Below are 72,089 nucleotides of genomic sequence, written 5' to 3'. Positions count from 1 at the left end.
ATTAACATATCGATGTTGAAAATTGCTAAATAAAAGAGAGAAATACCCTTTGATAAGTTTTATACTGATCTGAAGGGAGGTAAGTGGAAATTTCATGATAGAGTAGGAATTTACAACATTTTAATTGTGATATTTAAGCTGATACAACTAGTCCTATTGTTAAGCTGCATATCCACCATCTTGAAAAAAAATTAAGACCCTATGATTTTCTTTTCCATGGGTCAGACTGTTAACAACATGTACTACACATGATAATAGCCTGAGTGCATAGTATGCTTGAAATTGGAAGATAAATTACATGTAAACATAAAACTTGAGCATAAACACATGTGGATTTGTCAAATATCATTTACTAGATATCAGTTTAGCAATTAGCGCCAGTGATCAGACAGTCATGCATCAGGATGTTTACTTTTATATGATATAGCCTGGAGAAGAAGGAACCTGAACTAAATACTAAGGATCACTTCTATTTTCTTTTTGTTGTTATCTTTTATTTATTAGCATATAAAAATGGACCTCAGAAACTTTATCATTTCTTTTTCTTTTCATTCTATTTTATTTTATTACTAGCAGAGTTACCCAGCATTGCCCAGGTGTTTGTAGGTGTAAAAGAAAAACAAAATTCGAACCCATGACAAACCCTTAGGCGGAAAAGAAAGTGAAAGAAAATGTGAGATCTTAACACTGCAAGACCATAGGAAGTGAAAAACATTGAAATTTAGCGATGTCAATGAAAAAGTTGACTTGCAGAAACGAACATTGGCTGGAGGCTAGTTAAGCTTTCTGCCGTTTCATTTCCCCACGATGTTGGGAAACCAGCTCCCCACAAAAGAGGAGTGTCCAAATGAAAAGCAATTGTCTGATATGATGGGTTTCCTCAATACTGATCAACGCTAATTGCTTTCTGGGCATCCCGGCACGAAAAGTCAGGAAACTGCCTTCGCTTTTGATTAGTTTCACTTTTATACGAAAAGCACAAACAAACACGCGAGAGGATGGAATAATGTGAATTTTATAAAAGTCGATCAAAATAAATCTAGATACGACGTCCCTTCACAAATTGTAGATTTATAATCTAGGGAGTATATAAAAAGTTTTAAAGAATAGTAACATTTTGTCTTTTATATATATAGACTAGCGGGGCGGGTCCCAGCATTGCCCGAGTGTTTGTTGGTGGTTGTGGGGGGGGAGTTTTGGTAGACATGTAGGCTCGAACCTGAAGCCTTAAGGCAATGGTGGAACCGAAAGTGGTAGCCTGATAACTTACCACGATGCTACGAGGGTAGCCGAAGTGAGAATGGTTGAAATTTAATGAGTAAAAGGTTAAGTGGCAGGTGCGTAAATTTAATAAGGTAAAACATCACGCCATAGAGAAATGTAATGCCGCACTTAACTGTGGCTGCAAGCCAGTTTCTGCATGTTTGTTTGTTTGCCCAACATCTTGGGGTAAAGCTAGCTCCCTATAAAATGGGGAGTCTCCAAATGAATATCGATTGTCTGATATGACAGGTTTTGCCCGCATTAATCAAAGCTCATTGCTTTATGGACGTCCCTGGCACTCGTGCCAGGAGACTTCCTTTGCTAATGATTCAGTTTCGCTTATATCTACGGAAAACCAAACCAATACATGGAGAGTCAAAAATAGCACAAAAATAGCATGTCAAAGTCGCTCAAATAAAAGATAGACATGACCTCTTTTCGTAAATCATAGATATTATAATCTAGGGAGTATATAAAAAGTTCTAAGAAACAGTAACCCTCCCGAGCACTGCTCTCTCGAAAAAAGCCTTTGCCGGACATACAATAAAAGCCTGCACACACAGAAACACACACACATTTTCACTTTTATATAATAGACTAGCGGGGCTACCCGGCATTGCTCGAGACCGTATACACAATTAAAAAATTGAATTTGGTTTTGTAATATATTTATTATTCTTATGAGAGAGGAATTTTGTATGTTAATGTATCATTTGCTATTTCAAGCAAAAGAATATTTTACCTACATAAGAAATAATTGTATCTTACCTAGAGTAGGTAATTTACAGCATGTATATGCAAGGACAGGTAATATGCAACACATTTATCTCATCAAATCCCAAGCGATGCCAGGTATTTTGCTAATATATATTCTCACCTAATTCATTCAATCCCGGGCAACCCTGGGTGTTTTGCTTGTATATATCTCAGTCAATCTCATGAAATCCTGGGCGACGCAAGGTATTCCGTTAGTATATATTTCAATCAATCTAATTCAGTCCAAGGCAACGCCAAGAATTCTGTTAGTACATATTTGCATCTATCTCATCACATCCCAGGTGACAATGTATTCTGTTTGCACACATTGTCATGTATCTCATTGAATCCAGGGTGACTCCTGGTAATCTGTAAGTATAAATGTTGATGTATCTCGTTGAATCCCATAATTCTTGGATTGTTACACATTTTGACAATTTGACCCACATTATCGCTCACCTGTCTAAAATAATAACTTTAAGACATTGTCTTGGCTGGTTTTTCATTACAAACACATCATCCAAATAACTCACATTTAATCATTTTTCATATTTTTTTGATATGTTACTAATTTACACAACCATGTCACATGATTTAAATTACATTATTGCCTCCACTCTTACTAAAATATAAACATTGATACATAGGCTATGGTATGTTACTAATTTCTGCTATCATTTTTCATGAGGAAATCCACATTATCGCCCCCTTCTATCACTAAAATAATAACTTTTAGACATTGTATGGCTGGTTATTTCATTACAAACCCACCAACAAAGTAACTCACATTATATCATTTTTCATAATTCTTGGATATGTTACTAATTTCCACGATTATTTTTAATGAAGTAACCCAAATAATCGCCACCTCTTGCTAAAATAATAACTTTCATAAATTGTCTGGTATATCTACTTCATTATGAATATACCAATCAAATAACTCACATTCCATAATTTTTCATAATTTTTGCATATGTTGCTAATTTCAACCGTCATTTTTTCTGAGTTCAATCACATAATCTCTCTCCTCTTATTAAAATAATACCTTTAAGATATTTCTAAGCTGTTTATTTCATTACAAACACATCAATAAAATACCTCACATTTCATCATTTTTCATAATTCTTGGATATGTTATGAATTTCGACAATCAAATGTAATGAGTGCGCACATCTAATCGGCCAATTCTTATTAAAATCATAAATTTGCTACATTGACTGGGTTGTTTATTTCATTATAAACACACCAATCAAATAACTAGAACTTCATTTTTCATAATTCTTGGATATGTTACTAATTTCGACAATAATTTTTTAAGAGTTAATCCACATTATCGCCACCTCCTATTACTAAAATAATAACTTTCAGACATTATATGGCTGTTTTTTTTTTCATTACCAACACACCTATCAAGTTACTCACATTTTACCATTTTTCATAATTCTTGTATATGTTACTAATTTCGAGAATTATTTTTAATAAAGTAATCCAAGTAATCGCCCCCTCATTAACCGACATGATCCCGTTCCTCTTACAAAAATAACAACTTTGATACATTTTCTAGCCTGTCTATTTCATTATGAACACACCAATTAAATAACTCACATTTAATCATTGTTCATAATTCTATATGTTACTAATTTCGAAAATCATTGTTTAAGATTTAACCCGCATAATCGACCCCCTCTTACTAAAATAAAAAACTTTCAGACAATATCTGGGCTGTTTATTTCATTATAAACACACCAATCAAATAACTTACATTTAATAACTTTTCATAATTCTTGGATACGATACTAATTTCGAGAAGCGTTTTTCATTATTTAACCCACATAATCCCCTTTCCTCTAGCTAAAATGATAACTTTGAGACATTGTCTCTGGTTATTTCATGATAAACACACCAATCAAATAACTCATATTTTATCATTTTTCATAATTCTTAGATATGTTACAAATTTTGACAATCGTTTTATTTTATTTAACCCACATAATCAACCCACTCTTACTAAAATATTAACTTTAAGACTATATCTGGCCTATTCATTTTATTATAAACACATCAATCCAATAACTTACATTTAATCACTTTTCATAATTCTTGGATATGTTTCTAATTTCGACAATCGTTTTTTATAATGTAACCCACATAATATTTCCTTTTGCTAAAATAATTACTTCCTTTTGCTTCCTAAATTCATAATTCAATTTTATCAGTATTAGATTATATATTGCTTTATTTTACATAGATAATATTTATATTTTATATTGAATAAAGTTCATTTTCGTTATGAATCGAATTGGGTCCCTTTCTTTCCTTTTTTAACATGTTTTAATGCTCTTTTTAATAATGCCGTCATATGGTATCGACAGTAACAGTTCGAGAAATCTTACCTACATTGCCTGCAGGCATTTTTCAGTTGACAGACCTTCTATATCTCGGTGGTCGTGATAAAACTCAATGTCTGTGCATGTGTGTGTGATGTTTGGGCATTTTCTCTAGACAGAAGGATTAAAGAATCTATATAAAATCTGAAAGAGTATTTTTATGTAAAATTTACCGCGACAGTGTTCTGCAAATTTCTATGTGTATGTGTACTTACAAATTACAATAAATCCTATTTTTATGAAATTTAAATCCTATGTATAAAATTTTCTGGAAAAACAATGAAAGTGGCTTCAAATCTCTAAGTGCCCTAGATGGTTGAACCCCCTTTAAAACTTCAAATGTATTCTATTTTTATCAAACTTATAGCATGCATAAAAATCTTCAGGGAAAACAATGAAAGTGGTCCTCAATCTCTATATTAACTTTTACATTCTGGATATCTATGTGCTCGTATCTCTAAGTGACCCATGGTAACAGAACCTCCTTAAACCCTGAAATACATCAACCCTATTTTTCTTATGAGTGTTGCTTTAAAAGTAAAATTTAAAGTGTATTCTCATGTAAAATTTACTGTGGAAAATAATGGAAATATTCCCAAAGCTTTAAGTGCACCCATAAGGGGAATACGAGGGTATAACCCTCTTAAATTTAAATCCTATGTAAAAAATTTTCTGGCGAAGATGATGGGAGTAGATCTAAATCTTTAAGTATTCTTCTAACTTAAGGAATAATAGGGCCGAACCTCCGTTAAAACTTTTAATATATCGTATTTTGATCAAATTTATTTCATATGTATAAAAAATCTCTGGAGAATACAATGTAAGTGATCTTGAATCTCTATGTTGCCATCGATGTTCTGAATATCTAAATGCCCCCACCTCTAAGTTACTCGTGGAGACAGCCCCCCCCCCTAAAAAAAACTTCAAATCGCTACATCAAATATTTCTTATGAGTGTTATTTAAAAAAGTCAACTTCTCAAATTGTTTAGTTGGAAAATATTAGACTGAAAATATCCAATGCCCATTCCCTGATATTTTTTTTATAAAATTGTATGAAATAAATTTTTTCCCTTTTATTAATGTAATAAAATTTAAGTGAAAAGTTTTATATATATAGCATGGGACAACTATCTCGTTTGTTTCCTCTCTCTATCTTTCTCTTTATCACTCTCTATATATATCTAAATCAATTTATCTATCTACACACATTATATATATATATATATATATATATATATATATCACGCGTTGTTATGGCTCAGTTTGTTTAAATGGAACACAAAAACGAAAAAGACAAAATATATGTCTTATACTTATGTTCTCAATATTTTTGGATACACAATGCTTTGAGGTGTACCTTTTTCTGTGCAGATGTAGAGATTGCCTGATTTTCTGACTGTAGTATACGTAACATATACTTGTCCGTGTGAGAAGACATCATGGTGTGGATGTAAGTCACACAAATGTAAAAATTGTCCCTGAACCGTGTCAATGGTTATTGCAAACGCCAAGCAAATTGTGAAGCGCAATATTTTAAATTAAAATGGTATATCTGTTTAAATCATACAATGTACGTTTACTGCCTGTTCTTCCTGACGGTTTACAGAAGGGAAAACATGAGGGTTTAATTTTATTATAGACATGTATGTGAACACACATTGGAAAATCTCGAAAAGCAAAAAAAAAAAAAAAATTAGCCGATTTTCTTTTTATATGTAAGCATAGTGTTTTATAAACTGATGGAAAAATTGAAAGGAAAACTGTTTAAAAAAATAGACCAACAAAGTGGGAGACCATTGATGATTCAAAATAAAGAAAGATAGATGAAAAGAATATAAAAATGTTGGAGGATAAGTTTTCAAAGAAAAGAAATAGTTTGGTAAACTGTTTTAGCTTTATTCCCAGAAAATATAATATATTGTTTTCAAATATAATTAAAGAGAATATGCGTAAACATTTTGGTGCTTTTTCTTTATTGTTGCTAATTTACAAATCGAAATATTGATTTTCAAGTGAAACCAATAGTATCTATGGAATTGCCATGTCACAGTAATGAAAATAGCCAAAACTTACGAAAAACGATGATGGAGAAATTTTAGCTATTTCCCTTGTGTTTACGTCACATGTCATGTGACCAAACAAACATAGCCGCAATCATTTTTTCGTGTAATCATTGAAAATCGAAATAATTGTGACATGTCAATTAACATATTACATTATTTATTGTTGTGGTTGACAAAAATGTAAGGAGATCATGTTGTTTTTTTTAATTAAATATCAACTTTTCAGCTGGCCGATTTCACTACAATAATGAAGAAGCGCTCTTTTTATCGGCAGACCTGTACAATGAAAAACCTCATATTTTTTGGTACTGGTGCATAACTTGATCCAAATCCTCAGGATTTTTCGTCAATTATGATTCAGGCTTGACCACAGTCACCAGGGAAGCCGAACAAAGTAACAGATGCAGACGAATTTCAAAACAAACAAACTGGAAAAAAATAGAAATACAATTAATATAAAATAACAAAAACATACTGCAAATTTGCTGAATATATATTTTTTACAGAAAAGCCGCATTTTGTATTGTTTAGTTACTTTTATTTATTTATTTATTTTGCAATTGTTTTATAAAAAAAAATTGATTTTTTTTACCGTAAATTGTTAGGTGAAAGTTTTTTCCAAGAAAACTTACATTTTTATTATAGAAAATTGTTGTAAACGTTTCTCTTTGCAAATAGAATTTTTTTATTATAAGAAAAAATGAATGCTTTTTATGAAAACTGTAAATTGTTAGGTGAAAGTACAGAATTTTTTTATTTTCAAGAAAATGCACAAATTATTTTTTGTCACACCCCTCATTAATTATGCAAAAAAAATGTTGATTTAGTGTTTCAAATTTGAAGAACGCTTGGCTTAATCCGGTAATTGCTGGTCTAGCCCTAACCATAATTGGACCCGAGGATTTGGGTCAAAATCTGGAAGAGTAGGGGAACCTGGGGCAAAACGAGATACTTAAGGGAAAAAGAACTGTCGAGTCAAAGGTATCATTGGCATATGAACCACATTCTGTGTACTGAACATTCAAAGTATTGGAAAACAATGCCACAGCAAAAAAAAAGATGAGAAATTATTTTCAAAAGAAATACAGATGATTTATTCAGCTAACTGTATTGTCCCGTTTTGCCCCATGCTTGGGAAAAACGAGACGGATCTTGGTCTGTATAAGTCAGTCTTCACAGAGCTCACAAATGCCAGGCTTAAGTAGATCAAACTGATTAATCTATTACCATAGCACATAGAAATATCTGTCAGAATATTAATTCTTGTTTGACAAATCTGTATCTTTTTCAGAAAGAACACGATTTCAGCAGAACCGTAAAAATAGATAAAAATAGATTAATTTTGAATACTTACCTCTTTTTGATGTACGACGCTGAATAAAACAATGGTAGACGTTGGCAGCAAGGCGTTACCACGTGATCTTTTGATCAGACTCCTCGTGAAAGAGCTCTCTCTCTCTCTCTCTCTCTCAGTTCTCTCTCTCTCTCTCTCTCTCTCTTTCAGTTATCTGTGGTGTCTCGTTTTACCACGCTATCTCGTTTTACCCCAGATTCTCCTACCATTCTTTCTAATTTCGTCTTTTTTTCAATTTTTTGAGTAGATTATCAGCGATTGCATCTAACAAATTTTTCCAAAATGCAAAAAATTCAATAATTAAATACTTTTAAGGGGTGCTCAGTTTCTACTACAAAGTCCTAGTAAATCTATTGCCCGTATGGTATGGTTGAGAGAGGTTCTTTTCGATTTTTTGTTTGTTTTTTTTGGGGGGGGCATTGGCGAGATTCCCTCCTAAATTCCACAATTTTCACTTTTTTTTACTTTTATTCCTGTTATTACAGACTTAAGTTACAGATTATAAAAAAATTTGAAAGAACATTTTTTATAACTTCACGTGAGGGTTCAGTTTTCAATAAATTTCTTATTCAATTTAGTACAACATTATAATTAAAAAATGAACCTCCACGTGAAAAGTTATAAAAAAATGTTTTTTCAATTTGTTTTTCTCGTAGTCAAAAACTTAAGTATGTAATCGATGATATTAACAAGAAAAAGGTTTTTAAAAAAGTGAAACTTGTGAAATTTAGCAGGTGAGCAATCTCGCTAACGTCCGCCTTTTTTTTTTTTTTGCAATATTTTAAGCAGATTATTATTGATTTGACACTCAGCTACCAGATTTTTAGGGCTCAGTTTTAAATATAACGTAAGTAGATCTAGATGTTTATACTTTAGGGTAAAACTTGCGGAGTATGAGCTGTTTTAGGGTTGTTGTAAAAATGGAACGGAAACTTAAATTTTGTTCCGTTTTGATCATTTTTTTTTATTGTACCCCTAAAAAACGAATTTGATCGAAAGAATAACATTCAACAATCGTACTTTATTTTTATTTATAAAAATAAAATTGTATTAACAAAAATGAAATAATTTAATTTTAAACGAAAAAATCAATTTGGTATATTTTTTTTTTTTTTTTTTTTTTTTTTTTACATAAGTCCAACTCACCATTCACATTGGATATGTCGACATTTTCGGTGAATATTTGACAGGAAAGCGACCACTTGTGGTTAATTTAAATGAAATTTTAATTGCATGATTACATTTTCAATAATCGTGTGATTAAATGTTATCCATTTAAAATTTATCCATATTGTAAACACATTATGAAACAAGACAAAAAATTTCTTTTAGTGATGTCACGTGACAGTGGGCGGTGATGCTGATTTTTCCACAAATAAAAAATGGCCAGATCGTTACAAATAAAACCACCTAATTTATTAAATAAAAATTAAGTATAATGTTATAATTAAAAAGAAATATATAAAAACACGCATGTGTAAACTGAAAATACTATACCAAAATGTTGAAGCAATCGATTCGGTGTTTTTTTAGTTGTTTAAAAACTAACAAAAACCCCTTTATCTATGTCAGTGTCCGTCACTATAAGCGAAGACATGCTTAGCATTCAACCTTCAATACAGGTACATTCACATATACACTTTATATGTAAACATAACGGAAATAGTTCTGCTGTCAGAGACCCGAACCTTGGATTAACCACTAAGGAGGCTGCCCTATCAGCAGGTGCTGCTGTATTGCCATTTGGGGAATGGATTCTGGACCATGCAGTAGCTTCTGGTGGGGCCTCTCGATGCCATATTAGTGGGTAATTGTTACGGCTTTACCTTATCATGTTCTGCAAAAAAAAAAAAAAAATTCTTCGTTTCTTTTTCTCTCTTAGTTTCCCTTCTCTGTCCTGCTCTAAGTAAATCTAACGACCTAGTCCACAAATTCCAAAATTCCATCATGACAAGTTTCAAGAAAAAATACACGATTAAACCCGGTTCTCCAACTTCCAATGTAGACCCCTACTACCATGTCTCCTTCTCCAACATCAGGGGTTTACGTTCTAACCTTCCAGAGGTTGAAACCCAATTACAGGAGACTAAACCAGACCTTTTATTTTTAAGTGAAACTGGCATTGGACAGGCTATTTCCCTAGAAGAGTTTGCAATTAAAGGATACTCTAACTTAACTTCTAAATCTGACCCCAAGATCGCCATGGGCATGGAATATGTGCCTATATTAAAGATGGCTTTCCATGTGGTAGGGATAGCTCCAGAGAAGATCCTAACTTACCCTATATGTGCTTCTGGGTTGCATTAGCTCACACTACTGCATTTATATTTACTCTCTATCGCCCTCACAACAGCGGAGTTACTATCTTTAAAAGCATATCTGAGAAAATTGACCAAGTCCTATCTGCTTATCCCTCAGCTAACATTTACGTATGTGGAGACTTCAATGTTTACAACGTCGAATGGTTGACCCACTCAAACAAGACCGATGACGAGGGGAGGTTTTGTCATGATTTCTCCATTGCTTATGACCTCACTCAGATTGTTCACGAACCCACCCGTGTGCCCGACAATGACAGCCAGTATATGAGTCTACTAGACCTTTTTCTCACAACTTGCCCTGAACTATGTTCAGTTTCTGTTCTGTCTCCTCTTGGATCTTCCGACCACTTTGTTGTATCAATTAAGATAAAAATGAAATGTAATAAGTCCCCAGACGTACCTCTCCATCGTACAGTATATCGATACACTAAGGCTGACTGGGATAGCTTCCGTACATTTATATCTGATCTACCTCTGCATTCCATGTTTAAAAAAGATGTGTCCTCTATAGTATTAGACCTGACGGAATGGTTAATTGTAGGTATTGACCGTTTCATACCCTCGTTGTCTTAAGGAGAATAGCTTCCCATCACCCTGGAAAATCTCATCAGTATGCCCTGTATTTAAGAATTCAGGTGATCGCTCATCCCCCTCTCAGTACAGGCCAATAAGTCTCCTGTGCATTATGAGTAAGTTGCTGGAATCTGTGTTAAATACAGAAGTAATCAACCATCTCAACAAAAATAACCTTCTTAGTGACACTCAATATGGTTTCCGTTCTGCTAGATCTACAGCAGATGTGCTTACAGTTATATCTCATAGAATTAGCAAATCTCTTGACGGAGGCAACCTTTCTAGGGCAATTGCTCTTGACATATCAAAGGCCTTTGATAGGGTATGGCATAAAGGTTTACTTCACAAGATCTCTAGCTATGGTATAGCTGGAAATGTCTTCTCAATTATTAAATCATTTCTTTCTGATAGGTTCATAAGAGTAGTAGTTGAGGGGCAAAAGTCAGAAGCTCACAGTATTAATGCTGGTGTCCCTCAGGGGTCCATCCTGGGCCCAACTCTTTTCCTGATCTACATTAATGATCTTCCAAATCACATCCTTACTTCATTTGTAGACATTTATGCTGACGACACTACCATTTATGGTAGCACATCTAAGACAGTAAACGACCAAGTTCTCTCTGATTCTCTCTCCTCTGATCTTGAGCACATGGTACAATGGGGAAAGGAGTGGCTGGTTACTTTTAATGCATCTAAAACCAAGCTTCTCTCTTTACATCATCAACATTCTGATCCACATCTGGCATCAATTGAAATGAATGGCTCTCGTCTTGAGGAGGCCTCAAGTTTTGACAAGCTTCTGGGCTTGACAATTACTCCTGATCTTAAATGGAACACGTACATCAAATCTGTTGCCAGGACCGCTGGAAAAATGGTGGGATCTTTCTATCGATCCAGTAGATATCTCACTGCTGATGCAATTCTCTATCTATATAAGAGCCAGATACGTCCAAGTATGGAATACTGTTGTCACATCTGGGCAGGAGCTGCTAGAAAGGACTTGTCCTGCCTTGATAGAGTTCAAAATAGACTTCGTAGCCTCATAGGAGATGTCCTTTTCTCTTCCCTGCAACCTCTATCTCACAGAAGAGATGTTGCGAGTTTGTCTCTGATGTATCGTTATTTTCATGGAAAGGGTTCGACTGAGCTTTAGTCTATCGTCCCCCCTCGCCAAACTTTCACAAGAAACACTCGTCTAGCTAAAAACACTATCAATAATTCCCCCCACTCTTTATCTGTGCTGAAACCTAAATGTAGATTCCATGAACAAAGCTTTTTTCTTCGAACTGCAAGCCTGTGGAATTGTCTTTCGTTTTCCTGCTTTCCAGCTGAGTACAATATGGTTGTCTTCAAGTCCAACGTAAATAAGTTCTTGATGAGCCGTTCCATATGAGTTAACAAATTTACCAAATTTTCATTACTAATGATTACTATATTTTCCAATTTCTACTGTACACTCTTTAACCCTTATCCTTGAGTGGCCTCTTGGCCTTGATAATGTGGTGATGCCTATGTAAAAAAAAAAAAAAAATCTCTATTTTCTCCTTAAAGGAGCTAATGACACCTTTCTAACATGTTACACAATACAATTTATAAAGGTTAGTTTAAAAGTAATTAACATATACTTGAATAGTTCACTACGGGAGATATCTAGCTAACAAAATCGAGATTAAAGTAAACTCTTTTTGATATGGCATTGTATATGATGCCATCTAACCCGGGTAACACTGCTAGTATATATATATATATATATATATATATATACTAGTCCAAAATTTGATGATGTCATTATTATATTTTGTAAATATAGAAATTTGTTTTAGAAAGTAAAGTGAAAAAATTGAAACATACAATTTAGGGACAAAACCATTCAGAAATTAAGTTATTTATTCGATTATGAAAGTGAATTTGCTATTTTTCATGAAAAAGACTTGAAATTGTTATTTTACCTTAATCGCAATTTTCTCTATAACTTTTCCAAACAATGTGCCACCAACAATTTGAACAACTGTTTACAAATTATACAATTCAATCAACAATTCCAACCATTGTGAAATAAAATCTTACAATATTTGCCAATCACCATACCAACCACAGTTCCTACAACAATGCCAACTACTTTGCCTCCAGGAACTGTACCAACAACTCTTCCAACAACCATACCAACCACAGTTCCTACAACAATGCCAACTACTTTGCCTCCAGGAACTGTACCAACAACTCTTCCAACAACCATACCAACCACAGTTCCTACAACAATGCCAACTACTTTGCCTCCAGGAACTGTACCAACAACTCTTCCAACAACCATACCAACCACAGTTCCTACAACAATGCCAACTACTTTGCCTCCAGGAACTGTACCAACAACTCTTCCAACCACTTTATCTACAATAATCCCAACCACCTCGGGTCCAAGTCCATCTAAAACTGTACCAACAAATATTCCAACTACTATAACAACAACACGTATGTTTTCTACATTTACTTGAAACGAAATTTATTATATTTTATATGTTTAATTGATAAACACTTCATTGAAAAATGAATAATTAACAAGCTTTTCAACATAAGCTGTCTCTTGATTCAATCATTAGATCGATTTTAATAGAATTATTTTATAAATTTATGTCATCTCCTTAGAGTGATTATAAAGCATGGAATGCAAATAGATTAGGGTTCAACTTTATTTTTAAAGGAAATGTTGTTTGATGTAATACAAATTCTTATTCATAAATTTCCTTAAAAACATTTTTTGATCATTAGAATTCATTAGAAAATTATAATCACTACATTTAGAATGTTTGTTTTGACAATAACTGATTTTAACTTGTGCATAATTAATGATTGATGAAAAAATATATAAATGCTTCATAAATTGTTATGTACATATAAAAAAAGGTTAATAATTTTGGTGTAATTTCCAAGAAAATAAAAAGTAAGGTGTCAAATGAGTAACATTCAATTTAAATTTTTTACATTTTTGATGGTTTCGATTTATTCGGTTTTTATTATTTTCTTTGAAAATAAGTAAATATTATATTTCTTATGAATTGTAATATATTTTAATATTTTATTCATATATGTTTCATGAATTTTAATCATTATATATTTTTCGTTTAGTATTAAAATATGTCAAATACAATTGCGTTATTTAAGCATGAATTATTAGCATATATATATAGATATACAAGAGAAAAATTAGTCGAAAATGTAGTTGCAATAAGTAAATTTTGAATATCATATGAAGGATTGGAAATATTATAAACCTTAAATATAACCGATCCCTTGTGCTAAAAGTATCATCGAAATAGGTGAAAGACTCAGAAAGCCGGCAACCACAATGGCAAAATTTTTTGGAAGCATCTGATGTGATAAAACATAGTAAAAATGCATGAACTCTACTTTGAGAAATCAGCAACGATCCATTAACTTCAACACAACAGCATACATTAGCATCATCAATAAAGTTGCACATCAGTTATTACTCAATAGGAAATCCACCACCAAACAGCGATAACCAAAGTTAGACTGATTTAAATACTTCTGCTATTAACACTGTGAATCACCACTTCCTCTTGAAAAAGATCCTGGAGCTGACAAAAGACCTGGTATTCATAGGCTTTATCTGAATAATCTTGAAAGACAAGTGCTTTTATCTGTATATATAACAAAAGTGAACTTCTGTGTATGTGTGAAACTTGATATATTAGGGATTTAAACCTATGGAACAAATTCAATATGATTTTAGCCGGTAAAAATAGCTGCTAATGGGTCAAAATTAAAAAATTGGAACTTTGTAAGCATAATCCAACTTAAAGTGCTCTTCTATGCATATGAAAATATATATTTATATGTTTAAGTGGGTTAATCTGTAAAGTTTCGATATGTATGTAGACTTATTCAAAGAACATATAAAATAAACAAAAATGAAAGTCAGCTCCTTGAACAATATTCTATGGAAACTAATCAATTCCAAGTGAGAAGCTACATCACACACACTATGATGCACTGCTCTGAACCTGTGCTATCCTTCTGCAAACTCTGTATGTCCTGTTTGGGAGAAATCAACAAATGTCAATAAATTAGATCCAGCATTGAACAACACTAACTACTTGATCACTAGTTTTCTAAAGTTTACCAACATGAACAGCTTGCATTTCGTCACCGACATTGCTATTGCATATGTGAGATGAGAAGTAATCAGTTGAGCAAAGATGACAAAGGATACCAGTGATGAATGCCATCTCCTCAGTGAATATAAACCAACTGTGCAACGACAAGTCTAGAGAAAGCATCTTCAACCATCCTAGGAACATATCAGACTACGATTTTAGATCAGTGGGCTAGAGAATGTCCTCTTGTTTACATAGGTCCTCTCTTAACTCAGAAGCACCCTCTGTTCAGTGAAAAACATCCCCTCCTCCCATTGAGAGTTGAGAATGAAATCATCAAAAGTTGCTATGGCGAGATACAATCATCTGTGAATGTGGAGAGGAAGAACATACGATCTGACACCGTCTTGTTTACCCTCTACTGTCCAACCAGTATAACATCAAAGAACTTGCAAAGTAAAGAAACAATGCCAAAAGAATTGTGTAAAAAAAGTGTGAAAATGGCATATGATTACATGATTCAAAGACATGCAATGAAGAAGATAACGTATATCAAATTATGTCTCATCATAAACATTATAATAATAATTCAAATAAAATTGTCTTCTAAAATTCAAACCAGATTATTTCATCAATTTTCTTTTCAAGTCGATTTCATTGAATGTATTTAGATCATTTGTATATTTTTTTATACATCTTAAAATTTTGTCAAAAGTTTTGCTTAAAATTGCCGAAGAAAAACTTGAATAATTCCTTAAAATAACTTTCTTTAGGGATGAATACTAGTTTTTCACGTAAATTAAAATAAGTTTTATATTGTAACTTTATGATGGTTGTTCAAGATGAATTGCTATTAAATAAAGTAAATAAACTGATGTTTGCTTTGATGTATTTAATCATTCAAAATAAAAAATACTTATTTCACTGATTAAAGATTTATTTGTAGATTTTATTAATGAAAAAAAATGTATATTTTCAATTATTATTTTTTCATTTTATTTATCACAGCTCCAACAGGTATGTCATTTTATGAATTATTTTTTTAATTAAAATTGCTTTCATGATATTGATTTGATATTCAAGTATGGTTATACATAAAGATTTATTGGTAATAATTCTTCCATATTTTTCTCATCGTGGTGTTATATCTTAGAACGGAAGACAGAGCAAAACCTCTTTACTAGGCTTTACTGAACTAATTTCACAGCCAATAATAAACGTAAGAGCAAATAGTAAATAGCAGGTAGCAGCAGTAAACGCAAGAGCTGTTAGTAACGAAATGTTGAAGAAGAAAAAAACTCAGCCCTTTTAAAAAGGAAAAGGAACATGTGCAAAATCACGTGCCATAGAAACTTTTACTTTAACGGAAATATAACACTCATTAAAGATGTTTTGTAAATTTAGTTTAATATTTCAAAATTACATTCTGTTAAGTCAAGGAACCAAAAGGCTCGTACCTATTATTTTTGTATTTACCTTTTAACTGAATGCAAGTAAAGTTAAAAGATGATTCACAATTCTTGGAAGTAATTTGAATGTTTGACCTAAAATCATGTAGGTGGCTAAACTATGCTAACTTGTATGCAACCCCTTATTATCTTATCATTTTTATTTAATTAAAATTTTATGCAAATTTGCTAGAAAATATTTATGACAAATGGCTAAGAGTTGCATAAAATATAGCTATGGCTACATATGTATAATTCTGAAATGAAAATATAACCAAATGTACTGATTTGTCTTTTTTTTTGGGGAGGGGGGGGCTTTAAACTGTCATTTCCGGCAAGAATCAAAATTTATAGGCAAAATCCAAATACGATGTTTGTGTGAATAAATTAAAGGAAAAGTAATTTACAAAAGTGAAATTTAAGTAAATATGCCATTCCTACAAAAGTATGTTGTTTTAAATTAAAACAATAAATTTTTATTTTCAGTTTTGTTTTGCTCATTGAACCCTCATCCCATTGTTTTTTATTTTGTATTTTTTATGGAAATCGCCTCAGACAAGGTATGAAGCCATTTGATGTAAGGAAATAAATATTAAAAAAAAAACAACCGATGATAAGTGTTAGATAGATAGATTCCGTTCCAGCAATTCTGTACCCTTTGTCAGAACATTGCTCATGAAATGTGGAGACTAATGAACAAAATAAAGAAGTGAGAGTTACGAAGCAGCCAAATGTAAATTTTTACTTAAAACACTGATTTTTTATTTTGAGTTTTGTCATCCTTATAGAAGTGTTTTGCCCTTTTTCTTAATTTGGTTTGAAAAAATATATATTATTGAAAATATAATTAAGTGAAGGAACATTAAAATCGATAAGATATCTTGCCAAAAATGTTGAAATGTAAATGCCATAAATTTTTCTTTTGTATTTAGCTCTTAAATTTATAAATCTTGAACTTTGATGATTTATTCTACGTTATGTTGAACAGAATAATAAAGAGGCCATTGCATGTTGGTTCCTTGTTCAGAAATAACTTGTTTTTATCAAAGGTAAAATGAAGTTAATAGGAAAATGAAATACAAAATAACGATTTGTCTCATGTTAGACTGTTTTCTTTTCACAACAAAATTGACATCATTTGAAATAATATACCACTTCAAAAAATAGGTGTTGCATGGTGAATCTTTTTCTCTTTTTACAAATTGGATTTTGTGATGTTTAATTGAACATAATATTTCAATAAAGCTTTGTGCTTTTTCCTTTACTTTGTCATTAATAAATGGTAAATATCTGAAATATTCCTTAATCATAATTGTTACGATCACTTTTCAACTAATGTACCATTAACAATTCAAATCACGGTGCATATTCCTGTTTATATATTATTCAAACAATAATTTCAACTATTGTGTGATAAAATATTACGACCTTTGTGATAAATTATTTACTAAACACAGTTTCATTCACATTTCCCATAACTGTTCTTACCACTGTACCAACAACAATACCAACTACAATGTCTCCCACAATATCAACTACTATACCTACAACTGTACCAACTACCATGCCTACCACAATACCCACTACCATACTGACAACTATTCCTACCACAATACCAACTACCATACCTACCACAATACCAACTACCATACCTACCACAATACCAACTACCATACCTACCACAATACCAACTACTATACCAACCACAATACCAACTACCATACCTACCACAATACCAAATACCATACCGACCACAATACCAACTACCATACCGACTACAATACCAACTACGGTGCCTACAACTATTCCCACCACCATACAAACAATACTTACTACCATACCTACCACCATACCACCTACAATACCTACCACCGTACCTACAACAGGTAGGTGTTTTATCTTACATGTAAAACTGTTTATTTTTATTAGATTATTAAATCCTTTTATAAAATAATAAAAATCAACCAATATTTTAAATACATTCTTAAAATAACTATTTAAATATGGTTTAGGTTTTATGTTTATAAAATTGGAAATGCCAATTTTTAAAAGTTACATGTTTATATTTCATAGATGAAATGAACTATAGATATATTGACCCTCTCACATGACTGACAGATAAGGAAAAAAGATAGGAAATGAATAAGAAAAGATGTCGAGTAACTCATAAGTCACATATATTCCCTTGTAAATAAACCCCTTGGTCTTTCACCCATAACCCCGTGTTTCTTGCTGTATTCTTATTGAGAGTGAGGGTATAATAAATGGTGACAGGATTCGAATTCACAAAAAGGAAACTTTAAGCCAAAAACATATTGGAAAACGAAGAGAAAAATACTGCACGGGAAAATTCAACTACTGAAAAAAAAAGCAAAGACACACACAAAAAGTAAGTTATATTTTTTTTTTAATTCAGTCTGTTACGGTCCTACTGAAAAAAAAAGCAATTGACATTTCACGAAGCATTGAAAAGAACAATTTTGGAAAGTTGTCCCTTTCAAATTGCTTTTGTTTCATGAGAAGAAAAAATACGGCAGAAATGAGCGCTTGTATGCTGTTAGTTCGGTGTCAATTTCGTGTGTGTAACCCCCCTCCAAAACCTTGTCTACAAAAGAATGTTGTTGTTTTTTGTGGTTAAAAAAAAAACTTTTCAGTGAATTTATTTAATGCTTTGTACAGGTACTCTTAACCTTTTGTTTTATTACTGTTTTAAAAAATAAAATTCTTCAACATGGAACCATTAGCCGAGTTTAAAGAAAAAACGATACAATTAGCACTGGCAACTCAACAAAGCCAGATAGAATTTTTACAAAAAGAACAGTCAAAACAAAATGAAGTATTAAAAACAATATTAATGAAACAAGAAGAAAAGAAAGTATTGTCAGTTCACTCTGAAAGGAATTGCAAATTCGCTAACAGAATTTTTATATGAACCAACTAATGGCTTAACGATTCCAGCATATTATCGTAGATACGAAAATATTTTTTCCAAACAATGTCAGGCTTGGTCGGATGAAGAAAAAATTATTTTACACTTGCAAAAACTGGGTTCCCATGAAAATACCCAGTATACCAATTTTATACTCCCAAGGAAACACGAAGATATTTCTTTTAAAGAGACTATAGAAATTTTATCGAACATTTTTGGAAAACGAGATAGCTTATTTTATACTCGTTATAGGTGTTTAAATATTTTGAAACAAGATGATAAAGACTTTATCGCCTATGCTGGGAGAGTAAATGCCAAATCCGAGTTATTTAAGTTTAAAGACCTAAAAAGGAACATGTTTAAATACTTGATATTTGTGCAAGGGTTAACATCCTCGAAGGATAAATAGATCTGTTCTATGATATTATCCATTATGAACCAAGACACAGAAATAACCTTACAGAAATTTACTTTCTTTTTTTTTTTTTTTTACACAGTGATCACCACTTATCAGGGCCCGGAAGCCACTCATGGATAAGGGTTATTGCAAGTACATTACGTTAGTGTGGAGATTTGATTAAGTGTTTAATTAAGGGGCGGTTCATTAGGAATTTGTTAACATTGGATTTGAAGACATCAAAGTTGTAGTCCGGAGGGAAGCAAGCAGACGGAACAGAGTTCCACAGGCGTGCAGTTCTAAGAAAGAAGCTTTGTTCATGGAATGCGCGTTTTGATTTAGGCACAGATATAGAGTGGGGGAAATTTTTCACAGTGGATTCAGCTAGATGGGTGTTTTTCATGAAAGATTGGCGAGGGGGGGACCAGAGATTGGAGTTCAGACGAGTACCTGCCATGGAAATAATGATAAAACAAGGATAGGCTCGCAACGTCTCTTCTGTGGGAGAGAGGTTGCAGGGTAGAGAAAAGGGCATCCTCCACTAAGCCACGAAGTCTATTTTGTACTCTGTCAAGGCAGGATAGGCTGTTTTTAGCAGCTCCTGCCCAGATATGGCAACAGTATTCCATCCTTGGACGTACTTGGCTTTTATACAGATAGAGAATTGCATCAGTAGTGAGATATCTTCTGGAGCGGTAGAAGGATCCCACTATCTTTCCAGCGATCTTGGCAACAGACTTGATGTACGTGTTCCATTTCAGATCAGGAGTAAAGATCAAACCCAGAAGCTTGTCAAAACACGGGGCCTCATCAGACGAGAGCCATCCATCATAATTGATGCCAGCTGGGGATCAGAGCATTGATGATGTAAGGATAGGAGTTTGGTTTTGGTTGGATGCATTAAAGGTAACCAGCCACATCTTCCCCCACTGAACCACGCGCTCGAGATCAGAGGAGAGAGAATCAGAGAGAACTTTGTCATTTACAGCCTTTGATGTGTTGCTGTAGATGGTCGTGTCATCAGCATAGATGTCAGTGAATGATTTAAGTATGTGTTTAGGGAGGTCATTGATGTAGATCAGGAAGAGAGTTGGGCCCAGGATTGACCCCTGAGGGACTCCAGCATTTATATTGCAGGCCTCCGATTTTTGTCCATCTACCACTACTCTTATGAGCCTATCGGAGAGAAATGATTTAATGATTGAGAAAACATTTCCAGTTATACCGTAGCTGGAAATCTTGTGAAGTAGACCCTTATGCCTTACCTTGTCGAAGGCCTTTGATATGTCAAGAGCAATTGCCCTAGAAAGAAAGCCTTTGTCAAGAGATTCACTAATCCTGTGAGATATAACCGTCAGCACATCTGCGGTAGATCTTGCAGAGCGGAAACCATATTGTGTGTCACTAAGAAGGTTATTCCTGCTGAGGTGGTTGACTATTTCTCTATTTAATATGGATTCCAGCAACTTACTCATAACACACAGGAGACTTATAGGTCTGTACTGAGAGGGAGATGACTTATCACCTGAATTCTTAAATACAGGGCAAACTGATGAGGTCTTCCAGGGAGTCGGAAAACACTTCTCCTCAAGGCAGCGCTTAAATAGTTTCGTAAGTATGGGAGCAAGTTCTGGTTGAAGCTTTTTTAACACTATAATTGGGATGCTATCAGGGCCAGTTGCTTTACTGGAATCTAGGTTCTGTATTAGCTTGGCGACCTCATGCATGGATATTTTTATGTTACCTAGCTTGTTCTGTGTTATAGGAGGAAATATGGGGAGTTGATGGCCTTCGTCGCATAGTGTAGAATTAGCTGCAAAGTTCTTTGAAAATAGTTTGGCCTTGTCTGACGCTGATGAGTTGACCTCTGGTCCATTGATAATGGTTGGGATAGAACGCACACTTCTGTTCAGGATCCTATTTGTTATTTGCCAAAACTGGTGGGATCCAAGCCGCTGATCAGCTACCTTGAATTTAACAGACAGGGCATATAGCTCTCTTGCATTTTTTATTACTCTTTTACAATGGTTGCTGGCAGACCTGAAAGCAGCTTTAGTCTCAGTGCATCTATTACGTTGGTAGCTATGGAAAAAATGATTTCTGTGCGCGATAGCAGCAGCACATTCTGGGGAGAACCATGGCTGGCTGTTAGGTTTTTGTTGGAATTTTTTAGATGGTATGAATTCGTCTATGCCTACAATTAACCATTCGGTCAGATCTGATACTATAGAGGACACTTCCTTTTTAAACATGGAGTGCAGAGGTAAATCAGATATGAATGTATGGAAGCTATCCCAGTCAGCCATAGAGTATCGGTATACAGTACGGTGGAGGGGTACGTCTGGGGGCTTCTTACATTTCGTTTTTATCTTAACTGATACAACGGAGTGGTCGGAGGATCCTAGAGGAGAATGAATGGAACATGAACATAGCTCAGGGGAAGTTGAGAGAAAAAGGTCTAGGAAGCTTGCATATTGACCGGGTGTATCGGGCACACGGGTGGGTTCGCGAACAATCTGAGTGAGGTCATAAGCAATGGCAAAATCATGACAAAACCTCCCCTCATCATCTGTCTTATTTGAATGGGTCAACCATTCCACATTATGGACGTTGAAGTCACCGCAGATGTGGATGTTAGCCGAGGGATGTGAAGACAGTATGTGGTCTATTTTCTCAGGTATGCTCTTAAAGATAGTAACTCCGCTGTTGTGGGGGCCTATAGAGGGCAAATATAAATGCAGTGGTGTTAACAAGTGCAACCCTGAAGCACATATACGGTAAATTAGGATCTTTTTTAGAGATATCCCTGCCACACGGGAAGCCATCCTTAATGTAGGCACATATTCCATGCCCATGGCGATCTTGGGGGTCAGATTTAGCTGTTAAATTAGAGTATCCATTAATTATGAACTCATCTAGGGAAGTGGTCGGCCCTATTCCAGTTTCACTTAGAAATAATATGTCCGGTTTTGTCTCCTGTAATTGGGTTTCGACCTCTGGAAGGTTGGAATGTAGACCCCTGATGTTGGAGAAGGAGACCTGGTAGTAGGGGTCTATGTTGGAAGATGGGGTTCTACTACTGAGGAATCTCAGAGACTGTTGAATTTAAAGCAGGATAATACTAGTATCGAAGAGAAAAACGTTGACAAAATACAAAGAGTACAGCAAGGTGACCACTGTGTAAAATAATACTGTAAGCCTGAAATAAAGACCCTTGATTCTAAAAAAAGAGTCCATGTATGATAAAAAACGGAAATGTATTGAAGTTAGAATTAATGGCCGGAAAGTAAACTGCCTTTTGGATACTGGAAGTGACATATCCTTAATTGATGAACAACGTGGAAGAAAATTGGTTCTCCAAAGCTGCAAAACACAAAGAAAATTGCCAGAGGAATGTGTGGAAATAGATTAAAATTTAAAGGTGAATTTTATACTAACGTGACCCTGAATGAAAAAACGTTAAAAACTAAAATGTTTGTGATACCTGGAAAAATTCTAATCTATTCGGTATAGATTTGATGATACTTTTCAATTTATGGGAGAAACCAATAAACTCATTTTGCAAAAGAGTAAATGTGATAGGATCTGAAAGTCCCAAACTGCCAGGAAGATTTGTTGGGAGTTTGAAGAAGGATTTTAAAAATGTTTTTTCTGAAGGTCTGGGTTGCTGCACTAAAACGGAAGTGAAATTTGAACTGAAAGATGAAGCGAGACCAGTGTTTAAACCCAAAAGGAAGGTTCCATATTCGGCATTAGAAACAATCGAGAAAGAATTAAATAGACTCAAAGAAATCGGAGTAATAAAAAAAGTGGACTACTCTGAATGGGCATCACTCACAGTTTATGTGAAAAAGAAAAAGAAAAAAATCAGGGTATGTGGAGATTTTTTGACGGGACTTAATGATTCCTTAATGGATCATAACTATCCACTCCCTACTACTGAGGAAATATTTTCTAAGTTAAATGGAGGAAAAATTTTCACAAAAATTGACTTGTCACAAGCATATTTGCAGGTCAAAGTCCACAAAGATTGTTCTAAATACCTGACAATGAATACTCATAAAGGATTATTTTCTCTAAAACGATTGCCGTTTGGGTTAAAAGCAGCACCAAATTTATTCCAACAAATTATAGATACCATGCTAGCAGGCTTGGATTTTGCAATGGCTTATTTAGACGACATTTTGATAAGAAGCAAAAATGTTGAAGAACATAACCATATTCGGAAGGTATTCGAGAAAATAGAAGACTACGAATTTAAAGTGGTGCTCGAAAAATGTAAGTTTGGTATGGACAAGATTGAATATTTGGGACAAATTATTGATTGGAAAGGTAAAAGACCTAACCCAAATAGGACAGAAGCAATTAGAGACATGTCTAGACTAGACAATGTAGTGAAGTTACAGTCATTCTTGGGTCTAGCAAACTACTATAATTCTTATATCCTAAATATGCACGAACTAAGAGCACCATTAAATGAATTATTGAAGAAGAATAAAAAATGGCTCTGGACAAAAGAATGTGAGGAAGCATTCCACAAAATTAAAAGATGTTTGTTATCATATCTAGCATTAGCACATTACGATCCAAAAAAGGATTTAATTGTAGCGGCAGATGCGAACGAATACGGTTTAGGAGCAAGGCTTCTACACAGAATGGAAGATGGATCTACTAAACCAATTTCTCACGCCTCGAGGGTTTTATTACACACTGAAAGAGAGTACAGTCAGATCGAAAAAGAGGGTTTTGCAATTGTGTATGCCGTGAGAAAGTTTCATAGATTCATTCATGGAAGATCTTTCATCTCGGAAACGGACCATAAACCATTACTATCAATTTTTGGTTCGAAGAAAAGGATTCCTACTCATACGGCAAATAGATTACAGAGATGGAGTATTGTTTTGCTCAATTACGATTTCAAAATGAAACACCTAGCATCTAGTAAAATTGCACATGCAGATGGTTTGTCAAGATTGATCTCCAGTAAAACTGAATTTGAAGAAACTGTGATAGCAGCACTAAAAGAAGAAAATGAAAAGATATATTAATAAATACTGTTAGTGAACTTCCTGTTACACTTGAGGAAATAAAGAAAGCAGCAAAAACAGATAAATATATTAATAAGATAAAAAACAAGTGGGACAAGACGAAAAGAATAGAAAAAGATTAAAAGTGTTTCCATTTTCTATGTGTGATGAAACTCTACTTTACGCAGACAGAGTGGTAATACCGCAAGTATTACAAAAGAAAATCCCAAAAGAATTCCACATGGGACATCCTGGAATCTCCAGAATGGAGGCCCTAATGAGAGGATTCACATATTGGTCTGGAATTGATCAGGACACAACCTTGGTCTAAAACAGATGTACCCTGGATACGCATCCATATCGATTACACAGGACCTCTGAAGAGATATTATTACTTAGTAATCGTAGATAGTATGTCAAAATAGCCAGAAATTTTTAAATACAAACACCCTCCAGCGGCAAACACAATAAAAGCGCTGGACGAGGTATTTAGTCGGTTCGGAGTTCCGAAAACAATTGTTAGTGATAATGTCACTATGTTCATATATCAAAAATTCAAGCACTACTGTGAGGTACTGGCCATTGAACACATTACAATACCAACTTTTAACCCTCGATCAAACGGACAAGCGAAAATCTCAAGAAGAATTGGGAGAATGGTTTACATTATAAATGGGCAGACTTTTTTCCACAAAAACCATATTAACCAACTGAGACACCGATGCATAGAAACAGTCAGAAACCAACAGTTATCCGTGGAAGTGCTATACGACACTTTCCATACAAGGAAGTACCAGTAACTCAGAAATCCAGTCACTCTCCAAAAGTAAAAAATCGGCAAACACAAATGGTGAGGAGAAGTAAAAGTAAAAGGACAGATTTTTTAGACAAAGTCTAAAAAGGAAAAAATGGTAGAAGCAAAATTCTATGGAAGAATTTAGCTTGGGAGGAAGGTGATGTAATGGAATGACCTAACATCCCTTCATAGATGAAATGAACTATAGATATATTGACCCTCTCACTTGATTAAGAGAGAAGGAAAAAAGACAGGAAGTGAATAAGCAAAGATATCAAGTAACTCTTATGTCACATGTATTCCCTTGTAACTAAACCCCTTTGTCTTTCACACATAACCCCGTGTTTCTTGCTGTATTCTTATTTAAAGTAAGGCTATAACAGTTTAAAACTTGATCAAAATAATTAACTAGTAAATATGGACTAAAAATAATATTTTTACTAATAATTTTTCTAGAGACCTTCATTCAGAAATATATTAATTTACTCCAAATCTGTTCATGATGTAACTTTTTCAATGAGGATTTGTGTTAAAAAATTGAAAAGATATGGCAATTAATAGTTTATAAACTTGATATGAGGCAATTTGATATCCAGTCGTCAAACATAATGTCATATATCTTACTAACTGTTGTGGTCCTGTTTAGCAGGGCCATAATATTAAGGTGAAAGAGTCCTGGTGTTCACTGCAAGGGGTTAAACTATGCATGTGCTCTCTGCTTGACAGCAGAAATGTCTGGCTTACATAGTACCAAACAAATCCATATCATCATGGATATAGGGGTGCTAACTACCCTAGAACACCTCTCTCTCTCTGAAGAGTTATTTCCCAAAATATAGTTTTTCTGTCTTGGGTTGAACTCCAAGGGGCCCGTCAGTTTTCTTTTTCTGCTGGAATAATGTATTACGATACTAGTTAAATGCGTCATACAGTAGATTTAACGTCTTTTCTTCTGGCAGTGTTTCACTTAACTCGTCTGAAGTGCGTTTGCATATCCGGTTCAAGTGTTTCTTGTGCATGGAATATGATCCTTCTACCATGTAGACCATACAGCCAATCCTGTTCTGGATTGTCCCCTGCTTTTCCGGAAAGTATTATTATCTTTGTGCATTTGGAAAAATATTTTTCTTCCAACAAGTAATTTTTCTTGGAAACAGTTGCCTTTGTTGGTTTTACCTGTTTTTGCAATAGTTTGTCAAAGACTGGCCATATTTTTCTTGTGAATATCACTTCCGCCAGAGACATCTGGGATGGTGTATTCTCTTTAGGCATTATGCGGTACTCTTGAAGAAATTGTTACAATGCTTTTTCAGATGGAGTGTCCTTTGTATTCTTCAAAGCCCTCTTCAAGGTATTCACAAATCTTTCGGCCTGTCCGTTTGACCTCGGGTGGTTTGTTGGAGTTGTGATGTGGTCCACTTGGAAATCTTCCATGAACTCTTAAAATTCTCTGGATGTAAACTGAGTGCCATTATCTGACACTAAACAGTTGACCACGCCGAACTGTGTGAATAACTCATGAAGAGTTTTTATAGTGAAGTCTGTAGTTGGGCTTTTGCACTTAAGCACTTCAGGCCACTTAGAGAAACTGTCCACTACTATGAGGTAGTACTGCCCATCAAGTGGTTCCATGTAGTCCATGTATATCAGTGACCATGGGTAGTCAGCTTTGGGCCATGGTTTAAATTGAATTGGTGGCACTTTAGCAACTAGTGCACATCCTCTGCATGCTTTCACTTTTTCTTCAATATTCTCGCCATGTTTTTCCAGTACACATATGAATGCACTAAACTTTTCATTCTGGTGGCGCCAGGGTGTCCTGTGTGAAAATTTTCTTTTAGAGGGTCGCTGGAACAACTACTCTCTCCCGATATAATAATAATGGTCGCATGTTGAGAAAACCTCTGCTACTTGTTCATCAGTGTGCAGTTTTTCCTTGGTTTCTTCTTATAAAATCGTTGCTTTTGGCTTCTTTCCTTATATCATCCAGGGTAATGGGAAGTTCTTTCACAGTGTTGCATAGGATCGAACTATAATCTCTGATCATAGTGATGTTATCACCGAGTCTTCAAGTGGTTCACCATTCCTTGATATTAACCAGAATACCCCGTCTTTGACGGAAGGAACTCCATATCAAAGTCCTAATTTAGTGGGATTGTTCCCCCCATCTTTGAAGCCTGTTTGCCGTATGTGTAGGCAACCCTTTCTTCAAGATCAGCAGCTTGTGGTCTGTTTGAAGTTTAAAATGTCGTCCATGGAAAAATCTGTGAAATTTTGTTACCACGAAAATGATGCTTAAGGATTCTTTCTCTATCTGGAAATAATTCTTTTCTGTAGGTAGTAGGGTTCTCGACGCATGTGCTATCAGTTATAGAGGATGATGTCATTAGCAAATATATCTATCTCAGAGACAGTTTTATCAGGGAAGTCATTTATTAATACCAGGATTAAAAAAGTCCACATTTATATCTTGTTGTTTTGATGTCATCAAAGATAACCTGATGTTTCCTCTTATTTAAGAAACATTTGACTATATTTAGTATTCGTCCAGTAATACCCTATGATTTGATTTTCATGAAAAGACCATCTTGCCATATCCTATCAAAGGCTTTAGATATATTTGGGGCAACTTCCATAGACCCCTCTGTCTTATCCAGTGCACATTATATACGTTCTGAGATTACAGTGAAGATATCTGCAGTAGAATGGTTTTGCTTAAATCCATACAGAAAAATGTTTATCATCTATGAGTCAGCAGTTAAGAAAGCAAGATTCGGTGAGGTATTTGTTGAAGAATTTGGAGAGAACTGAGGCAACCTCGGTGGAGTATTTTTTAATAGCATAGCTGACACAGGATAAGGCCCATACGCCTTTGAGGTGTCTGGGTTTTTATGATATCATGAAATTGGGGAGAGACAATTTGCAGATCATCGAGTATGACTTTTGCCCACACAAAAATCTGGGATGGAGTAGTTTGCTGGGTCCAAACTGGAGTTGGCAGTAAATCGTCAAGCAAACTAGTTAACCTTCTCAGTTGCTGTGCAAACAACCTCAAGGGAAAATTCGTTGACTTCCCATTATTTACTCCACTCTTATGAATTTTCGAGAAATTCTTAATTTTTGCAGCTAAATATGTTTTCTGGTAATTTCGGTATGGCTTCTCTTGGCTACAGTTATTTCACTCTTACAATTATTTTTAGCTTCTATATACTTTGTCTATTGTTACTGGACTTATGTCGATCGAATAAATATACAGTATAAATGCTGTCTTTGAAAAATAACAGCTGCACAAGTAAGTGAACCATTGGAGAGAGTGGGGTGTGCTATAGAACTTCCATGTAGAAACATGCACTTACATTGTTACTTCCAACCATTCATTAGCTTCATTTACACACTGTTCTGTTGGAAGATAAAAAAATTTTCTCCATGAATGCTGATGTTTTCCCAGACAACTTTCTTGAAGTACTTTGTCATTTTTAGCAATGGCTCTTCAACTTGAGGTCGAGAGTTCAGGAACTGTGGTCAAAAATAGGTCTAGAAGTGAGATTTATGATCCTGTCAGTCTGGGAGATAGGTCGGGAAAATGATTGTTTGCGATAGGAAATGGGATATAGAAAGGCTATCTGTGATGCTACCAGCTGCGTCTGTGTAACTAGAGAAACCAAGCCAATCATTGTCGTGGATATTAAAGGCATCTAATACATGTTTTGGGGCGCTAGTATCTAGGGAGAGTGCTGCATCTATGCTGTCAAAGATATGGTTGATTAGTGCAACCCTAGGACGAGGGAGAACGGCAGATAAGATATAAGTAACTAACATCATGTTGCAGGCTATTTTTTTTTTTCATTCTAAACTTTTAAAATAAATACACTGAATAGTTATTGATAACTTTGGATTTTAGTTAAAATAACAAAAAAGTTATGAAATTTCAGAAATATATTAGTATTTCAAGTTTTTGGTAAAATTTATACATTTTGATATTAATACATGAATCCGGAGATTGATTAAATGATTTTAGAAAAAATATTCATGTAGATGATATTTGGTTTGTCTAATAACTAAGTAAATTGACCATAATTTCGCATTTAGCCAATCAGTTTTTTCTTGTAGTATATAGAGGTGATTGTATAGTTTTTGTTTTACCTAAAAAAAATTCTTATAAATATTTCATAAATAGACACTTCCAAACTTTAGTGATTTTTCTCTGATTCTAAATTTATAATCGTGAGTCGATGGATTCTAGCTTTGCTGAATAAATATATGTTATGGGAGGGGGCGAAGGGTGTTTAATGTTTGAATATCACCTTTTTATAAGTGTTTTCAAGCTTTTGAATTTCCGTCCTGCTTAATTTATGTATCCTTTTTTCTTTTTGTATTTCGTCTATTTGTGACAATTTTTAATGATATCTGTTTGTCTCAGACAAGTTATATGATGACACAATGGACTATATTTTCCATTAGTACAATGAAACATGTGTAAGATATTGATGGAAAATATGTATGGGCATCTGCCTATAAGTAAAAAAATTAAAAAGTAAAAAGAATAATGAAAAACATCATGATTGTAGACTGATTCTTTTTTTTTTTTTTATTTGGAATGTAACTCACCAGTATGTGTGTATATATATATATATATATATATATATATATATATATATATATATATATATATATATACACGTTTTATTTGTTTACTTTTTTTATTAAAAAACAGACATTTCTGTAAAAGTCTGAGGAAGCTTCCTGACGACCAAAATACGGTTGGGTAGCCGAAACAATAATATAACTAAACAGAAAAATACGATAATAAAAAATAAAACGCATATTTGCTCTACAACAGTATTGAGCACTTTCTTCAGGTTTTTATTAATTACCATTTCTACTATATATATATATATATATATATATATATATATATATATATATATATATATATATATATAGCAAATAGTTAATAAAACATGTTAAAAACACTTTGAAAAAGAATTAAAAACATATTTAAGCTGAAAAGGAAACACTTGATAAGTGGATAGTCCTTAATCCGCGGAGTTTCAAAGAAATACTTTCCTTCTCATCAGAGGATAGGAATTAGCAAAATGCGGGATCGGATTTTGCATACAAAAGTATTTGATGAAACTGCAAATAAGTCAAAGATCTTACTTGATAACAAAAAGTGAAGCAGAGGGAATATGGTGAAGAAAAAGGTAATTACATGTGAATGGATAGTTTGGTGAAAGGTAAATAATCCAATGACAGTAAAATTCGAAAATATAACTCCAAGAAAATTAATTGAATTTCCATTTGCACAAGTAAAATCCAAGGAAATCACGTAATTAGAAGATGGTCCAAAATAATCCAAAAGGCCGAAATCCATGGAATAATTCACAAATATGTAGAAGGAAAGGGGGAAAAATTCCAATAATATTAATAAAAGAAAAATAAGATATGCTTTTCACATAGCTGCCGAAACATAATGTAAATAAGAAAGATCAGAGAAGAAGAAGAGGAATAAATAAACAAATAAATAAAAATAAATGGTGATAGAATTAAATATAAAATAGAAAAGCAAATGTCAAAATGACCCAGACAAAAAGAAGTTAAAAGGCGTGAAACTCCTATTTGGGTTTATCGAGCTTTTACATCTGGTTGAGATTACTTTATAAATATTAATTCTTTATGAAATCATATTTAAGTAAAGATATTGAATGTATATGATTTTTGTTATTAACGTACAGAAAGGTATCAATGATAATCATTGGTAATATTGTGTGGACATTCTAAAGATCGTTAAAGCACAGTTTCAATTATAGGTAGAATACTGAATAATTTCCACATTTTATTTCCCTTTCGTTAAGATACATCCAATAGTACCTATTTACTATGCCTCCCCTACAGGACAGAGTTAGACACAAGCGTTGTTTTTTAACGTGGATAAAAGAACAAAAATTAAAAATTGTTTCAGTCGTGAAGGATTTCTCCTCCACTGATAGAGAACAAGAAATTAAAGTGTAGCATCTGAAGAACAGATACTACACTTTAATCTTGGCCCGAAGGCCAAGAAGATACATTTAATAGTAGTTCAAACGAAACTGTAACAGCTTTTACTTTTAAAATAAAGAAGTTTAGTTCACATTTATGTTTTTATTCAATAGATCGATCATTAAAAGCAATTTCGAAATTTCAACACAATCTAAGAGTGGATTGGTTACTTGAATCAAAGTTAATTTTAAAAAGAATTGAGGCTGCTAATCATCCGTTGTTTTGGAGTTGAATGCAATATGTTATAGCTTGGATAAGATATTTCTATGCATTTTTAATTTAAACTGCATAACTATTCCCTTCAAACTATAAATTCGTGAAATTATTTAAGATTCTCTCCCAAATTGTAATTGTTCTTTGACGGTCTCTGGTTTGTTCCTATAATATTACTAATAATTAAAATTGATATATTTTAATATACTGGTGAAGAAAATTATATGCATTCTGTTTGTTTACTTAAAAGTAATTGTACTCATGAAAATGTTTTTTTAGAAATAAATGCAAATTTTAAATGGCATCATTGAATATATATTCTTAGAGAATAGTTCAAATATTTGAAATCATAACATTATTAATTGCCAAAAATAAATAATCGTTGAGTGAAGTTGAGTAACATTGGATTGGTAAGAAATGATCAGATTTTGCTTATAAAACAAGGCTGCTAGCCATTAGTCGCATGCTCTCTTGTAATGAATGAATGCGTGAATGCAGGATTGACGTGAAATTCTATAAGATAAACTAAAATGACTTAAATAAAAAAAAAAGTAAATGACTTAGAATGACTTTAATTAACTTAAAGATCAATTGAATGACCTCAAGAATGACTTGAATGCTAAAAAAATAACTGGAATCCTTCAAAAACAACTTGAATGATCTGGAGAATGACTTAAATGGCTTTGAGACTGACTGGTTGTAAATTGGGTGATAATTTTACATTAAATTAATACAGAAAAGTGATCCCCACTTTATATCACAAAGTTACAAACATAAGTACAGCATGTAGTAAGGACAGATACTACACTTTGAGGTATTTATTTGCTCCCCCACTGAGCAAATTAGGCACAAGGCCGATTTTTAAAGTGAGGAGTGAAGGGGAAATGGGGACTAACTCCCCGGGGAGTAGGGGAGCTGGATAGTGACAATTGATATGAAGGGTTGCCCCTACATTGACCAAGGTCTTATATGTGGGGTTGGTATTTATTTGCCCCCCCCCACTGAGCAAATTAGGCAAAAGGCTGATTTTTAATGTGAGGAATGAGGGGGAAATGGAGACCAACAACCCGGTGAGTAGTGGAAATGAATAGAGACAATTAGTGTGAAGGGTGCCCCTACATTGACTAATTTTTGTATATGTGGGGTTGCCTCCACATATGCTCTTTGCTTGTAGTATCTGTTGGAACAGATACTACACTTTGATCTTGAGCAAAAGGCCAAGAAAAGGGTATTTATTTGCTTCCCCACTGAGCAAATTAGGCACAAGGCCGATTTTTAATGTGAGGAGTGAAGGGGAAATGGGGACTGACTCCCCAGAGAGTAGGGGAGCTGGATAGTAACAATTGGTATGAAGGGTTGCCCCTACATTGACCAAGGCCTTTTATGTGGAGTTGGTATTTATTTACTCCCCCACCGAGCAAATTAGGCACAAGGCCGATTTTTAATGTGAGGAGTGAAGGGGTATGTGGACCAACTCCCCGGTGAGTAGGGGAGCTGGATAGTGAAAATTGGTATGAAGTGTTACCCCTACATAGGTCTTATATGTGGGGTTGCCCCCACATATGGTCTTTGCTTTTAGTATCTGCTAGAATAGATACTACACTTTGATCTTGGGCAAAAGGCTAAGGAAAAGGTATTTATTTGCTTCCCCACCAAGCAAATTAGGCACAAGGCCGATTTTTAATATGAGGAGTGAAGGGGAAATGGGGACCAACTCCCTGGGGAGAAGGGGAGCTGGATAGTGACAATTGGTATCAAGGGTTGCCCCTACATTGACCAAGGTCTTATATGTGAGGTTGGTATTTATTTGCTCACTCACTGAGAAAATTAGGCACAAGCCCGATTTTAAATGTGAGGAGTGAATGGGAAATGGGGACCAACTCCCCAGGGAGAAGGGGAGCTGGATAATGATAATTAGTTGAAGGGTTGCCCCTACATTGACCAAGGTCTTATATGTGGGGTTAGTATTTATTTGCTCCCCCACCGAGCAAATAAGGCATAAGGCCGATTTTTAATATGAGGAGTGAAGAGGAAATGGGGACCACCTCCCTGATGAGTAGGGTTGCTGGATAGTGACAACTGGTATGGAGGGTCTTAAATGTGGGGCTGCCCCTACATATGATCTTTGCTTCTAGTATCTGCCGGAATAGATACTACACTTTGATCTTGGCAAAAAGGTCAAGAAAAGGGGATTTATTTGCTTCCCCACCGAGCAAATTAGGCACAAGGCTGATTTTTAATATGAGGAGTGAAGGGAAAATAGGGACCAAATTCCCAGGGAGAAGGGGAGCTGGATAGTGACAATTAGTATGAAGGGTTGCCCCTCCATGGACCAAGGTCTTATATGTGGGGCTGCCACCACATATGATCTTTGCTTGCGGTAACTACCAGAAACGATACTACACTTTGATCTTGGCCAAAAGGCCAAGAAAGGGGATTTATTTGCTCCCCCACCAAGCAAATTAAGCACAAGGCCGATTTTTAATGTAAGGAGTGAAAGGGAAATGGGAACTAACACCCGAGGAGTAGGGAAGCTGGATAGTGAAAATTGGTATGAAGGGTTGCCACTACATTGACCAAGGTCTTATATGTGTGGCTGTTGCCACATATGGTCTTTGCTTGTAGTATCTGCTGGAAAAGATACTACAGTTTGTATGTTGGCCAAAAGGCCAAGAAAAGGGTATATATTTGCTTCCCCACCGAGCAAATTAGGCACAAGGCCGATGTTTAATGTGAGGAGTGAAGGGGAAATGGGGAATAACTCTCTAGTGAGTAGGGGAGCTAGATAGTGACAATTGGTTAAATGGGTTGCCCCTACATTGACCAAGTTGTTATATGTGGTGTTGTCCCCACATATGATCTTTGCTTGCAGTATCTGCTGGAACAGATACTACACTTTGATCCTGGCCAAAAGGCTAAGAAAAGGGTATTTATTTGCTCCCCCACCGGGCAAATTAGGCACAAGGCCGATTTTTTATGTGAGGAGTGAAGGGGAATGGGGACCAACTCCCCGGGAAGTAGGAGAGCTGGATAGTAACAATTGGTATGAAGGATTGCCCCTACATTGACCAAGGTCTTTTATGTGGGGTTGGTATTTATTTGCTTCCCCACCGAGCAAATTAGGCACAAGGCCGATTTTTAATGTGAGGAGTGAAGGGGAAATGGGGACCACTCCCCGGGGAATAGAGGAGCTGGATAGTAACAGTTAGTACGAAGGGTTGCCCCTATATTGACCAAGGTCTTATATATGGGATTGTGAGATTGCCCCCACATACGGTCTTTGCTTGCAGTATCTGCCGGAACAGATGGTATTTATTTGCTCCCCCACTGAGCAAATTAGGCACAAGGCCGTTTTTAATGTGAGGTAAAAACCAGCTCCCCTAAAAGTAGGCAAAAAGGGGGCACTCTGGTTACCAAAAATAATAATTGTCCCAGTATAGAGGGTTTCCCCTCCATTGACTGGTACAAATTATCTTAAGTGCAGCATCTGCCGGAACAGATACTACACTTTGATCTTGGGCAAAAGGCCAAGAAAAGCTATATTTATATGCTACCCCACTGAGCAAATTAGGCACAAGGCCGATTTTTAATGTGAGGAGTGAAGAGGAAATAGGGACCAACTCCCCGGGGAGTAGGGGAGCTGGATGATGACAATTGGTATGAAGGGTTGCCCCTACATTGACCAAGGTCTTATATGTTGAGTTGGTATTTATTTGCTCCTCCACCAAGCAACTTAGGCACAAAACGATATTACACTATGAAACAGATACTACACTGTGATCTTGGTTAAAAGTCCAGAAAACCTTAAAAAGCTAAGAACAGCATCTATTTACAACAGACTTTTGATCTTAACCAAAAGGGCTAAGCACAAAAGTGTTACGGACAGACCGACTGACCGATGGACCGACGGATCGACTTATAGATTCGCTTGCACGCAACTAAAAATCTTAATTTTTATGATTATTGACATTTTATTGTTCTTATATTCGTAGTTACCTCAACAACAACAACAACTTTCCCTACTGCAAAGAATATAACAGGAACTATAACACATGGTAAGTTATTTTTGTATTGTATTATCATGATTTTTACTTATTTTAAATTGGCTTTGTAATACATCTTTTTGCAAGGACAAGGATATAAAATCTTCCAGACTAGTTAATAAGAGATAAAATATTTTGTATCTGCAAATCTTTTATTATATAATTAAAATTTATAATAGTATGTGATGATACGAGTGAATATATTATTGTATAATTGCCATTGAATGTTTAATTATATATTGTGATTAGGAAATGCATTGGTACATCGAGTTAAATTAGCAGTTATCAAGATAGTTTTATGGAAATTCTACATAGAATTTATATTTAGCTTTTTTAAAATATTTTTTTTTATTTATATTTTATTGTAGAAATTTGCTTTCATGCTGAAGTAATTACACAGGAAAATCTCAGTGATGGTGATGTGCAAGTTATTTCATCAACCACATCTGAGCTCATGCAAAAATTAGTTTCTGGTAATGGACCCTATATGTTTAGCACGAATGATAATATTCTAAGACTTCAAATCACTTTCAATAAACCAGAACTTCCAGTTAAGCTACAGCTTGTAAATACAACAAATATCAAAAGTTTTAGTGTTATTATAACATATGCAGCTGGTGAAGTTGAGACTTATACGGTAAGTTATATTTCCTTTTTACAGTAAGTCAAATTTCTCTTTCTTAATTCAGTTTGATGAAGTTACATTTCCTTTTTTATATTAAGTTAATAGCAGACATTTTTTTTATTTTAGTAATTGCTTTTATCAATAACATTATTTACTTCATATAACATTAAAATTGTGATTTCTGTTAGAAATTTTGTTATCTGTAAGAAAAATCATTTAGCAAATTCAACACTAATTAATCGTTTATGTCTTACAGAAGCTAAACTTCTGACTGACAAACAATATGGATTTAGAAAAGCCCATTCCACAGCAGACATCTTCACTGTAATCGCTGAACATATATACCATTCACTGGACAAAGTGGAGAAGGGCAGAGCGGTAGCTCTAGATATATCTAAGGCTTTTGATAAGATATGGCATGAGGGTCTCCTCAAGAAAATTAGATCATACGGTATCACTGGTAGAATACTTAACATAATTAAATCCTTCTTAGATAAGAGAAAAATCCAAGTTGTCCACGACGGTTGTACATCTAAACAATATGATATAAATGCGGGGGTGCCTCAAGGGTCTATCCTTGGACCTCTATTGTTCCTAATATTCATTACTGACCTCCCCGACAAAATTGCCTCTGAGATGGGTATATATGCTGATGACACCACACTCTATAACAGGCATGACAGGAAAACAAATGAACACATATCTAAAGAAATGGCAAAAACACTAGAGGATGACCTCCAATCTGTAGTAGAATGGGGACAAAAATGGATGGTCACATTCAATGCTGCCAAGACTAAACTGGTTTCATTCAATAATTACAAGAAACCTTCTCTGCCACTAATAGCAATGGCCAGTGATTCTTTATCTGAGAGTACATTTTTCAAACTGCTTGGCCTAACGTTCACAAGAAACATGAGTTAGAGCAATTACATTGAAAGCATTGCCAGGGCTGCTGCGAAGAAGGTAGGCTCTCTCTACCGTGCTAGAAAACTACTAATACCCGAAAGTATCCTGTACCTCTATAAGGCCACCATTCGCCCATGTATGGAGTATTACTGTCACATTTGGGCTGGTGCATCTGCTACTAGTCTCTCGCTCCTAGACAAGGTTCAAAAGAGAGTCGCCAATCTGATAGGCCCTGAACTGGCATCTAAGCTTCAGCCTCTATCCCATTGACAAAATGTTGCATCCCTCTTCCTGTTCTACAAGTATTTTAATGGTGAATGCTCTGGCGAACTGCAGACACTTGTGCCCCCACGACGTAGACACCCTCGATAAACCCGACAGGCAGCTAAATCCCACCCCCACACAGTTGAGATCCCTAGATGTAAAAGATCTTTCTACTCCAGTAGTTTCTTCCCCAGAACCGCTAGACTCTGGAATTCCATTCCAGGTCCCTGCTTCCCCAACTGTACTGATATGTAGAAGTTCAGGTGTAACCTGAACCAACATCTTGCTGCCCAAATCCCAACATAGTACCCCAGTAGTTGTTGCCCCTGATAGTAGCCCCCTACACTAAAATGGCAATGTGCCTTGTTTGGGGTGAAAATGTAATTAAAAAAAAAAATTATATGTTTTACTATTGAAATATTTTTTTATAAAATGTTCAATTCACTGTGTTGGTTTGATTCATTACAGGATGTTGATCCTAAATATGTGCTAAGACTTCCACAAATTGATCAATTATTTGAGCTTGAAATTACATTGGAAAAAATGGATATTAAAAAACCTGTTGCAACAGAAATTAGTATCCATCTCTGTATCACAGGTGGTAAGTAGTACTTTTTAAATAATACATCAAAGAATTTATTTTTTGAATGTGTTCAAATGTTTGATCTCTTGATTCGTATTTAACAAAGGAATTTTATTTTTATTTTTGTAGATTAAAATATAATTATGTAAAATTTATTCCATTGTAAGAAACCAATGAAACAATGTTGATATGTGAACATGCTTTAAATCAATATCAGAGTCAATTATAAAAAACAAACTTTTTTGACATTCAGCTTCAAAAGATCATAACTCCTTTCATAATAAACTTTATTAAACGAAATAAAAACCATTAGAATCGGCACATTTTTGCCAACAAGAAACAAGTTTATTTATACCATTAGCATAGAAATCTGGAGTTCTGGAAGTGATGAAGTCATTGAAGGGTGCTTCAGCACCATCTCGCCTTTTGAAGCATTTTCGCACAGAAAGTTGTCAAGATGCTTTAAATATTGATCATCGATGGGCGAGAGGTATGGTGAATATGATGATGGGGCAGATTCTCATAGCCCAATTTATTCAGCTTCTGTAGGGTCAATTGAGCAACATGCGGGCAAGCGTTGTCATGGAGGAAAATTGGTCCCTTCATATTGACCTATCTTGGGCACATACATTGGAGCTTCGGGTGCATTTCGTCAGTTTATCAGCAGTACTTTTCCACTGTAATCATTTCGCCTGGATTCAAGAAACTGTCATGGACGAGACTGGCCGTAAATCACCAAACATTCACCATAATCTTTTTTTGGTGCAATATTGGCTTCAGTAAGTGTTGTGGAACTTCTCCAACATCTAACCACTGTGTCGGATGTTGCCAGTTGTCGTAGAGGATCCACTTCTCATCACACGTCACAATCTGCTCAAGAAATGGGTTGTTTTTGTTGCACAAAAGGAGGATAAAAGACACCTTAAAACGACGCTTTTTTGATTATCGTTCAATTCACGTGGCATCCATTTATCCAACTTTTTGACTTCCCTATTTGCTTTAAATGGCGAATGACTAAGTGGTCGCCCTCGAGCTCAACAGCAATTTCTTGTGTGGTTTTGCGAGGATCAACTTCAATTAAGGCTTTCAAATGTTCTTTATCAACCGCAGTCGGCCAGCTGTGACTGTCTTCATCTTCAAGGTTCTTGTCACCATTGTAAAATTTTTTGAACCATGATTGTGCCACACATTCGTTACTGGTTCCTGGGCCAAATGCATCATTGATATCACAAGCTGTCTCGGCAGCTTTTCGGCCTAGTTTGAACTGGAACAATAAAATCGTGCGTTTGAATTTTGTCCATGGTGTCAAAAAGTCTGAAAAACAAAATGAATGAAAAGATTGAAAACCGTAACGAATAGCACGATTCGATAGAGTCAAAAACGCTCTGCAAAATGATATATAACATAGCTATATATATATCAATGAATTAATTCAGAAATCATATAAAAAAGTAACATATGTGAGAAAACGATATTGTTTTTGCACCAACCTAATAATAATAAATTTGTTGGTGTAGAAGTTATTTATCACTCATTACGAGTTACTGATTCTAAATTTAATGATTACCAACGTTTTTCTACATTTGATTTATTTATAGTTGGTTCAGCTGTATCTATTACCACTGGAACTTCAACAGCAATTGCTTCTACAATAGATACAGTATTTCAGATATTTTTAATTGCATTTTTTCTAAACATTATTAAAAATATCAAATGCATGAAACAAATATTAGCATAAAAGAAATATTATCCATTCTTCTGATGAGAATAAAGGCATGTTAACACCTGAAGTATCTTTGATATAATTTAATCTGGATTCGAAAATAATAGTGCAATCATATGCAGTCATTATTGACTTGATATACTTATTTAGGATAAATTTAAACAATCACGTTTTCAGTATTAGTTTGAAACGTTGGCAGTTACATTATTTCTGTCAATAGTTTTTATACCATTTCCATGATTGAGTTAAATCAAAAATATTAAAAAGTAAATAGAAGCTATTGTGCATGAATCTGGAATTATTATAATAGTGGAAACAAATTATAACTAAATTGAAAAAGATGAACTGGCTATTAGTAAATGTAATCTCCAAACAGATCATTTCACATTATTGAGAATATCTGCTCCTCTAAATGATATTCTTACACATGATGTGAACAAGTCGAAACGTTTACAAATCATATTTTGTATTGAATTGTTTATATTTAATTGTTTTCAACAGTTTTTTTCAAAAATGGCCTAAAATATTTAATTTCTTAATTATTTTTACCAAACTAAAATGTTTAAAAATGACACTTAGTATCACTTATAGAAACTGTGAATTAGAAAACGAAAAGTAAATATTAGTATGAGTTTTAAGAGCAGTGTTATAAAAGGTATTCAACAATAGTAAATATCAAAATTCTGTCTATTAATCTGCAAATTATGACAGTAAATTGTAAATGTAAACCAAACCAATCAGAAATGCTGTAGAAAAATTATTTAAATCCGAACATGTTTCAAATCAATGTAGAAAGCATTTACATGAAATAATATTTAACTAATTGTAAATTTGTTGTTGTAGTATTAAGTTATTTTCTCTTCTATAATGCTACATACACATTTTTATATTTGTTGTTTTATTTAAAGGTATCTCAACCATATCTGTTCCAACTGAAATTACGACAGGTGCTGCTGCTACAACACAAGGTATACTATTTCAAACTTTTGAATTGCATTTTGCAAAATTCCTGGTGAATCTATTTTATCTAATAATTATTGCATATATGATATACATGAACAAAAATTGGTAATGTTTTATGAAATATTTAATAAATCTAAAGTTAAAAACTCTTAAAATAAAATAATTCAATGTTAAATGAGGCATAAAAATACAGAATATTTTATGTTTAATCCAATCATGGAAAACTAATAAAAGAATGAATTCATTTCGCAACTATGGCAGTCGATTAACACACCCGTCGAACTTCTAAAGCTTGAATTCGTTTCACAACTACGGCAGTTGATTAACACACACATCGAACGTCTAATCACACTGATGCAGCTGATACACACTGTCCTCGATCTTCTGAACATACTCCTTTTATTGTCCAAGCGTTCGTCATCAGCCAATTGGCAGCCAGAAAAACAGTCACGTGAGGGGTGACGTCATCGCTCAATAATCTTACAAAAACCACAGCCGCCATTTTTAATTTCTGCCCCCCCTGTGATCCTCCCAGCAGGTAAGACAACACGCGCAGACACGTGGTCGCTTTCTTCCTTCATTCTGTTCGACTTTACACCCCTCCCTGGTCTCAAGAGCACACATGCGGCATTGCGGCCGCGGTCATTTGTTACGAGCACTCCTATGGAGGGGGATTAGCTGGACTTCTTCATCTTCATCAGGGCTACTTAGGTCAGTGTCCACAGTCCTACTATCCGGCTTCACTCCATCTTCATCCGAGCTCTCAGAAGGGGTAACAGACCTGTCGCCATTAATGTTGCCAGCAGTCCTTCCATCAAGCTGGGCTCCATCGTCATTGGGGCTCTCAGAAGAGGCGCTGGAATTATCGCCATCTGTGCTGAGGTTCTCAGCCATGTCATCATGGCAATGGGGCATAGGTCGGATCCACATTTCATCATTGGATGATTCATCACTTTCACTGTTCGCCATTTGGTTTGTATCAAGGGCGGGCCGGACATCCCTCACATGCCGTGGAGTACCATCAACCAGCACAGCCTGCTCACTAATTATGCCGGTGATCCGTCCTCTTCTGAAACTGGTCATACATCGGTTATTGGGAGGTCTTACCCAGACGGTGTCCCCTAACTTGTACCGTCCTTGCATCCTCTTCTGATTAGGCAGGCAGGCGTCAATGCCCTTAACACGCACTCGATAGCAATGTATCGCATTAGCAGGTGCACTTTCAGCAGTCACATATTCTTTTGGTGTTGTATTGTACCTATATACTACCTCTGCAATCGTACATTGCTTCCTTGCTGCTATCCTCTTCACACTTCGGTTGCACCGCTCTGCTATACCGTTGCCACTCGGTACATACGCACACCTGTGTCTAAGCCAGATCCCCCACTCCTCTACGAAACGCCTGAATTCTCCGCTGCAAAAGGCTGTGTCGTTGTCAGTGAGAATCTCTTCAGGTGGCCCCCGCTCATAAAATGTGGACTCTAATTGATGGATGACACTAGCCGAGTCCTGTCTTGTTAATAGTCGCCAGATCGCAAACCTCGTTGGTCCGCAATTGATCAGTGTGAGGAAGTGCTGACCACCATAATGGGTTATGTCCATGCCTACTCAGCTCCAATTCTCGTCGACTTCCAGCCGACCTTTCTGCCATTTGGTGGGAGCAGGATCGATTGACTGGCATATTTGGCATTCCTTGACCACTGCTTCTACTTTGCTTTTGGACACTGATGAGTTGGTTAAGTGTACGAAATAATATGTCTGTCTCACTCTGGGGTGTCCACTGTCATGGTCTACTTTCTTGATTTTATCCGTCTCCTCAACAGAGGCAGCACATAAAGACCTTGGTTCGGCTTCTTTCTTCATTGCATCGAACCATCTCTGGGGCACACGGGTAAGTCTATCAGCAAGATTGCAGGTTGAAGTGACAAGCACCGCATTCACCGATAGGTCGTACTCTTCCACCAACTTCCTTATTGTCTCCAACCTTCGTCTGATTAGCATTTCAGTAGCCGCCTTGGTGCACACCCTCGTTTTGCCTGTTAGTGTGTCAACTATCCAGTGGTGTACGCACAGCGAATCTGTGCGTATGCATAATTCTTTGACTTTCCACTGGAGTGCCAAGTTTATTCCTTTTATTACCGCATCCAACTCTGCCAGATTGATGTGAGAAGCATCATCCATTGGTCACAACCAGCAGGCGTCCTCAATCACAGACCCGTTCATCTCCAATAGCACCCCAATCGCGAGGGAGCTCGCATCCACCCACACATTTAGCCTGTCTCCTTGGACACACCAATCTCCTTTAGCAGGGTCCTCCTGCTTGACTCTTGTTATGGTCTCCTTCACCATGCGCAGCAACAGATTGTCCGCCGTTTCGTCATCCCAGCCTTTGGTAACTGCATTCGCCCTCCTCTTCATGATGGCTGTCGCGGCCCGAGTCCATCTACATACTGGTAAGTGTCCCACCAGTTTTCCACACAGGGAAAATATAGCCCACCTCGTGAGGACATGGGGCACTTCAGGAACTGCAGCTCCACGCCCCCACTTCAAGGTCCCTCGCTCCTGTTGACGTTCAACCCCAAGACACGAGCGCCATCCTCCAAGCGTTCTGGATCCTTACACATCAGTCCAAGTTCGGCTAGCTTGGCCCTCACACGTGATGACGGCACAATGTCTTCATTCACGTATATGTCGTCAAGGTATGTTGATGTCCCCTCTTTTACGGTCTTATCCTGTGACAATACAGCATTGATGATTGTCTTCATTATTTGGGGCGCAACGTTCAGCCCAAAGCCCAGTCTTGTGAGGCAATACCTTCTACCGGCAAACACTACCGTCTGAAACAGCCACATTGTCTCGCTAACCCGGACCTGCAGATATGCTCTTCTCAGATCCAACAGGGACACATTAGAACCCAGCTGGCGCCACTCTCATAGTTTGCTAGCGCACACGTCAGCATCAGCTGTGAACGCATTAACATACGAGTTCAGTTCTCGGTTGTCCATTACCGGCCTAACTTTGGCTTTGTTGTGCTGAGCAACCACCATTAATGGGATCAGACCCTTAGGAGGTCCAAGTTTCTTGTAGGGGTAGGGAATCAGCCAGCCATCCTCGATCCATTTGCGAAGTTCTTCTTCCTATGCAGGCCTCATGTGGTCGGGCACATGGTATTCAGTTATTCCATTCTGCAGTTTGGCTGGTTCCTGGTTTTCCGACCACTTCCATGAGGCAGTCCAAGCCCTCTTTTGATCATCAAATTCGACGCTGAAGTCTGGTTGGTCGATCCTTAGCGCAGCACATACTGGGGCTTTCTCCTGAAAATGTACTGCCCCCGTCGCCATTATATAGACACCACCAAGGGCTCTGATGGCATGATATCCTAGGAGCAGGTCAAAACTCAGGGGGTTTTCGAGCACTACCAGGGCCTTTAGGTTAGCGGAGCTTCCATTTTTCGTCTGAAGGTTTACATTGCCCACCCCGCAACATGTGTGCATCTCTCCACTGATGGTAGTCACTCTGACGTTCTTCTTTCTCCAAGTGTGGCAGAGATCTACACATAGGATAGTGCGGGAGCATCCGGAATCGAGGAGTGCTGAGCACAGTGTTTCGTCCATATATATCAGGATGACCGGCAGTGTCTCATTTAATTTCTGCATGGGGAAGAGGTTGACGCTGACACCTTGTCCCCGGTTCCGTTTTCCGGACACTCTTGAGCTATATGGCCAGTTTCCTTACACTGGTAGCAGCGAACAGCCGTTGGTTGTTGCCGGCAGTTCCTTGCAATGTGGCCCTGTCCATTGCATCTGTAGCATATGATTCCACCACGTGGACTGGGTCCCTGATACAGTTTCTTATCATTCGGTGTGAACTGAGCAGCAGCAATTACTGGTTCCCTCATCTCGGAGTAATTCTTCATTACAGTCCTGCCCCAATCTACTAGGTCATTAAGGGGCAACGAATCTGCACTTGAGCTAGCTCGTAGTAGTTGCTTTGCTCCTGTCAGGAGTCCTGCTAGGAATTTGCATGCTAAGGCCCGCTCAGGCAGGCCACCAAACAACACTGTCAACTTCGTCAGCTCTGCCAAGTACACGTCGACCGTTTCGCCTGGATGTAAGGTCCTTGCCTCAAGTTGCTTCCAAGCAGTGGTGGGGTCAATCGCAAACGCCTTGAACAATGCCGCCTTGATTTTCTCGTAGTCCTGTTTGCCCTCATGGCTGAGCTGTTGATACACCGCAAAGGCGCCGCTGGACAAACGCAGAGGAACAACACGTTCGAAGTTTTTTACGCCAGACAAAAGGCAATGTAATTCCACCTTTTCTACCCAGTCAAGTACCGGGGTCGATCCATCAAACTCTGGTATTAATTTGAGGTCAATTTTTCCCCCATTTCGCCGAAATAGCTTGAATTCGTTTTGCAACTATGGCAGTCGATTAACACACCCGTCGAACTTCTAAAGCTTGAATTCGTTTCACGACTACGGCAGTTGATTAACACACACGTCGAACGTCTAATCACACTGATGCAGCTGATACACACTGTCCTCGATCTTCTGAACATACTCCTTTTATTGTCCAAGCGTTCGTCATCAGCCAATCGGCAGCCAGAAAAACAGTCACGTGAGGGGTGACGTCATCGCTCAATAATCTTACAAAAACCACAGCCGCCATTTTTAATTTCTGCCCTCCCTGTGATCCTCCCAGCAGGTAAGACAACACGCGCAGACACGTGGTCGCTTTCTACCTTCATTCTGTTGACTTTACAAAGAAGTTATATCGTTGTCAAGATGTCAAACTAATTTTATGAAAATATTGTTTATGCTAAGAAAATAAATTAAAAAAAACTGACTATGTATATGTAAAAGAAACAAAACAAGAAAGCATCATACAAGTAAATTAGCTTAAAAGATGTTTACAGTGTCCTTAGGGAAAAGTGAAAATGTTAAATCGTTTCAAGTATTTGCAATTGTATTGATACATTTAACTGAAGTAGAAAAGTCTTTGTATGTTAGAAAATAGGTTTTTGCAGGGGCATCCACATAGTAATGATTTCAAACAGATACATACACATCAAATTCAAGAAATCTTGATTTTTATAATCTAGTTGATGCCACTATGAATCTTGTTATTGGCGTCATAATGAAGTTAGTAAAAAAAATAATCTTGATAAACCACGAAAACCTCAGTCAAGGCCTTTGGCAAAAACTAAACAACTCTCAAATTTTCATGGTAGTGATAATCTGCTGATTTGAATCCATTTATTCAAATTGATAGGATAATTGATTGATTATTGATAAGGCAATATTATATTACTTGGAAAGGTTAAATATAATAGAAAATAAAATGTAATAATCCTCAGATTACTAGGATAGAAGTAATAGAGCCAGTCCAATCACAGAGTAGGTCTTAATGATATGCTGTCAAATACTAGACGTTGATTGTTTTTTGAAAAAATAGTATATACAGATAGATATGTGTAATCTCCTACAAAGGCGTTATATAGGGGTTTTGTTCTGGAAGAAATTTTATCAAACTTTGGTTAATCTTAGTATTAAAGGCCGACTTAGCTGACTTCAGAGAAGAATTAAATCTGGAAATTTTAATAAAATGTATATCAGAGAGGCGGTAGCACTCTCTATATAGGGATGGCCCGTACACGCCTATATACGCCTACAAAACAAAACTATCCAAATCTCAACTAAAATCAACTTATAAGTTTCAAAAAGCACATATTCTTACAGAGAAGCGTCTTACGAATCCAGCGAGTGTCAGAACGTCGGTTAAAATGTCAAAAGAGAGCAAAAAAAAAAGGGTACAAAAATGGCCAATTGTTCTTCTTTCTTCTTTCTTCTTCTTCTGCTTTCTTCTTTCTTTTGAGACGATGTATCTCGGTGTACGAACGGTCTCTGACAACAGTTCAAGCATCAATCGACTGCTCTTTACACGGAGAAGTGCAGTGACCCATCGCTTTTTAGCTCACTCCATAATTAAATAAGATTATGTGTAATTACAAGTTTTAAACATTATATACCCAATGTAGACAGACCACTTCGAACACGGAACTTCTCTTAAAAGGGACAGCTCCAAATAATACACCGGATACTCACAGATGTTCCAGTTTGCCAGTGGCCTATATTTCTTGGACGCTGAATATTTGAGGTGAACGTAAAGGTTTTTTTCTTTAAACAGTAACCCACCAGCGTTAATGAAACCACGAAATCTTTATCTCAGTTGATCAAAATTGTTATAAGAGTAACCTATCAGCAAGTACGACGTCAAAAAACAATGTTATAAAACAAATAATTCTTCAGATTTTGGATTGTAAAATATGTACAAAATGTCAATGCTGTGACCAGGATTCGAACCTAGGTTAGCACGGCCACAACGTGGGGTCCTAACCTCTAGACAATCACGGCTAACACTGACGTCTGTCGCTCTTGGCAGAAAGACACATGACTACTGTCAAACTATTGAAAAATAAGGAGGAAACTTGAAATTCTCACGCATGCGCAAAAATACACTATAGCAACCATTGTTAAATGCAGCTGAATCTCTTCGCTCACTAAGAAAAGTAGATCAGACCAGTTCTTCTAAGAACTCACCAAACGCCAAAGGAAATAAGTTAAATTAACCGCAAAAGAAACTGCAAGAAAGTCATCTTCTAAGAACTCACTGGAAGCTGACCAAAAAGAATCAAAATCCAAGCCCTAGCCACAAAAATAACTAGATATTGTGGCTACTATACACAATCTACTAATAAAAACAAGTAAGTTTTCTAAAATAAACTACAATAAATTAACCAAGTAACCTCACACTGTCACTGATTAGGACTTCATATAAAGATAACAACTACACTATTGGTGTATATACCGTTCCACACTTTAACTATTGGTGACGGGGCAGTATCTCAATTCTACGAGAGTTGTCTTGCTATAAGATAAGTGATATTATAATAAGATACACATAAGTGTTATATGTTTACATTTAATAAAAAATGCCAAAGTCAGCACGTAGTAAAAAAGCTCAGAGAAATATAGATTATGAAAAAAACAAAGTCAAGGTATTATCTGAGCAAAAAGAATACTATCAGAAAAATGCTGAAATAATAAAAATTAAGTATCATGCAAATCCTGAGGCAAAGAAGGCTGCTTCACGTGCTGACTCAAAAGCACGGTATAACAGGGATCCCGAGGGGAAAAAAACTGCCTCACGTGCTCTTTATAACAAAGAACCAGAAAAAAAGAAGGCTGCCTCACGTGCTGACTCAAAAGCACGGTATAACAGGGATTCTGAGGAGAAAAAAGCTGCCTCACGTGCTCTTTATAACAAAGAACCAGAAAAAAAGAAGGCTGCCTCACGTGCTCTTTATAACAAAGAACCAGAAAAAAGAAGGCTGCCTCACGTGCTGACTCAAAAGCACGATATAACAGGGATTCCGAGGGAAAAAAAGCTGCCTCACGTGCTCTTTATAACAAAGAACCAGAAAAAAAGAAGGCTGCCTCACGTGCTGACTCAAAAGCACGGTATAACAGGGATTCTGAGGAGAAAAAAGCTGCCTCACGTGCTCTTTATAACAAAGAACCAGAAAAAAAGAAGGCTGCCTCACGTGCTCTTTATAACAAAGAACCAGAAAAAAGAAGGCTGCTTCACGTGCTGACTCAAAAGATCGATATAACAGGGATTCCGAGGGAAAAAAAGCTGCCTCACGTGCTCTTTATAACAAAGAACCAGGAAAAAAGAAGGCTGCCTCACGTGCTGACTCAAAAGCACGGTATAAATGGGATCCCAAGGGGAAAAAAGCTGCCTCATGCACAAACTATTATACATATAAATATCAAAAACTGCCAAATCTTTGCCAAAACGCCAAAGAATGAACCAAGAAAAATTTAATAGTGAAGGTATGAACATTTTAGAACTTTATAATACTCTAACTGTTTTATCAGAGAGGCGGTAGCACTCTCTATGTAATATAGAACCGATGGAGGACCAAGAGGCAACTCCTAAGGCCCAAAACCCAAAGACCTAAAACCCAGCAGGAAGCGACCTGCTACTAATGGAGGCAGCAATGAGCCGCCTCCTAAAAAAGACAATACTATCATGAATGTAAGTTTAAAAATAAGACTGTAAGTAAAAATACTAATTAACAAGAATAAAAAAGCATTGGAAATGCAAAAGGATATAGGGATGGTATGCCAAAAAGTATACAAACAAGATAGCTATGAATGGCTAGGCACATGGAAATAGAATTGCATCCAAAGTATAGCCCTATAGCTTTTTACAACCGTAATGATGGCACGGAATGAAGATTGGAGAAAAGCTATAGGGCTATACTTTGGATGCAATTCTATTTCCATGTGCCTAGCCATTCATAGCTATCTTGTTTGTATACTTTTTGGCATACCATCCCTATATCCTTTTGCATTTCCAATGCTTTTTTATTCTTGTATAAGAAGAGTATTCAGTGGTGTAACCACATTGAAAGAATATCTGAAAGTTGTTGGGTTAGAAAATATTGAACATTTGATGTAGCGGGTTCATTGACGGGGAAAATCCAGTGAAAATTTCAGTTGGCGTAATAAAAATAAGCATGAGAGCAAGAGGGATAAATAAATACCTGGCTTGCGATTGGTTAGTTTTGAAGTCTTAAAAGACTTCAACAAATGTAACACTGATGTTAAACCGAATATAAGCATTCTGCAAACAAATCGTTTCACATTATTAGAGATATTAGCTTCTCTAGAAAATGATCTCAGCAAGTTACAATTTTGGCTAATGATATTCTCTATTGAATGGTTGATATTATTTGATTGTTGTCAACAGTTATTCAACAATGACCTGAAATATTTAATTTTTTAATATTTTGTAACAATAGTGTTCAAAAATGGCTCTCACTTTACAATGACTGACTTCCAAATATATTGCAAATGATGTAGTTCAACACGTACTAATGCCATTATACTATACAAACTTAAAAACGGATAGAAACATGTAATCGTCCCAAAATAGAAGGGCACTTTTTAATAACCATATACCAGTTAAAGCTAATTTCTTTAATGCTTCCTCGATCTAGAAAGATTTCTCTTTATGATCTGTTGCAACAACCATGTTACTTTACAATTTGTAAAAAAAAAAGTTAAAATAAAACAAACTAGAATCGTTTGCCTATTTTAAAAATTACTTATTAAGAAATTATGATGTTAAAAAGTGAGATTTACCTAACCCTCGAAATAAGAAAATGTTTAGTTTTAATTTAATAAACCCCCGATAAAAATGCCAAAAATTAATGCAAAGTTAAAAACAAAAAATATTTTAAAAATATTTTAACTCTGTTTAAATGCAAAAGAAAAAAACTGTTAAAAACGTAAATGAAAGTTTTTTTATGTTTTAATAAAAAATTGTAATTGGATTGTAATTTTTATTTTCTTAAATAAAAATTTTACTCTAAGTTAACTCAAACTTCTGATAAAAAATCGAAATAAGGAAATTATTTTTGTTTTAATATAATTAGCAGCCATAATTACAAAACAACACTGTTTAAAGGGGGGAGGAACAAGCACTAGTAGGTGTAGGCAAACATCAAAACTAATGTTTATGAGAACCGCAAATAAAAAACTGTACAGTATATGGGGATAAAAAGAGTTCTACAGTTGTAGATTTCAAGATGAAATCCCATCAAACTCTAATGTAATCCAAGTTTTAAAGGCAGGCTTAATTTTCCTGACTTCCAAGGAAGATTAAATCTAAACCATAAGGAAATGTGTGCATAAAAGGAGACTTTGCTTCTATCGTCATATTGAAAGACTATATAGGTGTTCTTGGGTAAGTATGCATAGAACATTGCATGTAGAGTATTCCAAAATGATGAGATGATGAAAGAATAAAATTATGGAGAAATAATGATGGCCAAAAGATACCTAAAAATGAAAGGTATTATAATGCACACACTCTTCTACTTTCTGAGCTCAAGCCGAAAGAATTTATCCTGATACAAAATCAAATCAAACTTACTAATAAAATTACAAATAAAAGTGGATGGAAAAGGTTTAAATATGTTGAAAAAAACACACTTAAAGTTATGGGTTTCTCTAAATTTAAAAAAACTTCTATTTCGATTAAGGTGCACCCTAGAATGTTTTATCAAATTATAAAAATAATGCTCGCTAGTTTAGAATTTACTTTTGCATATTTTAGTGACGTACTTATAAAAAGTGGAATTAGACAACTATATTCAAAACACATACGAAAAGTATTTCATAAAGTATTATTAGTTTATATGATGAGAAATGAAAACCTTTCATACCAATACATACAGATGAAGACTGATAATTGGTGCAAAGTTATATAGGCCAGACCCATAATTAAGAATATGTTTGACAAATTTAATATTTACAACCATTTCTAGAAGAACTCCAAAACTATTACAACATTTATGTGCAAGCTATGCCTGCATTTAAAGTGTCTTTTAAATAAAGTATTACAAATGGTGTAGAACTGATTTGATTAATGACAACAATCTTCTGATGAGAATAAAGGCATGTTAACACCTGAAGTATCTTTGATATAATTTAATCTGGATTCGAAAATAATAGTGCAATCATATGCAGTCGTTATTGACTTGATATACTTATTTAGGATAGATTTAAACAATCACGTTTTCAGTATTAGTTTGAACCGTTGGCAGTTACATTATTTCTGCTATTAGTTTTTATACCATTTTCATGATTGAGTTAAATCAAAAATATTCCTGGTGCTACCAGGTCAGGCTGTCTATTAGTTTCCTGAGACGAAATGCACCTACATCAATTTTCTGTTTTTGTTTTCTATTTTCTTTTTAAAACTTAATTATGTTCTGCCCAAGCAAAAAACAAAAATAACAGCCCCCTTCCCCTTTCCCTCCTTTTTCCTTACCTACTTCCCAACCCCGACTGCCCCCCTGCAGAGAGCAAAAGTCTCTCAATGGGGCCATCTGTTGGCCACGGGTGGCGATACGTAATTCTCTAGATAGGGATCCTGGTGGTTGATTACCTCATGGCCCAGATCCAAGTGGCTGTGAGTCTACAACACTCCACTTTGGCCCTTACTTCAGTTAGATGGGCGGTCTGGAAGGCCCGACCCGATCAATCAGCTAGTCATGCCAAGCCCTAATAACAGTTAACCGTCACAACAAAAAGTGAAATACAAATACATCACACACAAACACCTTAAAAAACAAACGAAAACAAAAATCATAGTGATACTAGAAGGCGCTGGCAAGGGCCAATCAAATAGTGAAACCTGATGTTACCGACAACAACCATTTATTATAACTTGCTGTGTCCAAGTAAATAAAGCAACTGTCATAAGCATATACACTCACTGTTTGAGTATATTATCCTTGTATCCCTGAGGTGTTTGGGCAAATGGGTTTCCCCTCAACCATCTTCCAATTTAGGGCTCCAAGGAAGGTGGGGAGCAAGGATGATGAAGGAGAAAATATATCATTTATGGCTTCCAAAAAAATCAAGACCCCATCCAGAAAGTGAAGATGAATCAGACTCGGATATAGAATTAGATAATTATAGAATATTCCCAAGATTCATTGTTTTGGAATCTATGGAGAGCAGTACTCCAATCACCAAATTGTCCCCATTCATTATCAAAAAAGAAATCAGATCTATAACCAAACACTAAGTAACAACACCCTCCAAATAAACTCTCAGCAAATACACTCCTAAATCAAAACCACATCCACAACTCAAAATAAAAGCCTATCCCTTCATTACATTGAACTCTTCAAAGAGTGTTATGAAGAGCCCAGAACTTGCCCTTTGCTCGCCAGAAGAAATTAAAAATAACTTAAAGGAGCTCGAAATCACAGAAGTCAGAAGAATAAACATTAAAAAAAATAACCAAATGATCCCAATGAACACCTACATCTTAAACTTCAATACTCCCAAACCTCCCACAAATAAAAATAGGCTGTATAATAACAAAGGTAGAAATCTATATTCCAAACCCATTATGATGTCACAACTGCCATAAATTCGGCCACCACAAAGTTAGATACACCAGACCACCAACATGCAAAAACTGTGGTGGAATTGGGGAACACATCAACTGCAAAATGCCATCAAACTGTGCAAACTGCAAACAAAACCATGCAGCTGATTCAAAGGAATGCGAAGTTTGGAAGAAGGAAAAACTAATAACTAAAATCAAACACACCAGAAATCTACCATATCTGGAGGCAAGAAGGCTAGTTAAGGGCACATCAAACTCCCCAACATATACAAGTAAAGCAAAAACTACAAATAGCCCGATCTCAAAAGAAGAGACCATACAAAATAACCTGATTGAATTGATGAAAGAATTAAAGTTACTAGTAGAGACATTAAAGGAAAACTTAACTAAACTAATTAAATGGAAACTAAAGGAGAATCCTCAGTCCCAGAGAGATGAGGCTGAAACTCCAAACTTATCCAATACTACTACCAATACTACTACTAAGCCCAAGGATTTTCCCCTACCAAAACAAAATCTCCTAAAGAAAATCAACATGATAAGCAAAAAACAGAAACGGTGCTGGTTGAGGATGAAAACAAATTCGAACTAATCGAAATCAAAAGCCAAGAAAGGCATTCAAGACAGAAAAAATCAAAAAGCCCCCCAAAACCCTTACCCTAACCCTAGCCCCCCCAAAAAACAAACCAAAAAGCCTGGAGACCAAAAAATCTCGTCAACGTTCCCAGTCCAGATCCAAACCAGAAATATCACCATATGTGGTATCAAACTAAAAAACTAAAATAATACAAAAAATGAAAGTGGATGAATTTTCGCAAGTATCTACAAAACCTTCTCAGAAGCAAGAAAGCTGATAGAAGCAACAAAACATACAGATGAATAATAACAATAATAAACAGCCGAAACCCAAACCACCAGCCAAAATACAAAACATTACACACAGAATCATACAATGGAATTGTAGGGGTATAAAAGCGAATTACAATGAGCTACTGGTGCTCATATCACAATTAAACCCTGCTGTCATCTGCCTACAAGAAACCTTCCTACAAGAAAAAACAAACTGCATATGAAACACTACAAAGCATACAATTTTATCAACACCACAGGACACGGAGCTAATGGAGGTACAACAATACTCATCAGGAAAAACATACCTCATAGAAAAATAAATATAAAAAAAGCTACAAGCAATAGCAACTCAAATTACATTACAAAAAAAACATCACTATCTGTTCCATATACATACCTGCAAACGAAACTATAAATACAAAAGAAATAAACGACCTTATAGAACAATTCCCCAAATCCTACCTTTTGCTGGTAGACTTCAAACCAATATAGGGGTAGCAAAAAGCTAGACCCCAAAGACAAAACATTGGAAACACTCAAAACAACACTAATTTATGCTTATTAAACAACAAAACATCAACCTATTTAAAACCCCGCCACTGGATCAGGATCATCGATAGATTTAAGCTTATGTGACTCAAAAACTTTTATGGACTTTACATAGAAAATATATGATGATACATATGGAAGTGATTACTTTCCAATCGTACTGGAAACATCCACCCTGAATGAGGAAACTCCCATACACTGGAAACTAAAAAGAGCAGACTGGGAGAAATTCCAAAGAGAATGCAAAAAAAGATTAATAAGAAACGAAAATCAAGATCTAGAAGATAATCATTTTACAGAAACCCTTACCATAATAGCAAAGGTATGTATACCTAAAGGACAAACAAAAGCATTGAGAAATAAACCATAGTTCAATGAAGATTGCCAAAAAACAATAACACTCCGGTGTGCAGCACTACGAAAATTCAAGACCACACCAACTACCCGAAATTTAATTGAAATTAAAAAAAACTCAGAGCAAAATCATGCAGAACAATAAAAAAATAATAATAAAAGGAAGCTGGAAAGACTATGTAAGTAAACTCAACGCAAATACAAAACCCAAACAAATTTTAGAAATGGTAAGAAAAATTTTTGGAAAACCTCAAACCTCCACTATAAGACATCTTGTAACAGGACAAAATAAAACCACCATTAAAACAGAAATAGCAAATTTACTAGCCAAAACCTATGCAGAAAACTTCAAACAAATAATAATCAACAATTCCAGAAAATGAAAACAAAAAAGGAAAGAACCAAATTAAATTTTTTATCTAATGAAGTGAATAGTATCAGTAAGTAAAGAATTGCCTTTTAGAAAGGTTTTATTAACTGTAAAATACACGTACGCTCTTGAAAGGATCGAGCGGGGAAAATGAAACAGAGGGCGCTTTTATAATGAATGTCAATCCCAAGGGGGATAACTCTTAACAACAAATTAAATCATAACATTTTCCCCGTCCTAAAGTATTCAAGTAAGGGGTAATTAATTATAGACAAATTTTTTTTTTTTTTTTTTTTTTTTTTTTTTTTTTTACAATCACATAAGAATCATTTTATTTACAAATAACATATGAACCCAAACTGCAGTTTTTTCAGTATTTAGTCACAAAATCCTTATATTTACTAGGGAATTGTCGAACTCGGGACGACCTCCGCACAGATTGGCAGGAATGCTGATTTTCAGTATTATTTTTTAGTGAAATCTGATTTTCTTCAAGATCAGACGATTGATTTTTGTCTTCCTCATGACCAATGTTTTCATTAGTAGAAGGTTCAAATAAAGTCTCTGAAGTAGTAGGATTATTATTAGAGTTTTCTTCATTTGATGAGTTTGGAGCTAAGTCTCGAACGTTGACAGTGGTTTCAGTACCAGAAGGTAGTTGAACATAAGCGTAGTGGGGGTTGACATCTATTAGGGTGGCAGGCGTTACAGGAGGGTCATGTTTACTTGTTTTAGTGTGGTTTCTAATATATATTGGGCCTGGTTTAACCCAAGAAGGAATTGAAATTCCGGAAGCAGATTTATGACTATATTTAAAAAGTCTATCATGGGGAGTCATATTAGTGGCAGTACAAAGTAATGATCTAATTGAATGAAGTGCGTCCGGTAGTATGTCTTCCCAATAAGGTAATTTCATTTGATTAGAATGTAATGTTGTTTGAATGGCCTTCCATAAGGTACCGTTGAGTTTTTCAATCTGTCCATTACCTTCAGGATGATACCTACTTGTTTTAGAAGTAGCAATTCCTTTTTTGTGTAAAAAATCCTTTATTTCTCTTGCTAAGAAATCAGAAGCACGGTCAGTATGTATCATGTCAGGCAAACCAAAAATTGAAAAGAGTTTGTTTAGACAGTGGATAATGGTTTTGCTTGTCATATCTCTGCAAGGAAAAGCGAAAGGAAAACGGGAATACTCATCAATTAGAGTAAGTAGATATTTGTTGCCATGTATAGAAGTAGGTAGAGGGCCTTTAAAATCAAGATTTAATCGTTGAAAAGGTAATATGGCTTGAATGAGAGTCCCTCCATTGGTATTGGCGAATTTGGGTTTCAGTAATTGACAGGATGAGCAAGAGTCAGTAATATTCTTAATTTGATCCAAAGTAAAAGGGAGGTTCCTCGTTCTTATAAAATGGCTTAATCTTGAAACACCAGGATGACATAATTGTTTATGTAAATCACGAAGATCTTGTAGATTGTAAGTAAGAGCAGAGATGCGAGAGAATGTGTCAGCAGCAATATTTTCAGGTCCAGGTCGATAAACTATAGTGAAATTGTATTGGGATAATTCTATACGCCAACGACATATTTTGTCATTCTTAATTTTAGATTTTCTTTTATTGTCGAATATGAAGCTGATGCTCTTCTGATCTGTGATGACTTTAAAGTGCCTGCCGAGTAGAAAATGTCGCCACTTACGGAGAGCTTCTACAATAGCGGCTGCCTCTTTTTCTACTGCATGGTGCTTAATTTCGTTAGTATTGAGAGTTCTTGAAAAAAATGCAATAGGACGACCTTCTTGATTTAGTGTTGCAGCAATGCAATAGTTACTAGCGTCCGTTTCTACTTCAAATTCTTTATTTGGATCTACCGTTATTAAAGTGGCGTCTTTTAGATCATTTTTCAATGTTTGAAAAGATTTTAATACAGATGGAGGTAGTGGAAATTCTTTGTTTTGATTTAGTAATAAAATTTTATCAGAAAATTTTTTAATGAATTTGCAGTAATAGGAAAACATTCCAACTATTCTTTTTTGAGATTTAAGATTCAGCGGAGGTGGCATTTCGAGTAATGGTTTTAGTCTTTGATAATCGGGAGCTATTTGATTATTTTCTATGGTGTAGCCGAGTAGAGTAATAGAACTAGAAGAAATTATGCTTTTATTTTCATTTAAAGTGATGTTATATTGTTTAGCAATTTTGTAGAATTTTTGAAGATTGTAATCGTGTTCTTCTTGATTTTTCCCACATATAGTTACGTTATCAACATACACAAAGGTATCGGTTAGATTTTCTTTTTCTATAATATAGTCTATGCTCCTCTGGAAAGCACTTACTCCATTGGTGACGCCAAAAGGAAGACGAGTAAATTGAAAAAGTTTGCCACTTACTTCAAACGCAGTGAATTTACGATCAGCATGATTTATAGGTATTTGGTGATAAGCAGATTTTAGGTCGAGAGTAGAGAAGATGTTATATTGAGCGATGTCGTCTACCATCTTATTGATATTAGGCATTGGGTAAGCGTCCAGTACCGTGAATCTATTGATGGTATCGCTGTAGTCGACTACCATTCTTTTCTTATGATTCTCATTCGAAGTTACAAGAACCTGCGCTCGCCACGGAGATATCGAAGGTTCAATTATGCCTTCTTTCAACATTCTAGCAGTCTCTTCTTTTATGAATTTGTTGGCGGCAAAAGTGTAACGTCGGGATTTTGTCGCAATAGGAGTAGTATGAGGAGAAAGATTAGAAAAGAGAGGAGGGGGTGGAACGTTTATGGTAGGAAAAAAATTATTCGTGTTTATAGCTCCAATTATAAGTTTGTCTCTAGGACCGTCGAATTTAAGTGTTACTTTTTTATATTTTTTTAAAATATCTTTTCCGATTATTAAATCAATGAAAAGGTTTTCAATGATTTCAATTGTTATTCCAGAATGGGTTTTATCTTTCAGTATTAAATCCACGACAGCTTCGCCAGTTATTTTAGCATGTTGATCGGAAGCAGCCAGAGCTATAGTTTTGTTTTTAGGTATTGTGAAGAGTTTAAGTTTTTTAGCAGTATTTTCATTAATGAATGTTTTTACACTGCCGGAGTCCACCATAGCGTTCACGAAGTGCCCGTTAATTTGGCATTGAGTGAATGTGACATCATTGGAGTTAGTTCCTAGTCAGGATAGAGAAGGTGAGGGGTAGTCAGAGTCGTCATAAAGAACAGCAGTATGAGTGTTAGAAATAGAAGAGTTACACACTTTAGCCCAATGACCATTTTTTTTGCATTTTTTACATTCAGCGTTTCGTGCAGGACATAAATATCGAGGATGACGTGATTTTCCACAGAAAAAACAAACCCCTTTTGGATGCATATTTTCTTTAGTCACAGCTATACGATTGTAGCCCGAAGGATTATTTGTAGCTGCTACAGTAAAGTTATTTGCGTAGCTTATCGAATGCTTTTCTGCTTGTTCAAGAGATCTGGCCGTGGCATATGTGTCTTGTAAAGTCAGGATGGGTTTTTCTAACAGTCGTTGTCGGATGGACGAAGAAGAAATTCCGCCGATGAAAGCTTCCCGAATGTATTGATTTTTGTTTTCTTCAGCAGAAACCGCTTCGAAGTTACATGTTTTGGCAAGCATTTCCAATTGTAGTATGAAGGCATCTATATTTTGTGTTGTTTGTTGCTTCGTCGTCATCAATCGATATCTATTATAAACAATATTTTCAGGTTTTAAATAAGCGGCGTCCAATGTTCTTAATGCACTATCGTAGTCGGTTTTATCGCTTATTAAATCGAAAACAGAGGCTGAAATACAATTGATCAAGGCAAAGAAATTATCTGAAGTGTTTTCGATTAATCCGTTATTATGTGAGCGGATATAATTCTGGAGGGTTAATTTCCAATGCCTATAGGATTTTTCGGAATTAGGGCATGTAGGTTCCACCTCGAATCTGTCGGGACGTAAGATTCGATCCATTATTTTTTTTTTTTTTTTTTTTTTTACAGTTAATAAAATTGAAGTGAATAGTATCAGTAAGTAAAGAATTGCCTTTTAGAAAGGTTTTATTAACTGTAAAATACACGTACGCTCTTGAAAGGATCGAGCGGGAAAATGAAACAGAGGGCGCTTTTATAATGAATGTCAATCCCAAGGGGGATAACTCTTAACAACAAATTAAATCATAACATCTAATAACATGGAACATTGCAACAAGCTTTTCACTATGACAGAGTTAAAACATTCAATAGAAATGTCACGCAACACAGCAGGGGAATTTGACGAAATCTGATACGAATTCATCAAACAACTCCCCCAGGAATCTCTTGAATACTTACTACACATGTACAATAACATTTGGACAATGGAAAAATTACCAAAAACCTGGGAGACAACAACAATTATACCAATCCCCAAGCCAAATAAGGACCATAGCCTTAACTAGCTGCTTATGCAAAACAATTGAACATATGATAAACAACAGACTGGAAAAGAATAAGAAAATAAGAAAATATTAATGTGGCTTTAGGAAAAAAATGAGCACAAATGACAACTTAATTAGATTGGAAACCTACATCAGAGAAGCTAACATAAAAAAGAACACCTTGTTGCCATCTTTTTTGACTTAGAAAAAGCATACAACACCACTTGGAAATATGGGATATTAAAAGATCTACACACACAACTTGGATTAGGAGGCAGACTCCCAATATTCATCCAAAACTTCCTATCAGACAGAATCTTTAGAACAAAAATAGAACAAACTCTGTTTAACCCAGAAAAACAAATTGAAGGAATCCCACAAGGAAACATACTCTCAGCCACTCTATTCAATATCAAAATAAATAACATAATCCATTGCCTCAATCCTGGGGTAAATGGCGTCATGTATGTGGATGATTTTTTTAGCTGTTATCAATCAAAATACATGAACACTATAGAGTGACAACTTAAACAATCCATTAACAAAATACTCGAATGGACTACAACAAATGGCTTCTCAATATCAAAAACAAAAACCAAATGCATACACTTCTACCAACAAGCAAGTTACATCTAAATCCAGATTTGAAATAATGACGAAATACCAGTTGTAGAAGAATATAAATTTCTGGGCATAATGTTTGACAAGAAACTTTTATACCACATATTCAAAAGCTTCAGACAAAATGCAACCAGGCTCTACAACTACTACGTGTGGTGGCTCACACAAAATGGGGAGCAGATCAAGATACTCTTCTTAAACTCTATAAAACAATAATTCAATTTAAATTGGACTATGGCTCTATGATCTACAGTTCAGCCAGAAAAGCATACCTACAAACATTAGACACAGTATACCATCAGGGACTGAGACTTGCATTTGGTGCCTTCCCCACTAGAAAATCTTTATGTAAAAGCAAATGAATCATCATTAAAACTGTTGTGTCGTGGAACAACAGTGAAAATAAGAACAATCAAGTCGAGGTTCGGTTAAGGAACAAGTGTATTAACAATAGTGTACAAAGATAGGAAAGCGTGTATATCTGCTGGGCACTTGGCTAGCAGTTGAAGTGTAGTTGCATCTCTTTCATCGGTGTTGGAATTACTAGCGCTATTTATAGTGCTAATCGGTGTAAATTCCTCTATTCAAGGAAGGTCGGTATAACCCCCCCCCTTTGAAAATATCCCGTCTGGGATTAATAACGTTTTTGTTTTGGGTTCACCCTAATCGATTCTGTTGATTTCCGTTTTCTGTTTGATCTTCTGTTCTCTGGAGCTGTCTCTGGTATGGGCACCTGAAAAGTATCAAACACTGTGTCCATGATGTCCTCCTCGAGCGATCTGGTCACCTCACCGTTCAAGTATCTTTTCCGAATTTGGTTAGTGTGACGTTTGTGCACAAAGTCTGATTCCTTAATCATGTAGACCATGTTGCTTATTTGTTTCTCAACAATGCTGAACTCCCAGAAAGTCTTATTATTTTTGTGAATCTTGTAGAAGACTCTTTCGCCAACTTTATACCATTTTTTTGTTATCGTTTTTTTTAGGCTTAACCTATCCTGGTTTGGTAATAACTTATGAAAAATGGATCTAACCTTGCATCCGAACATAACCTCAACAGTAGTCTTTGACATTTCGATGTTTGCATTCAAAGTGACTCTGTAGACTTGTAAAAACTGTTAGATTGACTTATCCGTCGGCGACCCACTAGTTTTTTTCAGAGCTCTTTTGAATGTGTCAACAAATTTCTCTGCTTGTCCATTACTTCTTGGGTGGTATGGCGGAATGGTTATATGCTCGAGTAGATGATCCTTGCAAAAATGTTTAAATTTGGTAGACGTAAATTGCGTTCCATTGTCTGTAACAATGCAGTCTACTACTCCAAACCTAGCGAATAGTTCATACAGGAAGTTGATAGTTACCTCTGTAGGGGACTAGGATATATAAATCTCAATCCTGTTACAAAAGAATAATGAAATGAATGGAATTGAAGGAAACAAAGACTCAATTGATGGATAAGATAAACGTCGTTTATTTGCTGTTGAAAGAATGAACGTTTTAGTTATAACATGTGTTCATGTCTGCGCATGTGTAACCAATGTTCATTGCGGGACTGGTGTTGTAGAAAGAATAGGAAATGTGTGTTCATCTCAAGTTCGGGTCACTATCGTTTGTTCGCGCGTGGGAAGAGAAATGAGTGTTGTAGTGAAATTGGAATGATAGTCCAGCGTGTAGACAAAGAAGAGGATAGAGGTTAAGCTGTACGCCATGTTAGCAGTCAGCTACATGGAAGTGTTCTCAGGGATCAGTAGTAGATAGAGAGAGAAAGAGTGTGAATGTGTACATACGGTTTGTTAGCTCGTGCCCCATACATAGTAGTAAGTGGGCGTGACGCACGCGGTCCGGTTCGTAGACCGACCAACCAGCTGGAAAGCTGGGCCTAAAAGAAAGAGCTGCTTGTTGCTCTCTCTTTTATACTCGTTTCCGGAATGTCTTTTGCGCATGTGTATATTTCCTTTGAAAGCTGAAGTGATGTCGTCCATGTGTGCGTTCGTGTGCACGTGTGTGAGTACATGTGTATACGTTAGCGTGTGTATATATACACATGAATGTGAGTGTATGTACGTGAACGTGAATATATGTATGTGTGTGGACGTGTACGCGTATGTATATGACATAGCTTGAAATGTGAATGTGTTTTTGTGCAAGACTAGAAAAGGCTCGCACACCTCGGATGTGGAATTCTTACATTTTAATACTTCCGGCCATTTAGATTGGCTGTCTACAAAAATGAGATAGTAGAACCCATCTAGCAGTCCTGCAAAATCTAAATGAATTCTAGACCAAAGTCTGTCCGGTTTTGGCCACGATCCGAATTGAGTCGGAGGAGCTTTCATAGCTTATGCACAGCTCCCTGTTTTTTCCTTCTGTATCCTTATCCATGTTTGGTCAATAAACGAAAGAACGCATAAGGCTTTTCATTCTTGATATACCTGAATGTCCTACATGGAATTCCTTGAGCATTCTTTTCTGTAATATCGCAGGAATTACGATCCTGTCACTATATAACAGGTCATTATTGTAAATTGAATAAATTTCTTCATCCAGTTCGTTATTGTTGATCCTTTCTTTCGTGCATATAATAAATTCGTCCACTTCTGCCTTACTCTTAATCTCACCAAACGTTACTGGAAGTTCTCTTATTGTGTCACATAACATATTTTTTACTTTGATTTCCGCTTAAATGGCTGCTATTACCATATCCTCCAATAGTTCTGTCTGCTTAAGTATTAATCTCGATAACCCTTCTGCATGACCAAATTTTTTAGATGGTACATACTCCATTTGAAAATTGTAATACAGAAATATGGTACCCCATCCTTGCAGTCTATTCACCGTATGTTGTGGTCGTCCCTTTTTTGATCCGAAAATCGTTAATAATGGTTTGTAGTCTGTTTGTAACAGAAATTGCCTACCGTGCAGGAAATGATGAAATTTCTTTACCGTGAATATAATGCTTAGCGCCTCTTTTTCAGTTTGTGAGTAGTTCTTTTCGGCTGGCAAAAGTGATCGGGATAAATGGCCTATGGGTTTCACTTTTCCATCATCCATTTTGTGTAAAATGTATGCTCCTATGCTATAGGAGCTGGCATCGCTTGCAACTATAATTTCACACTTGGGATTATAATGTGCCAGAAACAACTCAGACGTTAAAATCTCTTTAATTTCCCGAAATGCTTCTTTGCACTCATGTGTTCAGACCCATTTTTAGTCTTTCCTTAACAGTTCATTTAATGGCGACCTTAGTTTATGCATATTTGGCACAAATACATTGTAGTAATTTGGAAAACTTAAGAAACTTTGTAAAGACGCAATATTTTCTGGAGCAGGCATATTCTTTATTGCACTCGATCTATCTGGATCCGGCCTTCTTCCATGTTTATCGATGATTTGCCCCAAGTATTTTATTTTCTCCATGAAAAATGTACATTTTTTTCTGTTTTACTTTAAATCCATAATCCTAGATCCCTTTGAATACTTTGTTTACATGAGCTTTGTGTTGTTTTTTGCTAGTGCTTTTCATTAACACATCGTCTAGGTACCCTACTGCAAAATCCAATCCATTTCACATAATGTCCATAATTTCCTGAAAAATCGCAGGATCGACTTTGACCCCAAAAGGAAGTCTGTTAAACTTGTACAATCCCTTATGGGTATTAATACATAGCAGCTTTGAACACTCCACATCGACTGGAACTTGTAAGTACGCGTCACTGAGATCGATTTTAGAAAAATATTTCCCTCCACTCAGTTTCGCAAATATCTCTTCAGGGTTCAGAAGAGGATAATGGTGATCTTGTAATGTCCTGTTTAAGCCTGTCACGAAGTCGGCGCCAACTCGAATCTCCTTACTCTTCTTTTTGATGTAAACCGTTGGTGAAGCCTACTCACTGTGATCAATTTTTCCGATGACACCATGTTTTCGATTCTTTCTAATTCACTGTCTATCTGTTCTATAGTGGCGTATGGAACATTTCTTTTCTTTCTGAACACTGGCTGTTCATTTACTTTTACGTCAAATTTTGATACCGCTATTGTACACCTTCCTGAACTGCCTGAAAATACGTCTGGGAATTTCTCTTTTAACTCCCTCTTAAGTTTTTCTGCCTCCACATTCGAATCCTCAACCTTTTGGCAAAATAAGCTTAAAGGCAGATCCCATAGTCTAAACTTTTCGAACAGATCAGTTCCAAAGAGGTTGTTTGATTTTCGCATGACAAAAGTTCTTGCTTTTTTGGCCCCGTTCTGGAAAAAAATATTCGTCAATAATTCTCCTTCGAAGGTAATTTCTTTGCCACTGACGCTTCTCGACGTTTGATGAGATTTAATCATAGTGGGTCTCCCAAGCCTCTTCCATGTCTGTACATTAATAATGGAAATGTCAGACCCACTATCAAGCTGTAGCCTTACTTTCTTTTGAAACATTTTGACCTGTACATATTTCCGGGTATTTTGTTCCTCAGGTTCAATTTTCGTAAGTGTAATGGATGTCTTTCCATCAGATTTTTTCTACAATGCAATGCTTTATGCCCTTTCTGGTGGCAGTTGTCACATTGTTTGAATTTGTAGGGACACTCATTGTACCAATGTTTATTTCCACACCTCCAACAGGGTCCAGGTTGATCTTTTCCCTGTTTCTTTCTCTGGGTATTTTTGGAAGTCAAATTTTTCTTTTGATGGATCTTTTTAATATGCGACACTCTTTATTTCAATCACTTTTGGTGATTCTCTGCAGTGATGGTCGTTTCGATTCCTTGTCACCAATCTGTTATGTCGGGCAACAACAGATAAAATAAGAACAATCAAGTCGAGGTTCGGTTAAAAAAACGAGTGTATTAACAATAATGTACAAAGATAGGAAAGCATGTATATCTGCTGGGCACTTGGCTAGCAGTTGAAGTGCAGTCGCATCTCTCTCACCGATGTTGGAATTACTAGCGCTATTTATAGTGCTAATCGGTGTAAATTTCTCTGTTCAAGTAAATTTCTCTGTTCAACCAAGACGAGAAAAGCTGGCTATACAATACCTCATTAAATTAAAATCCTGCAACTTAAAACCAGCCCACAACTGTACACTAAACCCATCATACAAAACATTATTCAGCAAAAATGAAAACAAAACAAAGATTTTCGGGCTCTGAATTAATCAAATCATTAAAGAAACAAATATCCCACTAAGCCAAATTCACAAAATTAAATTAATAGACATTCCTCCATGGACTGTACAAAAACCCAACATAATACTAGATCTCAACAAACTCCCTAAAACAAAAACACACCCCAACACTTACCTGTCAAAATTATCAGAAATTCAAGAAAAATTCCCAAACCACCAAAGCATTTACACTGACGGTTCCAATGACACAAAAAGCACCGGAAGCACTGCAATAACAGGAAAAACTACCAAAAGAAAAAGATTACCAAACGAGCATCTATCTTTAGTGCCGAAGCAACTGCCATAGATATGGCACTTGACATCATAACAGAAGACCACAAACAAAACTAAATTTATCATCTTCTCTGACTCATTATCTGTATTAATAGTTCTAAAAGGAAAATAAACTAGAAAAACCCCTAATGATAAATATAATGATTAAAAAAAACAATATAGAAAAAAGAAAAGAAATCATACTTTGCTGGATACCAAGTCACATAGGTATAAAAGAAGGAGACAAAGCTGACCTAGCAGCAAAGTCATCCCTAAAAATGACTATAGATAAAAATCTCAAAATTCCCTATACAGACATGAAACCAAAAATAAATAAACACTTAAAAGAGAAATGGCAACAGTCATGGAAACTGAATAAAGAAAACAAACCCCAATCTTAGAAAAACGGACACATGAAAAAACATAAACAGAAGAGAAAAAGTCATACTAAACCGACTCCACATAGGACATACACACAAATTTATTTATTAAAACAAGAACAAAAACCAAAGTGCCAATGTGGATACTTACTGACTATGAGGATTGTAAAAATACAAAAATTATAAGAGGAAAATATTTCAACAAAAGAAAATTAGAAAAAATATTCAAACGAAGTCGAAATCAAAACATTAGTGACTTCCTTAAAAAAAACTGGAATATATGACAAAATCTAAACACTTATTACAACAAATGTGAAAGTATGAAAAATATCTAAACATACACAACAAACAAATCATCATCAATATATACTAAATCTATAAAAACCAAGTATTGCAAACGCCTATCAACAAAATAACCCGCTCAATATGAAAGAATCCTAAAGACTACGGCCAAATCAAGCAACATAAATAAACATCTGAAGAAATATCTGTAAGAACTTGAAGGTCCCTTTTACACCCACCCGCCAAATAACTGGAGTCGGCATTAAATAGCCGAAAAGGGTTGATATGCCGTAAAACAAAATAACGAATCAACTAATCAAAATTATTCAGTGTTTTTTTTTTATTATTTTGGTAAAGAATTAATTATTTTTACAGCACAAGCTTTTAAATTTAGTTTTATTAGCAGAATTAAAAACAAAAAGTAAAAGCTAAAATGAATGTATTAATATAATATCAATATAAGAGATTGTAAAGATGAATTTAGAATAAAAATGAAGCTACTTGGAAAACATAATTAAAGTAAATGAAAAGAGTTGCTCATGAATCTGGAATAGTAGAAACAAATAATAACTAAACTGAAAAATATGAACTGGCTATTAGGAAGTGTAATCGCCAAACAGATCGTTTCACACCACTGAGGATATCTGTTTCTCAAAATGGAATTCTCACACATAATGTCGATAAGTCGGAACGTTAACAAATCATATTTTGTATTGAATTGTTTATATTTGATTGTTTTCAACAGTTTTTTAAAAAATGGCCTAATATATTTAATTTCTTAATAATTTTTTCCAAACTTAGCTGTTTAAAAATGGCACTTAGTATACAATTATAGAAAATGTTAATTAGAAAACGAAAAGTAAATATTAGTATGAGTTTTAAGAGCAGTGTTATAAAAGGTATTCAACAATAGTAAATATCAAAATTCTGTCTATTAATCTGCAAATTATGACAGTAAATTGTAAATGTAAACCAAACCAATCAGAAATGCTGGAGAAAAATTATTTAAATCCGAACATGTTTCAAATCAATGTAGAAAGCATTTACATGAAATTATATTTAACTAATTGTAAATTTGTTGTTGTAGTATTAAGTTATTTTCTCTTCTATAATGCTACATACACATTTTTATATTTGTTGTTTTATTTAAAGGTATCTCAACCATATCTGTTCCAATTGAAATGACGACAGGTGCTGCTGCTACAACACAGGGTATACTATTTCAAACTTTTGAATTGCATTTTGCAAAATTCCTGGTGAATCTATTTTATCTAATAATTATTGCATATATGATATACATGAAACAAAAATTAGTAATGTTTTATAAAATATTTAATAAATGTAAAGTTAAAAATACTTAAAATAAAATAATTCTGTGTTAAATGAAACAATAAAAATAGTGAATATTGTATGTTTATCCAATCATGGAAAACTAATAAAAGAAATTATATCATTGTGAGGATGTCAAACTAATTTTATGAAAATAATTGTTTATGCTAAGAACATAAATAAGAAAAAACTGACTATATATCTGAAAAAGAAACAAAACAAGAAAGCATCATACAAGTAAATTAGCTTAAAAGATGTTTACAGTGTCCTTAGGGAAAAGTGAAAATGTTAAATCGTTTCAAGTATTTGCAATACATTTAACTGAAGTAGAAAATTTTTTGTATGTTAGAAAATAGGTTTTTGCAGGGGCATCCACATAGTAATGATTTCAAACAGATACATACACATCAACTTCAAGAAGTCTTGATTTTTATAATCTAGTTGATGCCAGTACGATTCTTGTTATTGACGTCATAGTTAAGTTAGTAATAAAACTAATCTTGATAAAACATAGAGACCTAAGCATAGGAATGTCAATGTCATGTGGGAAAAAAACTAAACAACTCTCAAAATTAGATGGCAGTGATAATCTGCTGATTTGAATCAATGAAGGCAATATTATATTACATGGAAAGATTAAATAAATGTAATAATCCTCAGATAACTATGGATAGAGCTAATAGAGCCAGTTCAATCACAGATTAGGTCTTAATGACATACTGTTAAATGTGAGACGTTGATTGTTTTAGCCAGGACAACAAGAAAAAATAATATATGTAGATAGATATGTGTGATCTCCTACAAAGGCGTTATACAGTGGTATTGTCCTGGAAGAAATTTTGTCGAACTGTAGTTAAATGTTAGTATTAATGGCTGGCTAAATTTAGCTGACTTCAGAGAAGGATCAAATGTAGAAATTATAATAAAATGTATATGTAACAAGAGTCTTCACTTGTGTAATAACATTGAAAGAATATCTGAGAGTTGTTGCCTTTGAAGATATAAAACATTTTATGTAGCAGGTTCATTGACAGGAAAAAGAGGAATAAGTAAATACTTGGCTTGCGATTGGTTAGTTTTGAGGTCTTAAAAGCCTCCAACAAACGCTACCATGTAACAAACAAATATAAGCATTCTGCAAACTGATCATTTCACATTATTAGCGATATTAGCTTCTCTAGAAGATATTCGCAACATGATTTCAACAAGTTACAATATTGGCAAATGATATTCTATATTGAATGATTGATATTATTTGATTGTTGTTAACAGCTTTTCAAAAATGTCTTGAAGTATTTAATTTCTTTCCTATTTTCTAACAATAGTGTTCAAAAATGTCTATCACTTAACAATGACTGACTTCCAAATATATTGCAAACATGTACTAATGCCATTATACTATACAAAGTCTTTATTTATTAAAGAAAATCCAACGAATAAACTGAAGTAATGCTGTAAACAACTTTAAGAATATATAAACTGTCCTTTATCGTAAACTAGACGAGATATCCGGTGTTGCCCGGGTCCATATGAAGTTCTGTTTGGACACACCTGCGTTACTAAGGATATTGAGCACCTTTTCATTATTATATGTCAACTCCGTCGTAGGAAACGTCGATACCCCAACAACAATTTCAAAAGTAAAATAATCCTACTTAAAAATGGATAAAAACATGTAATCGCCCCAAAACAGAAGTGCACTTTTTAATAACCACATACCAATTAAAGCCAATTTTTTAATGCTTCCTCGACCTAGAAAGATTTCTCTTTATGATCTGTTTTAACGACCGTGTTACTTTACAATTTGTAAAATAATTTTTTAATATAAAACAAACTGGAAGCGTTTTTTATATTTTTAAAATGATTGCTTATAAAGCAGTTACAATGTTAACAAAAATACGATTTACGTTATGTACGAAATAAAGACAATGTTTTGTTTTAATTTCATTAACCGTTGATAAAAATTTCAAACAAATAATACAAAGTGCAAAACAAAAAATATTTTAAACATTTTTCAACCCTGTTTAAATGCAAAAAAATAAACGTTAAAAAATGTAAATGAAAGAAAGATTTTTTGTTTAATTAAAGAATTGTAAGTGGATTGTAATTTTTGTTTGCTTGAAATAAAAATTTTACCTTCAGTTGATTCAAACATATGATTCAAAATCGAAATAAGGAAATTATTTTTGTTTTAATATAATTAGTCGCCGAAATTACAAAACAACTCTGTTTTAATGAAAATAAAACAAAAACAACGTTTACTGGTATGTGCATGCTGATCTAAAAACTAATGTTTATGAGACAACCACCTTTCTACTGGGCTACAGCGCTCATTGCAAAATCTCATTGAAAATTGTAGTAGTTAAATTAATTCAGAGGACAGTGGTTAATACATGTGCAGTTGTTGAAAGAAACGATTTTATGTGATCTCATCTTGATATAAAACTCTATTCACATAAGAAATAATTAACCATTTCTTCAAAAAAAAAATGCAGTGGACGAGCTTGAACGTGAAAAGCGAAAGAGGGACAGAAGGCAAAAAATTACAAGGAAACTCTTTTGCTTACACTGCCACAAGTGCTTATGAAGTCATAACGTTGCCATATAACCTTTTTAACATAGTTTTAGTTTAATACACGTTGTGACTTGCGAAAAAAGGAACACGAAAACGGACCCCCTTCCAAAACGTAGTCCAGTTGACCACCACAGAATAAATTCTTTTTTCTAAGTTTCACATGGTTTGCATCCACGGCATGGCACTTTAAGATGGTACCAGTTTCGACCCAGTCAGATGCGGATGACAAAAGTTTTTAGCAGACATACAAACACACACATATGTGCCATTTATATAATAGAAGTTAATTTAAAATAATGCTTCTAAAGTGTCATAAACAGCACTTGGTTATTAGAAATATATATCGGTTTTTGAAAAATTATTATCTTGAAGAAAAATCATAAAAATAGTCATAGCAGCAAATTAATTCTGAAAATTTTCATAAATGGAGATAATGTTTGCTTCAAAATATATATGTAACATGTGGTAAAATGACAGATCAGAATTTCTGACAGAAGAAGTGTTTTGTAAATAAATGTGATCTTTTCCAACGACCGAATTTAGTAGCATTATTGCAGAAATTACAAATTCTAAAGCAAAGGCAAATATTATTGAAAATCTTATTAAGTATAAAAGCAGTGGTAAAAGAAATATTCTTGAATAGTTCAGACAAAATAGTTACAATCCACAAATTAGTAATAATCGACACCAAGATTCATATTTTTTTTTATTTTGAGAAGAAAAAATTAAATAAAGAATAATAAAATAAATTTAGCATAAAAATGAAGCTACTTAGAAAACATAATTAAAGAAAATGAAAGTAGTTGCTCTTGAATCAGGAATATTTAAAATAGTAGAAACTAATTATAAGTAAATTGAAAAAGATGAACTGGCTACTAGGAAATGTAATGTCCAACCAGATCTTTTCACATTATTGAGAATATCTGCTCCTTGAAATGATATTCTCACACATGATATGAACAAGTCGAAACGTTTACAAATCATATTTTGTATTGAATTTTTTTATATTTGATTGTTTACAACAGTTTTTTAAAAAATGGCCTAAAATATTTAATTTCATAAAAATTTTTTCCAAACTAAGATGTTTAAAAATGACAGTTAGTATACAATAATAGAAACTGTGAATTAGAAAACGAAAAGTAAATATTAGTATGAGTTTTAAGAGCAATGTTATAAAAGGTATTCAACAATAGTAAATATCAAAATTCTGTCTATTAATCTGCAAATTATGACAGTAAATTGTAAATGTAAACCAAACCAATCAGAAATGCTGTAGAAAAATTATTTAAATCCGAACATGTTTCAAATCAATGTAGAAAGCATTTACATGAAATTATATTTAACTAATTGTAAATTTGTTGTTGTAGTATTAAGTTATTTTCTTTTCTATAATGCTACATACACATTTTTATATTTGTTGTTTTATTTAAAGGTATCTCAACCGTATCTGTTCCAATTGAAATGACGACAGGTGCTGCTGCTGCTACAACACAGGGTATACTATTTCAAACTTTTGAATTGCATTTTGCAGAATTATTGATGTATCAATTTTTTCTAATAATTACTGCATATATGATATACATGAAACAAGCATTTGTAACGTATTATGAAATATTTAATATATCTAAAGTCAAAAACTCTTAAACTAAAATAATTCAGTGTTAAACGAGGCAATAAAAATACTGAATATTTTACCTTTAGTTCAATCATTGAAAACTAAAGGATATTTACAGTGTCCTTGGGAAGAAAAGTGAAAATGTTAAATCGTTTCAAGTATTTGCAATTGTATTGATAAATTTATCTGAAGTAAAAATGTATTTGTATGTTAGAAAATAGGTTTTTGCAGCGACATCCACATAGTAATGATTTCAAACAGATACATACACATCAAATTCAAGAAATCTTGATTTTTATAATCTAGTTGATGCCTGTACGATTCTTGTTATTGACGTCATACTTGAGTTAGTAATAAAACTAATCTTGATAAAACATAGAAACCTAAGCATAGGAATGTCAATGTCATGTGGGAAAAAACTAAACAACTCTCAAAATTAGATGGCAGTGATAATCTGCTTATTTGAACCAATGAAGGCAATATTATATTACTTGGAAAGGTTAAATATGATAGAAAATAAAATGTATTAATC

The 72,089-nt window shown here is 34.9% G+C and overlaps 1 protein-coding gene and 2 pseudogenes across 1 annotated transcript; 1 reads left to right on the top strand and 2 right to left on the bottom strand.

Moving 5' to 3' along the window:
* Positions 1 to 12,826: 12,826 nt before the first annotated feature.
* Positions 12,827 to 40,898, top strand: LOC145291078 (uncharacterized). Its single transcript, XM_080136593.1, has 5 exons — positions 12,827 to 13,187; positions 35,675 to 35,737; positions 36,094 to 36,362; positions 37,989 to 38,121; positions 40,735 to 40,898. Exons 1-5 carry the CDS (start codon positions 12,827 to 12,829, stop codon positions 40,896 to 40,898), a joined length of 990 nt encoding a protein of 329 aa, XP_079992719.1.
* LOC145291836 (U2 spliceosomal RNA) lies at positions 31,355 to 31,496 on the bottom strand (annotated as a pseudogene).
* LOC145291821 (U2 spliceosomal RNA) lies at positions 33,994 to 34,119 on the bottom strand (annotated as a pseudogene).
* Positions 40,899 to 72,089: the final 31,191 nt, after the last annotated feature.

This window comes from Euprymna scolopes, chromosome 12, assembly GCF_053919585.1.
Source record: "Euprymna scolopes isolate OS-2025 chromosome 12, ASM5391958v1, whole genome shotgun sequence".
Classification (NCBI taxonomy): domain Eukaryota; kingdom Metazoa; phylum Mollusca; class Cephalopoda; order Sepiida; family Sepiolidae; genus Euprymna; species Euprymna scolopes.
The sequence above is the reverse complement of the archived record's forward strand: the minus strand, read 5'-3'. Positions and strand labels throughout refer to the sequence as shown.

Bases quoted from the DNA above. Each gene is read 5' to 3' on its own strand.
- LOC145291078 (XM_080136593.1), top strand. From the start codon at position 12,827: ATGCCAACTACTTTGCCTCCAGGAACTGTACCAACAACTCTTCCAACA. The intron at 36,363-37,988 runs GTAAGTTATATT...GATTCATTACAG, and splicing joins GTGAAGTTGAGACTTATACG to GATGTTGATCCTAAATATGT. The intron at 38,122-40,734 runs GTAAGTAGTACT...TTTTATTTAAAG, and splicing joins CCATCTCTGTATCACAGGTG to GTATCTCAACCATATCTGTT.